This window comes from Pinus tabuliformis, chromosome 1_2 (assembly GCF_031772625.1).
Source record: "Pinus tabuliformis cultivar Carrire ecotype Pingquan chromosome 1_2, CPIR1, whole genome shotgun sequence".
Lineage (NCBI taxonomy): Eukaryota > Viridiplantae > Streptophyta > Pinopsida > Pinales > Pinaceae > Pinus > Pinus tabuliformis.
This window is the reverse complement of record NC_142298.1, coordinates 816089017-816161105: the sequence shown is the minus strand read 5'-3', so window position 1 is coordinate 816161105 and position 72089 is coordinate 816089017. Positions and strand designations below refer to the sequence as shown.

At 38.5% G+C, this 72089-nt stretch overlaps 2 protein-coding genes and 1 pseudogene across 3 annotated transcripts; 2 read left to right on the top strand and 1 right to left on the bottom strand.

Moving 5' to 3' along the window:
• Positions 1-33139: 33139 nt before the first annotated feature.
• On the top strand, positions 33140-37892 carry LOC149208406 (uncharacterized). Of its 2 annotated transcripts, none has more exons than XM_089396038.1 (4): positions 33140-36493; positions 36639-37097; positions 37456-37532; positions 37653-37892. In XM_089396038.1, the coding sequence occupies exons 1-2, from the start codon at positions 33208-33210 to the stop codon at positions 37085-37087; spliced, it is 3735 nt and encodes a 1244-aa protein (XP_089252164.1). In that variant the 5' UTR covers positions 33140-33207; the 3' UTR covers positions 37088-37097; positions 37456-37532; positions 37653-37892. The 2 variants fall into 2 exon arrangements, with proteins under 2 accessions (XP_089252164.1, XP_089252165.1); XM_089396039.1 differs by having other exon boundaries at positions 37625-37892.
• Positions 37893-46971: 9079 nt separating this feature from the next.
• Positions 46972-47577, top strand: LOC149208405 (fasciclin-like arabinogalactan protein 21). The gene has a single exon (XM_089398330.1). The coding sequence runs from the start codon at positions 46972-46974 to the stop codon at positions 47575-47577; it is 606 nt and encodes a 201-aa protein (XP_089254456.1).
• Positions 47578-48870: 1293 nt separating this feature from the next.
• LOC149208404 (UDP-glycosyltransferase 72B1 pseudogene) lies at positions 48871-49395 on the bottom strand (annotated as a pseudogene).
• Positions 49396-72089: the final 22694 nt, after the last annotated feature.

Sequence of the window (72089 nt, the reverse complement as noted above, 5' to 3'; positions counted from 1 at the left end):
ATTATTTGTGAAAAAATTGTCGTTTTGTTTTAGTGAGTCTTTGCATTTAATTCACATAGAGCACATATTTGAGTAACACATTTGTCTCACATATTTGAGTGACACATTTGTCTTTTATGATTATTGATGCAAATTTTCCTCTATTTCCCTCACATTAGTGACACATTTGTCTTTTATGATTATTGATGCAAATTTTCCTCTATTTCCCTCACTTTCATGAGTGGGGTCATGCATTTGGGTGATATGAAGTACATATTTTAATGAAAAAATTGTCCATATTCTTCAAGACCTTTCGTGAATGGTGATATGAAGCACATATTTTAATGAAAAATTTGTCCATATTCTTCAAGATTACCTATGCTTCATGATCACTTTCTTTCATGAATGGGGCCTCGCATTTTAAGTGATATAACATTTGGTTGACATAGAGCAAATACTTTAATGAAATTTTGTTTTGTTTTTTTTTTTTTTTAAAGTTTGAGGAGTATCTTTTAATAATTTGAGATTTGTATTTTTAAATTTAAAAAAAAAATTATAATTAAAAGTATATGTATGCTAAGATATCTTTACTATTTGTAAGATTACATTTGGATTCTGTGAGATATTTGTTGGAAATAATACTGAGGGGGGGGTGAATCAGTATTAGCAAGTCAATAATTTTTCATTTCCATACTCAGATTCATATACGCTACTTCAGATAATGGAACTCGCGTGTATACGCAACTGTGTTTAAGGCAACTAGCGTATATCTTGCAGACTTATGATTCAATTAATTTATCATATGTTAATCTTTAATCAGTGCATCAAAACCATATAAACAGTAACCAGCAGCAGTAAAAACAGAATAGACAATCACACACAAGAACACAAGATATAAGGTGGAAACCCAATGTGGGTGAAAACCACCTGCTGCAATCGTCTCTATCTTCTTTTATATTAGAAACTTCTTTTTACAATTTTTGTACTGGAGCAGACTTATACCAGTACGCAGGCTTCTACCTGCAGAAGGCTACAACCTTCTCTCGTTCTCCAGCTTCTTCTGGAAGGGAGCTACAACCCCCTAGCTCTTGTACTAGCTGATATGTGTACTAGTACATAGGTGTCAGGCTATAGAAGGCTACAACCTTCTCTTTTCTTCCAGGGACCACATTTCATAAATTTTCAAACTGGATCCATCAATAACATCAATTAAACATCAAATATATCTGCATCAACCAATCTCCTTTGCACCACCCAAAACTGAATCAATCAATCACTACTCAGAATGTTGTAACCAGAATATAGTAACAGTAACCAGAACCCAAGCCAGAACCCAGAACACTGCAACAACAACTAGAAGTAGCTAAAACATATTTCAAAAGATATACGCTACTTCACAGTGTTGAACCTGCGTGTATACGTTGTTATCCCAAGGCGAACCTGCGTATACGTTGTTTTGATATGCAGAACCAACATGTATACACACCTTTGCTAAAGTGAACCTGCGTACAGATCTATAAATGATGATTTAAATAATTGCAGACATCAGTTATACCCAGATCATCATATTTATAGATTACAACATGTGCAATCATCATGAAGCCTGAACTGTGATCTGTCATCTGTGTGAGTTGCCATCAAGGACAACACCTATGTCATAGTGCCAAATCTGTATCATAATGCCAACAATCTCCCCCTTTGTACTTGATGGCAACCCTAAGTCACTCTCCCCCTTTTTCATCAAGGGAAAAGGGTTATGCTCCCCCTGAATGCATGCTGAATTCTCTGATATGCTGAAGTGTGTTGTCCATGCTCCCCCTGAATATAAGCAAGGTCTGCAAAAATATGATTCTATACATACATCATAAATGACCTTCCTACCACTAATGACTCATACATACATCCATCTCCCAACCAAGTGGGGATATACCAAGTTTGACTCACCCACCCAACCAAGTGGGTATATACCAAATGATTATACAAGTCAGAACTAGAACATTACATCATCCATCCCATGCATAGTGGGGAAAAATAGGTCATTACATGACCTTGTCAATAAAAGATATACATGACATAGAGACCAAAAATCTAAGACAAGATAATGATAGATATCAACAACTATCGTCAGCAGCATCTACCATCCAGACCAGCAACCATGATCTCCCCCTGAACCTGTTCCTCCTGAATCAGAAACAACTGTGAATTTGTATCAAGACCTTCTTAAGATAATGCCAACAATGCATTACTATAAGTATATGCTCCCCCTGAATCTGTGCCAGGTGATCACTGTTAGACCCATATCAGACTTCTGTACCACTGCTTTTCTTCAAATCAACATATACGCGACTGTATCCACAGAAACCAGCGTATGTACGTGACTTCGCCATATGAAACTCGCCTATACCAACCTTTCTCTGAAACAGATAGTATTTAACAACAGGATGATGCATCAACTACTCCTAGCTTCTGTCTGAGATATTCAAATGTCTCTCTGGGCAGTGGTTTCGTGAATATATCAACAACTTGTTCTTTGGAGGGAACATACTCCAATTTGACCTTTTGTTCAAGCACTTGTTCACGTAGAAATTGATATTTGATGGGAATGTGCTTGGTCTTGTAATGCATGACTAGATTCTTTGAAATACTTATGGCACTTTTATTGTCACATATAATGGAGATAGGTGGAGTACAATGGATCTGAATGTCTTTCAATGTTTGCATCATCCAAAGGAGTTGTGTGTAGCAGCCACATATTCTGCTTCAGTTGTAGATAATGCAATAGAGATTTGTTTCTTGCTGAACCAAGACACCAATCTAGAACCCATATAGAATGCACCACCACTAGTGCTTTTTCTGTCATCAATGCTTCCTGCCCAATCTGCATCTGTATATGCATGAAGTGTAAGATCTGTATCCCTAGGATACCATAAACCAAACTTTTGAGTTCCTTGAAGATATTTGAAGATCCTTTTGACTGCCTAAAGGTGTGATTCCTTTGGATTTTCTTGGAATCTTCCAACTGTTCCTACTGCATTCATGATGTCTGGTCGGGTACCTGTTAGATAAAGCAAACTGCCAATCATGGATTTGTAGGTTGGTTGATGTACTGTTGTTGATTCATCATTGGAGTTGAGACTGCATCATGTTTCTAGAAATTTTGAATAATATGACACTTATTCACAGATATTATCCCGATTATACACTATTTCAGAATACATGCATAATACATAACCTCCTCTACGTTGATCATCAATTTTGTAGTATTAAAAGACAATGAAACATCAATCGCATGCGCACAATAACACAGTATGTAACCAAGGGAAAGCATACAACTGAAAACCCCACACTATTTGTATATTATAATGATTGAGAACATGTAACAATACATAGTACAATACTCCTCGCAAGTACTCAGTACTATCTCCACCTGTTACACACAAACTAGCTCAAATCTGAGGCCTCAAATCTCCTCCAATGTTTGCCTGCCTCCACTGCGCAATCCTGCATGAGAATAATGATAAATGGCTGAACCAAACTCATATTTCCTTGGCTGAACCACACAATCCTCATTGGCATTACTCAATCCCATTGATTGTGCAAGATCTCATGCACAACTATAGTCACAACTGATAGCAATCTCAACCTCTAACACCTGTCTCCACTGAACTGTCCATGCACTGAGTTAACTGATGTATTCTTTAGTTGCTTTATGAGTTAATAATTAGTGAATTAATTAATAATTAATTCACATCGCTCATCACTAGTGTATTCTGCAGTTAGACTAAAAACAACTAGTTTAACCAAGTCAAACTAAACACAACTCCATCAACTCCTCAATCAACTCCACCAAACTCAACCACATGAGTTCTAACTGAAGTCCACCATGCAATAGCTCAACTGACCCACAAGAAAAGCGTATTTCCTTCTGACAGATACACGTTCCACATCTGTAGCTCAAACTGAAGTGCTCCAAGAGGATAAGATAATGTTTATAGTCCAAATATTATTATGAGCTAATAATATTCGACTGTTCTATTTTTAGACTGGTAGTATAAAAATAGACTCTGCCCATATGCCTAAAAATAGAAGTCCATCTATTTTTACCAACATGACCAATCATCCACAAATAGCATCCTGCAACTCATAGACCATGATCCATATGTCTAAAAATAGACATAGTCTAAAAATAGACTTTGCGCCAAAAATAGCCTGCGGGCCCACTTAGTGAAGGCGACTCCTTTTCACCAAGTTCCATCATCTTGTTGCATTTTCAACACTCCCTCTCAACAAGATATGGATTATCTGCAACCCCTATCCTGCAACTATGGAATGTTCTGCATGCAACACATTTGCCTGGTCCACTTGCTCCAACAACACTTGGAACAAAAACACTCCCAACTGACCACTCTGTTGGGCTAGGAACATAATCTGATGCTGAAGCTCTACCTGCTGCTGAAAAGTGCTCCCTCTCTGACATCTGCGCTACTGCAACATCTCCATGCATCTCGCACCATTGCACACTTCTCTGTGCCACCTAGCACTGTGCAAAACACTTGTGCCTCTCGCATTGCTGCAGCCTGCTAGCTATGCGCTGTCCTGGGATTCCCTACACTGTCGCTCTCTTTGCCGCTCCATCCGCATCTGTCTCTACCCAATCAGTCAATTCCTGCTACTCCACATCGAGGCTCCCGTAGCAAGGTCTCATCCGAGAGGTTGGGTACCTCAAGGATCCTGCCCCTCCTCCTTGGGATGATCAATCCACATCGCCCAACCTCCTTCCTGGAGGTATGGCTGCATGTGATCCCTCAGCCCACCTAGCTTGAATTTTCCCCCTACTGGAGGTCTCTGCATGAGTATATGTCTCTACTCGATCTCCTCTCAGCTTCCCTTGTTGTGGCTGCTCCACAACCTCCTGAAGTTGCTGCACCAATCGTGGCTCCTCCACAATCGTCTGAGACTTCTTCTGGCTCTACATGTTGAGAGGTAATATATGCTCCCTCTCAACCACCAAGTCTCCATCAGTTGCCTCGCTACTCAAGGCTTTGCATGCATCTTGAACCTCAAGAGCATACAGGTTCTTGACCTGTGAACCAATCTGCTTCACCTGTCTAGTGATGATGTGTCTAAGGAAAACCTTTCCCTTACTGAAGACTACATCATAGCCTCTGTCTTCCAGCATCGTGATCGACACCAAGTTTCTCTTCAGTCCTGGTACATACTTGACATCGGTCAAGGTAAGGCAAGCTCCATGCTCCCTCTAAAAAATAACCATGCCTACACCTGAGACACTATACTTCTCATCATTACCCATCGCTATGAGTATCTGGAGATCTTTCTCCTCCAAAGTACTGAACAAACTCTTGTCACCGGTCATGTGGAAAGAAGCTCCATTGTCAAGAAACCAACCACTTCCCACCATGGATGAAACCATGCATGCGAAGAGTGTGAAATCCAACTCAAACTGTGAAGCAAGTGCCTCACCTTCAGATCCTTCCCCGGATCCCTTCTTGGACTTCTTCTTTGGGCAATTAGTAGCATAATGGCCCAACTCATGACAACGAAAGCATCTCACCTTCGACTTGTCAACCTTCTTCCCATCATTGGAAGAATTGGATTCGGAAAGAGAACCCTTCTCCTTCCCCTTCTTCACCTTACTCGCTAAGGCACAGTTCTCCTCATCATGCATGGATGAAGAACTGTCTCTGGTGCTCTGTCTGATCTCCTCTTACACAAGATCCAACCAAAGTATCTCCCATCCTGGCAATTTCTCTCGACCATTGACAGAGTCCTGTTAGGAATTCCAACTCTTCGGAAGACTAAGGAGAGCCAAGCTCACCAAGGCCTCATCATCGACAGTCACCCCCACACTTCCCAGCTCATCCCGGCACTGGGTGAACTTCGTGAGATACCTGGTCATACTATCTCCATTCTCACACTTAATGTTTCTGAGTTTATCCTTGAGCACCAACTTCCTCTGGTCGCTCTTGCTTTGGAATAGATCTGTCAATGCTTTCCACATCAAGTATGGAGAAGCCTTTCCATGTAGGCAAGATACAATGTGATCCTTCACGCCCTCCAATAGAATCCTTCGACACTTTGTTGTCTTCTTTTGCCAAGCCTCAACTTGAGCAGTATCAGTAGGCTTTGGGACCTCAGCCTCTATGAAATCCTTCAACCCATTGTCATCTAACACCGCCTCCATCCTGTCTTTCCATGCAATATAATTCGAGCTGCCTTCAAGAGCATACTCCAATCGCAATCCGTTGCAAGACATTTCAACTTTGAAACCAAGAAAACACTACTGCAAATTCGAATTCCACCAGCTCAAAAAATCAACCGCTTCTGATCTAAAATTCGTGAGAACAAAGTATTTCTCGTACAGAGATTGAGTGTATGGGCTTTTACGGATATCTCACCTTCCAAAAGAAGGATGAATCCAGAGGCTACCTGGCCCGATTACAGACTCTGCCTGAAGAAATAAAATGTAATCACTTTATGAATAATAGATCTGATGATCAACTCTGCTCCGATACCATGTAGAAATTTTGAATAATATGACACTTATTCACAGAGATTATCCTGATTATACACTATTGTGGAATACATGCATAATACATAACCTCCTCTACGTTGATCATCAATTTTGCAGTATTAAAAAACAATGAAACATCAATCGCATGTGCACATTAACACAGTATGTAACCCGGGGAAATCATACAGCTGAAAACCCCACACTATATGTATATTATAATGATTGAGAACATGTAACAATACATAGTACAATACTCCTCGCAAGTACTCAGTACTATATCCACCTGTTACACACAAACTAGCTCATATCTGATGCCTCAAATCTCCTCCACTGTTTGCCTACCTCCACTGCGCAATCCTGCATGAGAATAATGATGAATGGGTGAACCAAACTCGTATTTCCTTGGCTGAACCACACAATCCTCATTGGCATTACTCAATCCCATTGATTGTGCAAGATCTCATGCACAACTATAGTCACAGCCGATAGCAATCTCAACCTCTAACACCTGTCTCCACTGAACTGTCCATGCACAGAGTTAACTGATGTATTCTTTAGTTTCTTTATGATTTAATAATTAGTGAATTAATTAATAATTAATTCACATCACTCATCACTAGTGTATTTTGCAGTTAGAATAAATACAACTAGTTTAACCAAGTCAAACTGAACACAACTCCATCAACTCCTCAATCAACTCCACCAAACTCAACCACATGAGTTCTAACTGAAGTCCACCATGCAATAGCTCAACTGACCCACAAGAAAAGCATATTTCCTTCTGACAGCTGCATGTGCCACATCTGTAGCTCAAACTGAAGTGCTCCAAGAGGATAAGATAATGTTTATAGTCCAAATATTATTATGAGCTAATAATATTCGACTGTTCTATTTTTAGATTGGCCGTCTAAAAATAGACTCCGCCCATATGTAAAAAAATAGAAGTCCATCTATTTTTACCAACATGACCAATCATCCACAAATAGCATCCTGCAACTCATAGACCATGATCCATATGTCTAAAAAGAGACATAGTCTAAAAATAGACTTTGCGCCAAAAATAGCCTGTGGGCCCACTTAGTGAAGGCGACTCCTTTTCACTAAGTTCCATCATCTTGTTTAATTTTCAACAATGTTACCATGGGGGTACATACTAGTTTGGAATCTTCCATGCTGTATTTTTTCAAGATTTGCTTGATATACTTGGTTTGTGATAGAAAAATACCATCTTTATTTTGTTGAACTTGTAGGCAAAGAAAATATGTGAGCTCACCAAGCAAGGACATTTCAAATTCTTGTTGCATTACCAAAGCAAAGTTTTGACTCATGGCTTCTTCATTGCTGCCAAAAATGATATCATCAACATACACAACAAGTATTAGCAATTTATCATTATCAATCTTTGTATATAGATTGCTATCAGTTGATCCCTTTGAGAAACCTTGTTGATGAAGGTATTTTTCAAGACGGTAATACCAGGCCCTTGGAGCTTGTTTTAGACCATAGACAACCTTTCTGAGTTAGCATACAAGTTTTGGATCATTTCCAAGGATGAATCCGTCTAGTTGCTCAATATATACGTCTTCTTCTAAGTCTCCATTAAGAAGGGCATATTTTACATCCATTTGGTATACTTTGAATTTCTGAAAGTTAGAAAGAGCAAGGAACGTTCTTATGGGTTCAAGTCTAGCAACAGGTGCAAAAGTTTCTTCGAAATCTATACCTTCTTGTTGAGCATATCCTTTACAAACAAGTCTGGCCTTGTTTCTAATGACTTCTCCTTTTTCATTCACCTTGTTTTTGAATATCCATTTAGTTCCTATGATATTCTTATCATGAGGTCTAGGAACTAATTCCCAAGTATTAGTCTTTTCAATTTGCTCAAGTTCTTCATTCATGGCCTTGACCCAACATTCATCTTTGCATGCTTCATTTACATTTTGAGGTTCGGTGGAGGATAACAATGCTAGATAGCTTGAAGCTTCTGCAATAGTTCTTCTTGTCTGAACACCTGCCTCCTTTTGTCCCAAAATTTGAGTCTCTGGATGGTTTTTCTGAACATACTTGGATGGAGTCTTTTCCTCTTCTGGTGCTTCATTTGTTTCTTCTTCAGAATCAGTGTGATTTGATGTGGAAGGATAATCCTCATCTTCTTCATAATCTTCGGTTTTTACTTGTTTTGGATTTTTGCATGTTTCATCAACCACAACATCAATACTTTCAACAATTTTCCCAAGTCTTTTATTATAACATTTATATCCTTTACTTCGGGAAGAGTAACCAAGAAGAATACCTTCATCTACTCTGGGTTCAAACTTGCCAAGATTTTCATCAGTCCTTTTGATGTAGCATTTTCTTCCAAAAACTTTGAAGTATTTTACAGTAGGAGTCTTACCATACCAAAGTTCATGTGGAGTTTGAGTGTTGTTTACCCGAACATTTGTTTTGTTGAGAATAGTGATGGCAGTGAATGCAGCTTCACCCAGAAGGTTGCAGGAGTTCCAGACTCATCTAGCATAGCACAAGCCATTTGTTGAACAGTTCTGTTCATCCTTTCTACCACTCCATTTTGCTGAGGAGTCCTTGTGGTGGAGAATTCCCTTTTTATTCCATGCTCTTCACAAAAGTCAAAGAATTCATCCGAGGTAAATTCCCCTCCTCAATCAGATCTGAGGCATTTGATTTTACGATTTGATTCATTTCCAGCCAAGGCTTTGAAGGCTTTGAACTTTTCAAATGCTTCATCTTTGTGCTTTAGAAGTCCTGTTCAACACATTCTCGAAAAATCATCAATGAACAATATAAAATATTCTTCTCCATGAGGATACTTTTTCCTTGATGGTCCACGTAAATAAGTATGAACAAGTTCAAGAGGCTTACTAGCTGATTCTTCCTTCTCTGGGAAATGTGTTCTGGTTTGCTTACCAAATTGACATGATTTGCATATTGCATTTTATGGAATATTGATATTAGGAAGATCATGAACAACCTGGAATTTGCATGCTTTCCTTATTTGAGGGAAGCTCAGATGCCCCAATCTTCTGTGCCATAGCTAGTGTTCATCATTTTTGCTCAGATAGCACTATTGTTGTCCTCCCTTGAGTATGTATAAATTACTTAGAGTTCTTATGCCTTTGATCAACGATTCTCTTGTATCAAGCTCATGAACAACACATCCATTTCATCGAAATATTGCTTCTGTTCCTTGATCACACATTTGACTGACACTCAAAAGGTTATGCTTTAGACCATCAACATATATAACATTCCCAGCTTTAACCTTTTCTTTTAAGAAAACAAAACCTTTACCTTTTATGACAGTAGGAGTGTCATTTCCAAATGAGACCTTCTTTTCCTTTTCTAAGGCATTGTATGATTGAAGTTTGTCTTTATCCCTTGTCATGTGTTTCGAGCATCCACTGTCGATGTACCACTGATTTTCTTGTCCTTCTGCATATAAGGCTATACCACATCTTTCTGTTTGTGGTTCTTTCTTTTTCCATATTTTGGGACTCAATGAAGTTTGCTCCTTCTGAGATGTTTGCCGAAATTTACTCCTACATTCAGAATCTTCATGACCGAAGTTGTTACAGATAGAGCATTCTTTTTCATTTTCAAGAGGAGAAAAGTTATTGTAAGATCTTTTCATGATCCCTGTCTCATTCCTTTGATTTCGAGCTTCTTTAGTCATAATGGTCTTGTAAGTGACACATTGAGCAGCTTTGTGTCCAAAGTTATGACATGAAAAACATTGACCATTAAAGAAGTTCCTGCGATTATCGAATCTACTGACCTGGTGATTGTAGTTTCTATTGATATTCATTCTTGGAGAAGATTGAGTATGATTTACCTGAGGTTGGTTGTAGCTTATGTTCATCCTTGAATTAAATTGAGCATGTTTTACTTGGTGATCTGCTTTATGCCTTTGCTGACGATTGTCGAACTGTTCACTGCTCTTTGCTGCATCAAGATAGCTTTTAGTGGAGGTTGACAGATTCTATGCTTGAGATGCTTCTTCAGTATATCCAAGACCTGTCTTTATCAGAGGAGAATGCTGCACTTTGATAATTTCATTTAATGTTTCTGATCCTTTAGTCAATCTAAGATTGAGAGCTTTTGTTTTCTCATTGTCCATTCTTAGACCCATAATTTCACATTCTAGATTTTCATTGTGTTTTTCTCTTTCAACAAGTTGGAATGTCAAAGTATCTATAATCATATTATTTTCTTCTATACAGATTTTGAGTTTTGATATTTCTTCATCAAGATCATCTTCATCTAAAGCATCCAAGAAATCATCATCTTCAAAAGCCATCAGAAGTCTATAGTCATTGTTATTTTCATCTTCATCACTAATTGATAAACCATCGCTATCTTCATGAGTATAGTAGCTTTTCTTACTTACACTTTGTTTTCTATTCCATTTCGCAGATTCCTTACCTTTATCAACTTTATCTTTATGAGGACATTTGGTAGCATAATGACCGACTCTTCCACAAGAAAAACATTTGAATGGTAGTTTACCTCTGAATCTTCCGGAACCCATTGAAGGTTCTTGACAAAGTTTGCTTCTTCCTCTCCTTCTGAAATATGTCTTGATTCAATGAGTTCTTCTTTACTTTTTGCTGAAGTTGTAAATGTGACTTCTCTCATATCTGAAGGACCTCCTTTTCTCATCTCAAAGGAAGTTAAGATTCCGTGCAGCTGTGTCATAGTAATAGTCTGTAGATCCTGCTTTTCCTCTATGGCAGATACTTTTGATTCAAACTTAGCAGACAATGATCTTAAAACTTTTTCAACTAAAACAACTTCCTTTATCTCTTCACCCAAGTTCTTCATGCAATTTACAATCTCATCTATACGTAAGAAGTAACTAGCTATACTTTCATCATTGTGCATTTTGAGATTTTCATATTGAATTCTGAGAGTTTGCAGTTTTGCACGTTTTACCTGATTGTCTCCTTCATATCTTAGAATGATCTTGTACCATATTTCTTTGGACATTTTGATCTGCATAACTTTGTAAATTCTGATTCTGATAGACTCCCCAATAATACATTGACAACCTTGGCATTGGTTTCATATTTCTCTTTACCTACCGTATCTGTAGGAATTACTGATGGAAATGCATATCCTCCTTCCATGATTTCCCAGATATCTGTTCCAAGAGATTGAAGATAGGTTGTGGTTCTTACCTTCCAATAAACGAAGTTTCTCCCATCAAAGATTGGTGGTCTAATTGATCCCTCTCTTTCGTAGTTACTCATGATGATAGACCTTCCTTCAAGCGATCAAGCTTCTTCTGAAGGACCTGCTCTGATACCAATTGTTGGAAATAATACTGAGAGGGGGGTGGGGGTGAATCAGTATTAGCAAGTCAATAATTTTTCATTTCCATACTCAGATTCATATACGTTACTTTAGATAATGGAACTCGCGTGTATACGCAATTGTGTTTAAGGAAACTAGTGTATATCTTGCAGACTTATGATTCAATTAATTTATCATATGTTAATATTTAATCTATGCATCAGAATCATACAAATAGTAACCAGTAGTAGTAAAAACAAAATGGACAATCACACAAAAGAACACAAGATATAAGGTGGAAACCCAATGTGGGTGAAAACCACCTGCTGCAATCATCTCTATCTTCTTTTATATTAGAAACTTCTTTTTACAATTTTTGTACTGGAGCAAACTTATACCAGTACGTAGGCTTCTACCTGCAGAAGGCTACAATCTTCTCTTGCTCTCCAGCTTCTTCTGGAAGGGAGCTACAACCCCCTAGCTCTTGTACTAGCTGATATGTGTACTAGTACGTAGGTGCTGGCCTACAGAAGGCTACAACCTTCTCTTTTCTTCCAAGGACCATGTTTCATAAATTTTCAGACTGGATCCATCAATAACATCAATTAAAAATCAAATATCTATGCATCAACCAATCTCCTTTGCACCACCCAAAACTGAATCAATCAATCACTACTCAGAATGCTGTAACCAGAATACAGTAACAGTAACTAGAACCCAAGCCAGAACCCAGAACACTGCAACAACAACCAGAAGTAGCTAAAACATATTTCAAAAGATATACGCTACTTCATAGTGTCGAACCTGCATGTATACGTTGTTATCCCAAGGCGAACCTGCGTATGCGCTGTTTTGATATGCAGAACCAGCGTGTATACACACCTTTGCTAAAGTGAACCTGCGTACAGATCTATAAATGATGATTTAAACAATTGCATACATCAGTTATACCCAGATCATCATATTTATAGATTACAACATGCACCAGTTATTCAGATAAAAGATCACACAAAGATACTTCTCTTCAAGCCTTAAGATCTTGACCCATCAATAGTACTTATCCTTCATCAAGCGCTCAGGTTCATCCTTGATTTAGATCCAGCTGTGCATCATACCCCAATGACCTGTATTCTAGATCTTATTCTTCATTAGATAATCAATACTTAAGTGCCTTTGCCTAATGATCTTCTCCTTCTTTTATAGACTTAGGCCTTACTCAATACCATGGTCCAAAACCACTTAGAATCAATACCTTGGACCAAATACCTGGGGTCAACACTTCGGACCAAATACCATGGGCCAAAATACCATGGACCAAAATACCATGGACCAATACCACGGACCAAAACTTAGTTCTCCAACATGTATGCGCTCTCTTCTGTGAAAGTGCGTGTGTACGTATACGCGACTTTGTATATAGAGTACCTGCGTGTATACGCGACTTGGTCTATCATGAACCTGCGTATATCTCTCTTTCTTCATTCTGTGAAGCCTGAACTGTGATCTGTCATCTGTGTGAGTTGCCATCAAGGACAACACCTGTGTCATAGTGCCAAATCTGTATCATAATGCCAACAATATTTATAGGTAGAAAAATTTTAGGGGCTAATACTTGTAAATAGACTCATTTCCCATGTTTTTTCCAAAAAAAAAAATGTAAATTCCATTTTCTAAAAAGAAACACTCAAATTTCTTAAGATAAAATCATTTTTACCTTAAAAATTATCAAAATCTTATACAACTATATAACATTATTATAAACATTTATAGAAATATAGTTAAATATTTTTATTTTCAACATTTATAAAAATATAGTTAAATATTTTACAGCTTGGATATTAGGAATTAGTAAGATTTACTAAAGTTTCTAAACTTCAAAATAAATTATCATCCTTAAAATTTTATCTAATTAACAATTGTGTAAGTCTCAAATCCTAATATTTACTAAAGTTTCTAAACTTCAAAATAAATTATCATCCTTAAAATTTTAGCTAATTAACAATTGTGTAAGTGTCTCAAATCCAACATGATAGAAAACAAACTGTTTCAATATTTAACTATTCCAAAACTTCAAACCTTTTGTTTTTTAACCAAATTTAATTGTTTTTGTAAATAAATTCTTTATTAACTTACAAAGTTCTAATTAAAAAATTAATGTGTTTTCAAGTATATTGTACAAGCCCCGGATGCGGGTGTCCATTAATGTGTTTATGGTGATGAGACGGGGTGACGGCATATGGGGTGGCCACCTGGCCCTTAGTAACCATCCCAAGACCAGAGTAAATGATCCTCAGGGCACGTCGTAGGTGGCATTAAATGACTGCTACAGTCGAGGCAAAGCCATTCCTGGTTTAACCATGGCGCCTGAACACATTCCAGGAATTCTGCCCCTATTTCACTGCGCTTGCCCTCCATAGGCAGAAGAGCCTACCGAGAGAACTAGCACGGGGCGCCGCTGCTGGATTGTTTGCTGCCTTGACTTGGGCAATGGTTACCACCATTCCCAAACAAATCTCTGCAACTCAGCTCTTGTTCTCCAACATTCTGTTACCTCTGCACAAAATTCCTCTGTCTATTCTCCTTCTGCTTCCCCTAACTCATTCTCTACTCCTTTTTCCACCATGGTTCACCACCGCATGCGTAGCAGACGCGGTGGCACGCGAGGAGGAAGCCCTTGCTCCTAGGCTCTGCATCGAAGCAATTCGGATTCCCCGGCTTCCTCTGTGGAAAATCCCCAATATCCGAACACCAGAAGTGGCCATGGCAGAGCAGGCCTCCACTGCTCTAGTCGCGAAGAGGCGGTTGTGCGTACTGCTCCCTTTCCTCTGCCCCTGCACCAGGTCCCTCACACGACACAGTTCTGGTTCCGCAGCTCTCTGAACTGCCCAGTCATTGTTGCCACCGTCTCCATCTCCATCACTGAAGAGGCTGAGCAGCACATCCCTATGACAATTCCCATGGAGGAGATGCACAGAGCTGGTCCAAGTCGGAACAGAGGCAATGACGAAGAACAAGGTGGTAATGGTGGTCGGAACAGACGGCATGGGAAGGCCATTGCTGGCAGCTCGCATGATGACTTGGGCCTTCAAAGTGACACGCAGGCCATGGAAAGCTGCATGGAGGACATGTTGGACCCGTAGTTGGAAGTCGGCAGCAGGGAGGGAGCTCATCAGGCAGTGGGACGTGGTGAGTCGGACAACCTGGATGACTGGGCTTGTCCGATTGTGGAGGAACCTGCCATGGAGGAATTCATCGCGCGCGTCACGTCTGCCAGGTGGTAATCCTCTTAGGTCTTGGTTTATTTCTGTATTGTCTTATGTGGCCTCATATTTTTCTGAGGGTTGGCGGTCCAGTGCAGACAAACTGTTAGTTTCTAGGTGGGTTTGTAATGTTGTTTTTTATCTCTTCAAAAAACTGTGGTTAAATCTAGTGTTTTTTTTTTTTTGGACCTCCTTTCCTCCTTTAGACTGGTTTCCCCTTTGTTGGGGCAGTCTCAGATTTTGCTAATGGCAGCATGCTGATTAACGCCGAGTCCCTCTACAGCCAGTACACTCTGTAATTACCTTTTGTATTATATCAATAGATTAATCTTACTTAGAAAAAAAAAAGTATATTGTACAAGAACAAAGTGTCATTGGCTAAGATTGGATCTAAAATTTATTTTAATTTGATTTTATATGTGTAATCAAACTAAAAGAAATTTGAAATTTTATGTATAATCAAGGTAAATTTAATGTGTAGTTAAAGTAAAATAATTTTTGAGAAACTAATTTTCATATTTTGTGAAAATAATTATGACAAATATTGTCTCAATATGTAAATCAATCATAATCAATCATGATCAATGATGGTGTCATGATCAACCATGGCGAATAATGGAAATTTGAAATTTTATGTATAATAAAGGTAAATTTAATGTGTAGTTAAAGTAAAATAAATTTTGTGAAACTAACTTTCATATTTTGTGAAAATAATTGTGATAAATATTATCTCAATATGCGAATCAATCATGATCAACCATGGTGAATAATGGTCAAACGTCGAGAAATATTGTCTCAATATGTAAATCAACCATGGTCAACCATCTCTATTTTAGCGTTTATAATATTTATCATAGGGTTTATATAACATTATCTCAATATGTAAATCAACCATGGTCAACCATCTCTATTTTAGTGTTTATAATATTTATCATAGGGTTTATATAACTTACAATATTTATTTCACGATTTATCATAGGGTTTTCTCAATATGGATGTAAATCAACCATGGTAAACCATCTCAATTTTAGTGTTTATAGTATTTATCATAGGGTTTATATAACTTGGTTTACAATATTTATTTCAGGATTTATCATAGGATTTTCTCAATATGGAAATAAATCATGTCCAACCATGGTCCAACATCGCATTGTGACAAATATTATCTCAATATGACAAACAACCATGGTCAAACATGGTCCAGCGTTGCATTTTCACAAAGATTGTCTTGATATGAAAATCAATCATTGTCAACCATGGTCCAGACAAAGATTGTCTCAATAAGAAAATCAACCATGGTCAACCATGTTTATTTTAGTGTTTGTAATATTCATCATATGGTTTATATAGCTTCAATTTATAATATTAATCCATTGGGTTTAATATTGATCCCTTGGATTTGTAATCCCTTGGGTTTATTAATATAAGGATTCATTTTCCTGACAAAGATTGTCTCAGTAAGAAAATCAACCATGGTCAACCAAGTTTATTTTATTCATCTTAGGGTTTATATACCTTCAGTTTATAATATTAATCCATTGGGTTTAATATTGATCCCTTGGATTTATAATCCCTTGGGTTTATAATCATGGTCAACCATGATCCAACATCACATTATGACAAAGATTGTCTCAATATGAAAATCAACCATGGTCAGCCATTCCCAACCATTGTCAAACATGGTCAATCATGGTCAGCTATGGTCCAATGTGACAATGTGACTAAGATTGTCTCAATATGAAATCAACCATGGTCAACCATGGTGCAATGTCCATCATCAAACATGGTCAATCATGGTCAACTATGGTCTAATGTGACAATGTGACAAAGATTGTCTCAATATGAAATCAACCATGGTCAACCATGGTCCAATGTCCATTGTAAAACATGGTCAATCATGGTCAACTATGGTCCAATGTGACAATGTGACAAATATTGTCTCAATATGAAATCAACCATGGTCCAATGTTGCATTGTGACAAATATTGTCTCAATATGAAAAATAACCATGGTAAACCATGCTCAACCATGTTTATTTTATGGTTTATAATATTAATCTCTTTCGTTCAATATTAAACAATGTTTATTTTAGGGTTTATAATATTTATCTTAGGGTTTATACGTTGGGTTTATAATATTAATCACTTTGGTTTAATATTATTCCCTTGGGTTTTTAGTATCAATCCCTTGGGTTTTTAGTATTAATCTGTTGGGTTTTTAGTAATAATCCCTTGGGTTTAAAATATCAATCCCTTGGGTTTATTAATCCAAGGGTTCATATTCCTAGGGTATAATATTATTCATAGGGTTTATAATATAAATCTTTAGGTTTATAATCATGGTCAACCATGGTTCAATGTCACATTATAACAAAGATTTTCTCAATATGAAAATCAACCATGGTCCAACGTTACATTGTAACAATGTAAACTTTGAAACGGGAACTATAAACTGAAAACAAGAACTCTAGCCAAAAAACCCCGAAAAAACATCAAAAACAGTGCTAAAAATGAAAAGTGTGTATACTGGAATGATGATTTTATATTTTTGGGTGCAATTTTGAACATGTTTTAAAAATGGTAGTGACTACGAAATTTACTACGAAATTTTCGTGTAAAATAAAGCTTCAAAATGAAAGTGATGATACTGGAACAATGACTTTTTTTTTTTAGGGTCAATTTTCAAACTTTTTAAAAAATGCCAGTAAAACCAAATTTTTATGTGCCAAACAAAGTTGTTTATGAGGAAAAAAACACATTAATGTTTTTGGTAGGATATCATTTTTCTTTCCAAAGTATAAATTCAACATGTTTTCAACCATAACATGCTAGATACAAAAGAAAAATGATTTCGGGAATCGCCCAGCCACCAGCCGGGCGGGCCGGTGGGATGCCGGGCTGGCGCAAGCCCAAGCCGCGCCACCCCAGTGGCCAACCTACCCACCTGGCTGGTGGCTGGGCAATTCCGGGAATCGCCTAGCCACTAGCTGGGCAGGCGGGCAGGCTGCCGCGGTGGCGAGGCTAGTGGCTGGGCGATTCCCGGAATCGCCCAGCCGCGCCACCGCGGCAGCCTGCCCGCCTGCCCAGCTAGGGGCTAGGCGATTCCGGAATTCAGCCACCAGCTGGGTGGGTGGGCGGGCCGCTGGGGTGAGATGTGCCAAACCGGCGGCCCACCCGCCCGCTTGGCTGGTGGTTGGGTGATTCCTGGAATCGCCCAGCCACTAGCCAGGTGGGCAGGCAGGCGGGTTGCCGAGGTGGCACCAGCCTAGGTTGCGCCACCTCGGCGGCCCACCCACCCACCCAGCTGGTGGCTGGGCGATTCCCGGAATTGCGCAGTTAGGTGGCTGGTGGCTGGGCGATTCTCGAAATTGCCCGGCCACCAGCTGGGCGGCCCATCCCGGCGGCCCGCCCGCTCGCCCGGCTGGTTGTTGGGTGATTCGCGCCATCCTGGTGGCCCACCTGGCCACCCGGTTGGTGGTTGGGTGATTTCGGGAATCGCCCAGCCACCAGCCGCTCGCTCCTACCCATCCGGCTAGTGGCTGGGTGACTCCAAAATCACCTAGCCACCAGCCGCCTAGTGGCTGGGTGATCCCGGAATCACCACCCGACTAGTGACTGGGTGATTCCGAGAATCACCCAGCCACCAGCCGAGCAGCTGCCTGGTGGCTGGGTGATTCTTGGAATCACCCAGCCACCAACTAGGTGGTCGCCTCATGGCTGGGTGATTCCCGAAATCACCCAGCCACCAGCCGAACGGCCGCCTGGTGGTTGGGTGATTCTGGGAATCACCCAGCCAACGCCCGGCTGGTGGCTGGGTGATTCCCAGAATCACCTAGCCACCAGTCGGGCGGACGGCTGGTGGCTGGGTGATTCCGTGAATCACCCAGCCGCTAGCCGGGTGGGCAGGTGGGCCACCATGGTGGTGGGGCCTGGGCTGGTGCCACCCCAGTGGCCTGCCCGCCCGCCCGGCTGAAGGCTGGGCGATTCCGGGAATCGCCCAGCCACCAGCCGCCACCAGCCGCTCACCCGGCTGGTGGTTGTGCGATTCCAGGAATCGCCCAGCCACCAGCCGGGTGGGTTGGCGGGCCACCAGGGTGGTGCCAGCCCAGGCCGTGGCACCCCAGCAGTCCGCCTGGCTGGTGGCTGGGTGATTCTGGGAATCACCCAGCCGCTAACTACCTGCCCGGCGGGAAACACCCAGCCACCAGCGGGGTAGTAGCTGGGTGAATCCCAAAATCACCCAACAGCCGCCTGGTGGCTGGGTGTTTCTCGGAATCAACCAGCCACCAGCCGGGCGGCCGCCTGTGGCTGGGTGATTCCCAGAATCACCCAGCCACCAGGTAGCCGCAGGATGGGTGATTCCTGGAATTACCCAGCCACCAGGTAGCCGCAGGATGGGTGATTCCTGGAATTACCCAGCCACCAGGTAGCCGCAGGATGGGTGATTCCTGGAATTACCCAGCCAGCAGGCGGTCGCCCGGCTGGTGGCCGCCTGGTGGCTGGGTGATTCTGGGAATCACCCAGCCACCAGCTGGGCAGCCGCCTGGTGGTTCCGCAAATCTCGCAGCCACTAGCCGAGCAGTGGCTGGGTGATTCCCGGAATCACCTATCCACTAGCCAAGTGGGCGACTGGTGGCTGGGTGATTCCGAGAATCACCCAGCCACCAGCCGGGCAGGCAGGCGTCTCGCTGAAGTGGCGCGGCCTAGGCTGGTGGCCGGGCGGGCCACCGGGGGGGCACCAGCCTAGGCCGCGCCACCCTGGCCGCCAGCCCGCCCGCCCGGCTGGTGGCTTGGTGATTCCAGGAATCACCCAGCCACGAGCTGGGTGGTGGTTGGGTGATTCTTGGAATCACCCATCCACCAGGCGGCCTCCCGACTGGGGGCTGGGTGATTCCCGGAATCACCTAGCGACCAGCCGGGCAGCCGCCTGGTGGCTGGGTGATTGCAAGAATCACCCAGCCACTAGCCGGGCGGTGGCTCGGTGATTCCAGGAATCACCCAGCCAACAAGCGGCCGCCCGACTAGTGGCTGGGTGATTCCCAAAATCATCTAGCCACCAGCCAGGCGGCTGCCTCGTGGCTGGGTGATTCCCAGAGTCACCCAGCCACCAGCCGTGTGACTACCTAGTGGCTGGGTGATTCCGAGAATCACCCAGCCACCAGCCAGGCAGCCACCAGCCAGGCGGCCGCCTGGTGGCTGGGTGATTCCCGGAATCACCTAACCACCAGCTGGGTGGGCAACTGGTGGCTGGGTGATTCCGAGAATCACCAAGCCACCAGCCGCACGGGCGGACGTGCTGGTAGGGTGTCGCGGTCTGAGCTGGCACCACCCCGGTGGCTCGCTTGCCCGCCCGTCTGGTGGCTAGGTGATTCCCGGAATCGTCCAGCCACCAGCTGGCCAGGTGGGTGGGCCGCTGAGGTGGTGCGCTCCAGCCGTGGGCGTGGGCAAGGGCAGGTAAGGGGGTGGGGCAGGCGAGTGCGGGTGAGGGGGTGGGGTGGGCGAGGATGTGGGCGAGGGCAGGTGAGGGGGTGATGCGGGTGAGGACATGGGCGAGGGAAGGTGAGGGGGTGACGCGGGCAAGGACATGGGCGAGGGCGGGTGAGGGTGCAGACAAGGGCAGCTAAGGGGTGGGGCGGGCTTGGGCGTGGGCGAGGGCGAGTGAGGGTGCGGGTGAGCAGGTGAAGGGGTGGGCGAGGGCGCGTGAGGGGGTGGGTGGGTGTGTGAGGGGGTCGGCGAGAGGGCAGGTGAGGGGGCGAGTGAGGGGTGAGGTGGGGGGCAAGGGCGGTTGAGGGGGTGGGGTGGGTGAGGGCGTGGGCAAGGGCAGGTGAGGGGGCAAATGAGCAGGTGGGGCGGGCGTGGGCGATGGCAGGTGGTCATTGCAGATATTCCCCATGGTTTCAATATTTCAAACATTGACAATGATAGGGACCCTTATCCTTATCAAGCTCTTAGTAAATTGGTTGCAGGATTTGTAGAAGTCACGTCATCACCATTATGGAGATTTGTGACATTTCATTCAGACACACAATTGGCAATGATATTGTCAAGCTTCAAGGGGAAAACAAATTCAAGGATGCAGCTTACATGGTAAGACGTTTAAAATGTATATTTGATTAATGTTGAAAAATTCATTTATGTACAAGTTAATTGAACTTTTACTATTTCATGTTACAGGCAAAAGTCAAATCTTCTTAACAATGAAGATCAACAATTTATAAATGATTGTGAGTTCATTCATATTGATAGTTGGACAAAAGATGATAGCCATATGTCTATGATTTTTAATCGGGTAGACAAAAAGAGTCATAGCCAAATACTGACTTATGATGTTGTTGTGAGAAAACTAACATATGAAGACAAAGAAGCAAAATGAGAGATAATTAACATTTATCAAAAACCACAATTATTGATTAACTATCTTATAGACATTTGTTCAAATGAAGGAGATTGGGTTCTGGATTTATTTTCTGGCTCAGGTAAGTTTTATTATATGGAATTGAATTTCAATATGTTATTTTTTAATTAATATGTCATTGTACAAATTTAGTTCATTATTTATTTTGTGCTTGATAATTAGGTACAACACTAGCATGTTGCCTTCAAAAAGGAAGAAATTGCATTGCAATTGAAAAAGATCCACTACAGTGCAATTTCATTCAACAAAAAATTATTGCTCTTCAATTTCTTCTAGATGCAATGCAAGAAATTGGGTTGAAGAAAGGGGACTTTAGTGAATCACGTGTGGCAAAAAAGGCAAAGGAACCCCAACCACCATTACATGGAATGTTTGGAAAGACATACATTGGGAGATTTGCAGACATCAAAGATCCATTAGAAGAGGAAAATGAGCAAAAGGAAGCAGAAAATATTGTGGAAGAAGACAATGATGAAACTCTAGAGGACGAAGAGTTTGGATTACGTGACATTGTTGATTAAATTTAAGTTATGCTTGTAAATCAAGCTTTGCAATGTTTTGACTTTGACATTTTATGAGAAGAATAAACACTCAATTAGGGTTGTTATCCGTTCAATATTTGTAATATGTGATTTTCGCATTGATTTTTAAGTTAATCATTATTTTTTGAAAAAATAAAATGATTATTATTATTATTTTGACATGAAATTCATAAAAAAAATATATTATTTAACCATTTTTAGTTAAAATTATCGTATAAAAATTGTGATTTTGATATGTCAATTCTAGCAAAAAATTATCAAAACGTGTAGTTTTTTAGTTATATTTATGTTAAAAATGGTTATTTTTATGTCCATTGTTAAAAAATATTGTTTTTTAGAAATAATTATTTCATGTGGATTGAAAAATTAATTAAGGATGTATAAATATGTAGAATATCGAAAATTCTAAATATCAATCTTCTAATTTAAAAATGCAAAACAATAAAAACCTCACTAACAAAAAACAGTTAAAATTAAAATAAAAAACAAGAAAATGTGAAGAAAACGACCACTTCAAAAATGATCAATTTTACAAAATAATTATTTACATTTTATACATTAGAAAATTTAAAGCCAAAAAACAGGGCTTTTAAAAAAGGGGGTGATGCAGAATACTCACTTTTCAAAATTAGCATGAAAATCACTACCATTCTAAAATGTAATGTACATAAAACTATCCTTCCCATGACATTCCTTCCAAAAACTATGCTCTAGAAAAAACATGTTTGTTCTGCATCACCCCTTTTCAAAATCAGGTCACTTTTTTGCTATCTCTACGAAACGGGTAACAGTATTAGTTCCCGTTTCAAAGTTTACATTGTTTTGTGACAAAGATTGTCTCGATGAAAATCAATCATGTTCAATTAGGTCAACCATGGTCCAACATCACATTGTGAGAAGAATTGTCTCAATATGGAAATCAACCATGGTCAACCATGTTTATTTTAGGGTTTATAATATTTATCTTGTCGTTTATATTCCTTGGGTTTATAATTTTCTTCCCTTGGGTTTATAATATCAATCCCTTGAGTTTATTAATCTAAGGGTTCATATTCCTAGGGTCTAGTATTATTCACTTAGGCTTATAGTCCCTCAGTTTTTTAGCATTAATCCCTACGGTTTATTATTCCATTGGGTTTATAATATCAAGCATGATTAAGCATGGTCAAGCATTATCGACCATGGTCCAACGTTGCATTATGAAAAAGATTTTCTCAATTTGAAAATCAATCATTGTCTGAACTATGGTCCAATGTCACATTATGACAAAGATTGTCTCAATATGATAATTCTGGTCAACCATGGTCAATCATGATCAACCTTGGTCAACTATGGTCCAATGTCGCATTGTGATAAAGATTGTCTCAATATGATAATACTGGTCAACCATGGTCAATCATGGTCAACCTTGGTCGACCATGGTCCAATGTCGCATTGTGACAAAGATTGTCTCAATATGAAAGTCAATCATTGTATCAACTATGGTCCAACGTCCCATTATGACAAATATTGTCTCGATATGATAATCATGGTCAACCATGGTCAATCATGGTCAACCTTGGTCAATCATGGTCAACCTTGGTAAACCATGGTCTAACATCACATTGTGACAAATAGTGTCTCAATATGAAAATCAATCATTGTCTCAACCATGGCCTAACGTTGTATTATGACAAATATTGTCTCAATATGATAATCATGGTCAACCTTGGTCAACCATGACCATCCATGGTCAAGCATGGTCGAGCATGATCGAACATCGCATTGTGAAAAATATTGTCTTGATATGAAAATCAACCATGGTTAAGCATGGTCAAACATGGCCCAATGTCATTTTGTAACAAGGATTGTCTCAGTATGAAAATCAACCATAGTCAACCATGTTTATATTAGTGTTCATAATATTTATCTTAGGGTTTATATACCTTGGGTTTATAATATTAGTTTGTTGGGTTTTATATTATTGAACCTTGGTCAACCATGGTCAACCATGTTTTATAAAATAAATCATGATATACCATGGTTAATCATGGTCAACCATGGTCTAACGCTGCATTGTGACAAAGATTGTCCTAATATGAAAATCAACCATTATCTCAACTATGGTCCAATGTCGCATTGTGACAAATATTATCTCAATATCATAATCATGGTCAACCATGTTCAATCATGGTCAACCTTGGTCAATCTTGGTCCACTGTTGCATTATGACAAAGATTATCTCAATATGAAAATCAATCATTGTCTCAACCATGGTCCAACATTGTATTATGACAAATATTGTCTCAATAACACAATCATGGTCAACCATGGTCAATCCATAGGGGTTTCACTAGGGGAGAAATATAATACCATGTGGGTTCATATTGGGGGATATATATTGAGGAAAAAATGACACAATATATTGAGCATATAACAAGGGGTAAATGGTTTTATTATTGGCAGGTATTAGAAATGTAGCTCAAAGTTAACGAAAAAATATAAAGGGGTATAAAAAATTCTAATGAAAAAATGGAAACCTACACTATCTAGTGAAAGTAGGGGTTTTTAAAATTGTGAAGGTGTATTGGATTTGTATTGGTAGGGGGTTAAATAATGTGACTTTTTGAGGTATTTTCTATTATGTAGTCAAATTAAAGGCATTGTTTAATATGCCATGAATGCACATGCTATGTTAGAGGTTCATTGAGTGAAGCTCCTGTGGGTCAATCATGGTCACCTTGGTCAACCATGGCCACCTATCTTCAATCATGGTCAACCATGGTTGAACATCACATTGTGACAAAGATTGTCTTGATATGAATATCAAACATGGTTAAGTATGGTCAATGATGTTCCAACGTCAGATTGTAACAAGTATTGTCTCAATATTATAATATTGTGTTTTATATTATGGTTTATAATATTAAGTTTAAAATATAACATATATTAACTTAACGCCTATGGCATATATCAACCACATTTATTAATGTGGTTGTGCTAGTTATGCTTATTGGAGTTGGGAATGATATATTAGTTACATACACATTAATTTATATATAAAAAATATATTATAAAAATATAAAAAAAAATTGTAGAAAATTTTTAAAATCACAAGTTTGAGTTGAAATTTATTCATATTCTCATTGCCCTCGGGAATTTTTGGGGTGTTGTTAGGGTGTTGAATCCACATATCCAGTCAAAAATTCATTTTAAACAAAAAAAAAATCCAAAAGTAATATGTTTAGACAACGTTGTTTCCATAGAATTATAAGAGTCCTGAATTTATTTAAAAAAAAAAACAAAAAATCAAAATCTTATTATACCTACCGAAGGTAGAGTATATTGTAATGAGTTTGTCAAATTTATCTTTGACTTTCAATTATTTTTTACAATAGTTGTGAAATATTTAAATATTAAACTAAATATTTGTTAATTATAAAAATAATTTTCATTTTTTATAAAAATTATATTCCTATTTTATGATTGGTTAAGGACATTGATATGACTAATTATGCCGAAGGCGTTCTCTCTATGGCATTTGATGTGCAGACAATGTTCATTTCAGCGAATCGATGAGCTTACATTTCGTCCTCCTTCGTCCTATTACAATATGACATGTGGACCAATGTCTTTCCCTCATGTGACTGACATCGCTCGGCTTGTACGCGCTGTTAATCCAACGTGGACAACAACCTCTTCGTTGGCCGATTCACCAACAATTATCTTTCTCATTACGCCTTGTGAGAATATGCCTTTCTTTATGTGAGTGGACATGCTCCATCTAGCCGAGAGAATAGAACAGAAAAATGTAAATGATAACAACCACTTAGTTTTCCCTATGAAGTTACAAAATGTGTGAATTGAGTTACTAACTCGAAGGCTCCGATATTTCTCCCTGCGTTTCAAAGTTGCGACACGATTTGGTTCACTACTTGACGTGAAAACCCCCTTCAAAAGGATATTTTAGTTTGAGTCCGTGATTCAGTTCTCTACTCTCCGCTAAACACCCCTGCTATTTCAAAGAATCCAGATGTCTTCCCCACCACAATGATTAGGAGCCATGCTAGAATTTTTCTCTCATATTTTATGCAATGGGGGACTTCACCATGGAAGGATGGTTGTACATGATACATCCCAAGTGCTTGAGATTGCATTCTTCTAGCAAGAAGTATTTTATGCTGCATGAGAATACTCTCATCTGCTTCAAGTCCCCACCCACAGAAAACAAAAAGGAACTTGTAGAAACAATGTAGACAACGATGCAAATATAATTTAATTTGAGTTGAAATAGTGAAATTAAGTTGAAATAAATATATAAATGGTTACAAAAACATCGAAATCAATCGTTAGGGAGAAAAGAAGAGAAGTGAACACAAGGAAGCAACTCGACTCCATCCATCCTCAGCATTCAGTAAGCCACTGGATAGGGCAAACCAAATTTTACTATCAGAGTTCGGCCTAATGGAAGTAATGGGCAAATATTTTGGACCCATTCGCCAGAATTTGGAAACTATCATTCTGCAACGTCAAAGGTCCAGATTTATTTTATTCAAAATAATTTTTAAAAGCAGTGTTTAGCAGTGGATGAGGACGATGACAGAGAGTTTAATCATCCAAAATATTACAGGTTATTATTTGCTTGGTATCCAAGATTCCTCTGTGGTTCGCATATTGATACCTCTACAGTAAACATACCTCTGTGGTTCGCATATAAAATTATTGGTTCACAGATTGATCGGTTCAGAGATTGCTCGGTTCGCAGATTACTCAGTTCACATATATATTATACATGTGGTTCACATCTATAAACCAATACTCTGCGGTAAACATATTTATACCTCTGCGGTTCGCATATTGATACCTCTGTGGTTCGCATATATAAATTATTGGTTCGCAGATTGATTGGTTCAGAGATTGCTCGGTTCGCAGATTACTCAGTTCAAAGACCGAAACCATAGTCATTGATCTCACTCTCTAAAAATGATCGCGCTATACCCATCTATAAACAATTGGTTCGCATATATATTATACATGTGGTTCACATCTATAAACCAATACTCTGCGGTCCGGGGATATAAACACGTTTCTACGGTAGCACCCTCTGAAGCTATCACATATTAACACTCTCGGTTCACATTCTACAATATCTATGTGGCATTGCAGATCTCAAACACATTGACGCAGTGCAAGTGGGGGTTTGTTCGTGGAACAGGGGTGTTAGGGCAGGTGCTATTTGCAACTATTTGCAACATTACCCAGAGCTCAGTGGTGGAGCCATTGCATTAGATACATCCAGCATAACATTGCAACCGATCTTTGATGGTTGGAGCTGCTTCGATCTGGATATAAAAATGTAAGTTTGGCTGGAGCTGCTTCGATCTAGATTTGCAAATCCATTCATCTTTCCAGATCCAATCTGGTCTGCGGGCTGCGGTTCGATCCAATTCGGGGCACGTGCAATCTGCGATCCGGTTTGTTGATATCAGGTGCACACATTCCTTATCTTTTTCTAATACATATCTGCTCATATATTCTCAAGTATGAATAATTTACCACAACTACCAAAGATTACTAAATGTAGACTTAGCACAGTTACTCTATAGAGCCTTTATGAGTATATAGAGTCTTTAGAGAAACGTAGAGAAGAAAGAGAAGTCAAGTTACAAATAGAGTTAGAAGCCATGTTGGAAAATAAATTCACATCTCTTGAAGACAAGATCCAAAAACAAATAGAAAATAAAATAGAACTATTGGAGACTAAAATGGAGGCAATGGAGACTAGGTTGCAGGTTATAGAAAAACAAAACCAAGATATGAACCAAACATCGCAGCAAGGAGATGCTAATACTTTAGAGAGTCTTAAAATGAAGGACATTATTAAAGAACTAGAAGAAAAAGTTAATAGCCACCTCACCCTAAATAGTGTGGCAGGTAAATTAGATATCAAACCAATTAAAGATGAAATGAAAAAATTGATAGAATTAGACCATGAGTGTAACAAAAGGGACTTGAACCTTATAATCTTCGGTTTGAAAGAGGAGGTAGACAAAATTACATAATAGATTACAAATTGAAACAACGTGTCTCACAGAAGCAACAAGGTTGGGGAAATTAAATGAGAATAAAGGAAGGCTGATCTGAATAAAGGTGAGCTCTACTGACCATAAGTATGACATACTTAGTAAAACCTCAAGTCTAAAAGGAACGAGAATATTTATAAATGAAGATCTCATTCCAGAAGATCAAGCGGAATTCAAAAAGGAGGTTCAAAATGTAAAAGAAGTGAGGAAGGAAGGAAAATGGGCAATAATCAGAAATAGAAAAGTCGTTATTCAAGATAGAAACCAAAAAGATAGTAATAAATAACAATTCAACATGCTCTGGATTCTTTCTTGGAACTATCGGGGCTTTCCATGGAACAAAGGCCCCAAGCTAAGTTGGATCTCGAATGATGTTGATATTATATTGCTTGTTGAAACTTGGGAGCACGAAGAATCTAAGGTCCCTAACATAGATGGCTTTGCACTATGGTCTACTTGGAACAAGTGATCCTCCCGTAGAGGTATTGGGGGTATAGCTTGTTACATTAAGAAGAACATCTCCCCCCATGCTAAGATTTATAAAAACGACCCTTACAACCAATATAGTTGGATAGATATTACTGACAGCAATGATAAAAAGACCTACATAGAAATCTTTTATTTTTCCCCCATCAATTCTAAATTCTATAAGAAATAGAATCTAGATAAAAATAGTCCTTACAATGTTTTAGAGAATGATATTTCTAGCCTAAGGAATGAAGGTAATATCCTTTTAATGGGTGACTTTAATGCTCGAACTTCAAGCAACCAAGCTATTCTTCTAAGCAATCATTCCAACCCTAATCCTCTTTGGTTAGACAAAGACCTTACTCTAGCTAGCTAGTACAAAAGGAGCTCTGAAGACCTTGGGGAGAATTTGTTTGGGTTGGAGCTAGTCAAGCTCTATAGTGCTCAGGATCTCATAATTTGCAACGGTCTAAAGAAGTGGCTCAATTCTAGCCAGATGACCTACATCCATGGGCTTGGTAACAATGTGGTAGACTATGTTATTTCTGATCTCCCTTTATACAATGAAATAATAAATTTTGACATCTTAAACGACCACAAGCCTAACTCTGATCATAGGCCTTTACTTATAACTCTCAATTTTTTCATGCATAGAGATCCCATAGAAGATAATCCTTATAGCCAAAAGAACTTAATCTTTGATAGAAATAAAAACGATCTCTTTCTAAATGAATTAAAAACTAATTTGCTTCATTTATCTAGTATAGACAACATAGAATACCTCTATCATAATTTTACTACAACCCTCTCATATTCTATTAACAAGTTCTCAATTGAAGTTTCAAGTAATAAAGGAAATAACAAAACCAACCCATGGTATGACAAAGATTGTAAAAGTGCGAGGAGAGAAATTAAGGAAGCTGTTGATGAATCTCTTAAAAATGGCAAGATAAAAATATATAAAGCCCTAACTAAAAGGAAAAAAAGGCAGTATATTCGTAAAAGACAAGAGAATCTCTTACACCTCTCTAAGGTAGCTGCTAAGAAATTTTGGAGGCAGATTCTAACTAGGAAAACTAAAGATAATAATAAAATTTCTTTATACGACTGGAATTCCTATCTTGAAAAGCTTTATGAATCTCCAAATGACATGGATAACTTTGAAACCCTGCTCACAACGAAAGAAGTTTTCTCATTAGAAGACATTGATTTTGGGGTTAAACGCCTGGAAAATGGGAAAGCTAAGGACATTGAAGGTTACCAGGTGAAAATCTTAAAAATTGGAGGTCCTGTACTCATCCCCCACATCCACAAGCTTTTCAATTAAGCAATCAAGCAAGGGTTCCCTAAACCATGGACTCAGAGCCTCATTATCCCTATTTTTAAAAGTGGGGATACAAATAACCCCTCTAATTATCAGAATATTATGATCAGCCCTCTCTTAGCCAAGTTATATGGTATTATTTTGGAAAAGAAGTTGAGCGTATGGCTTGAAAGTGAAGGTAAGCGGGCTAAAGGCCAAGTGGGTTTTAGAAGGCAACACTCAACAATGGACCACCTCGTTACACTTAGGGTCATTGTGGAGGAATGCCACAATGATAAATCCAATCTCTTTTGTTGCTTTGTGGACTTTAGAAAGGCTTTCGATACAGTTCCTAGAAACAACCTATGGAATAGATTAGAAGAGATAAAGGTTCCTTTTGAGTTGAGAGCTGCTGCTATAAGTTTATACGATAATGTAATTGCCAAGTTAAAGAGCAATGAGGGGTGGTCGAAAGATATTAAGTGTAATATCGGTGTTAAACAAGGTTGCTCCCTCTCCCCTACCCTATTTGACATTTACATCAACAAGCTAGAAGGTTGTTTAGAGGAAGCAGATTGTGCTGACACGATCTTAGCTGAGATAGTCATCATCCTTCTTCTCTATGTTGACGATATTGTTCTTCTCACAAGGTGCCCATCTGATCTCGATAAGCAACTTAGACTCCTTAAGGATTTCTTCTCTACCATGGGTATGATTGTTAACATTGACAAAACAAAAGTTATGATTATCAAATCCAAGAAGGACACTTACGCTAATTTTATGTATGACAATAGTAACTTGGAGGAAGTGTCTTCTTACAAGTACCTAGGAATTGATATTCATCACAAGCTCAACTGGAACTATAGCATTGAGAAAAGGATTAATGGGGGGTGGAAAGCTTATTTTGGTCTTGAAAATAATTGTAAAATGGCAAACCTCATAATGTGGGATAGAAAGAAGTTCCTCTTTGAAACTTTAGTCACTCCTGTTATCTTATATGGACGTGAGGTTTGGGGTTGCAGCATCTCTAGAGAATCCTAGAGAAAGACTGAGCAAATCCAGAAGCGTTTTATAACATATAACCTCAAGATTAAAAGCAATACACCCTATCCTATTCTCCTTATAGAAGTGGGTCTTTCCCCTATCGAGAGCCTAGCTATGACTAGGCTTCTGGTGTACAAACACAAACCCAATAACATAGGAGACCATAGACTACCTAAGCTAGCTTTAAATTCTAGCCAAAACCACCTAAGGCTCAAACGAGGCTAGTATAAAGATACCAGGACCTGGTTAAACCATTGGGAGATCGACAAGAATGTTGCATTGCAGAACACTAATAACATTAAAAATGTTGTTACTTCTAAGTTCAAAGAAAAAATGTGGTGTGAGAAAGATTTAGCAGCTAAAAGAAAATTAAGATGTTATAAGGAGGTCATCAACCCCACCCTAGAAGATCAAAAGTATCCCTTTGTTTTAACTAGCTCCAAGAAGAAAATTAATATAGCCAAGATTAGATCGAACTCTCATGAGCTCCATAGTGAAACGGGTCGTTGGGTAGTTCCTAAAACACCATAGATGGAAAGGATCTGCCATCTTTGTGAAAATATGAACATCGAGGATGAAAATCACTTCCTCTTAGAGTGCCCCGTGTACAACCACATTAGATCTCAATTTCATAATCTTTGTTGCAATACTGACCTTCCTAGCCTTTTACGGTGTGAAAATTATAGTGAGCTTGGGAGGCTTCTCTCCAAGCTTTTTGAGCACAGGAATAAAATCTTAAATCAAACTAAATAATTCGTTTCTTTAGGTCCGATAGACCAAAGTTGGGTCTCAGTGGACGTTAACCATCATCATCATCATCATCATAAAAGTGAAGGAGTATAAATAATTAATTTTTTTTATCATTTTTATTTATTTGTACAAACGTTTTATTTATTTCAATCCAATAAAAAAATAATATAAATAATCAATTGTTTTTCATTACTTTTATTTATTTATACTATTTTTTTTTAAATGAGTATAAATAATAAATTATTTTTGGTTACGTTTATTTATTTTTTTAAAAAATAAATAATTTTTATTTATTTATTTAATTTAATTTAATTTATTTTTATTTTTATTTTTTAATTTTTATTTTATATATATATATATATATTTTAATTTTTTTAGTTGTATAGTGTTTTCTTTTTCCATTCATACCTTATTAAAATAACCTAATAATCTAATAAGTAATAAATATAAATAACTATTTTTTTTTTTTTTTTAATTTATACAAGTTTTTCAACTAATATTCTCATATTCAAAAGTGAGTAATTAATCAGTTATTTTTATCATTTTTATTAATCTATATATATATTTTTTTCCCTCTCATATTTCCATCTTGAAATATAATTAAAGTAAATGTAAATAATTAATTTTTTTTTTAATTTTTTTTTTTTTTTTTTTCTGAAATGTAATGAAAAATAAATATAAATATTTTCTGTATTAAATATAATAAAAGTAATTATATAACTAATTAAATAACTAATTATTTTTATGAATGAATGACTATTAATAAATAATTATTATTATTATTTCATATTTTAATATTAAATGTTGAAATGCAATAGAAAATAAGTATAAAAAATTACTATTATTTTTATTTCTCTTCACAGATTTTTAAATATAATTTTTTAAATGACCTCCGTTGTATGTGTACCATTCCATTGATCCTCCTCCTCAATTAATCATCACGCCCTTGTCCTCAATTAATCCGATCCATCCCTTGCCCCTTGCCCCTTACTTAATCCAATTCATCGATCCCTTGCCCCTTGTTCCTTAATTAATCCAATTCAGCGGACTCGCAGCTTCACCACAATGAATCCACGTAAAAATAAAATAATTAATATGAAAATTATGATGCTGGGCTAATCTATTTAAGGCAAACTAATTTTTTAATAAATTTGAGTTGCACAAGTAAATTAATTTATTTAAAATAACAATTGTGCGTTAAGTAATTGACTCCAAGTAAAACAGGTATTGAATTCCTATATTCCAAAAGTAAATTATTAATTTAAATGGAAAATGGGTTTCGTAGGGATCCATTCCACATAATGTGCACTTCAAAATGAGTGACTTTTCACGAGTGTCGAAAGGACGGCTAAGGGATTAATCAATCCACGTGTCTACGCCACTTCCTATCTTCACTCCATCCACACCTCTCACGACCATTTCCTGTCCACTGAAATTCTGTGTCTCTCCTGAAGCCCTTAAGGGACCTCCCCTTGCCCTTTATAAATACTCGTTGCCAGAATCCCCATACCCACTGCAACGGAAGCCCTTCATTTCCATCGCCATGCCGTCTCCCTCTTTCGCTTTGCCTGCGCTCTTCCTCCTCTTCCTTTTCCCTTTCTCCTCTGCGCATTCATTTCATGATGATGCACAGTCCCTGTTGGCATTTAAAAAGCTCATTACTAGCGATCCCAATAATTCCTTGGCCGATTGGAGTCCCACAGTCCCCCTTTGCAACTGGACTGCTATTACTTGCGGCGGCCGTCATCCAGACAGAGTGGTCGCCATCGATCTCAATGGCATGGATCTACGCGGCACCATCTCCCCTTCGCTCGGTAATTTGTCGTTCCTACGCTCACTCAATCTTTCACAAAATAAGCTCCACGGTCATATCCCACCCCAATTGGGACGCCTCTTTCGTTTGAGGTGGCTCCGGCTGTACCGCAATCAATTGGAAGGAAATATACCACATCAACTCAGCAGCTGCAGAAATTTGGTTTCGTTGGCCCTCTCCTACAACAATCTGAGCGGAAATATCCCCGGGGAGTTGTCTTCCCTGTCACATTTGCAAGAGCTTTACTTGGGAGCAAACAGTCTAACAGGTACCATTCCCTCTTCTTTAGGAAACCTTTCCATGTTGATAATTTTAGAAATGTATGAAAACAGTTTGGTTGGTCCCATTCCTTCACAACTGGGCCTTCTCACCCATCTGCAAACTCTTTACCTTTATACAAATGAATTGTCTGGCAGCATTCCCCCTTCATTGTCCAATATCTCCACTTTGACTGACTTGGCCATTTACAACAACCACCTCACTGGCAGCATTCCACAAGAACTGGGCCTTCTCACCCATCTGCAAATTCTTTACCTTTATGCAAATGAATTGTCTGGCAGCATTCCCCCTTCATTGTCCAATATCTCCACTTTGACTGACTTGGAAATTTCCACCAACAACCTCACTGGCAGCATTCCACAAGAACTGGGCCTTCTCACCCATCTGCAAACTCTTTACCTTCATAGAAATGAATTGTCTGGCAGCATTCCCCCTTCATTGTCTAATATCTCTGCTTTGACTGATTTGGAAATTTCCACCAACCACCTCACTGGCAGCATTCCACAAGAACTGGGCCTTCTCACCCATCTGCAAAGTCTTTACCTTCATATAAATGAGTTGTCTGGCAGCATTCCCCCTTCATTGTCCAATATCTCCACTTTGATTGAATTGCAAATTTCCACCAACAACCTCACTGGCAGCATTCCACAAGAACTGGGCCTTCTCACCCATTTGCAAATTCTTCGCCTTTATGAAAATGAATTGTCTGGCAGCATTCCCCCTTCATTGTCCAATATCTCCACTTTGACTCACTTGGACATTTATCAAAACAAATTTAGAGGGCACATTCCATTAGAATTTGGTGCCAAGCTCAACAACTTGAATTACCTCTCTTTATGGGGAAATCAACTTAGTGGGAACATACCAAATACCATTGGGAATTGTTCCAAACTTGAACAACTTGCTCTACACTACAATAAGTTGACTGGGAGTGTTCCAGTAGAGTTGGGTAACCTATTCCTCCTTGAAAAATTATACTTGCATAATAATGAGCTTGATAGTGGTAGCACCACAACCATGCCCTTTCTTGTATCTCTTACCAATTGTTCTCACTTACAAAAACTACACTTGAGTGACAATAAACTAAGTGGTGTCTTGCCCCTTTCCATAGGGAGACTTTCTACCAATTTGTCTTACTTTTCATTAGCAAACAACAAAATACAAGGAAACATTCCTCCACATATTGGCAATCTTAGTAGCCTAATCTTTCTAAATTTAAGTGGAAACTTTTTAAATGGTACCATTCCACCATTTGGAAACCTTACAAAATTAGAAAGATTGGACTTAGGAAACAATGAATTAGAAGGTAACATCTCCAATCAATTTGAACAATTACAAGGACTTGGTCTCTTGGACATTAGTAGAAACAAACTCACTGGAAAGATTCCCAATTCCCTTCCACCGTCTAAACAACTAAGAAGAATCTTACTTCATCACAACCAGTTATCAGGGAGCATACCTGCCATCTTAGGAAACTATATAAATATGGAATTGCTCGACCTATCTCACAATATGCTCACTGGAAGCATTCCACGAGAAATTGCTAAACTTTCTAATCTACAATTCTATTTGAACTTGTCATGGAATTTATTAGATGGCTCGTTGCCCATGGAGATTAGTAAAATTGCAATGGCTCAAGCTATAGACATTTCCTCCAATCACTTGACTGGGCTCATTCCACCTACACTTGGAAGTTGCAGTGAACTACAAACATTGAATTTATCTAGAAATGCCTTCCAAGGCTCTATTCCAGATTCACTTGGAACTTTACTAAGTCTTGTGAACCTAGATCTCTCTTTCAACTCCTTATCAGGTCCAATACCAGTGACTCTCCAAAAATTGAAAATGCTTCAGTGTTTGAATTTGTCTTTCAACAATCTCACAGGGGAAATCCCAAAAGCGGGATTTTTTGCAAATCAAACAATTATCATGTCCTTCATTGGGAATCCAGGCCTTTGTGGACCAAAAGTATTCATGTTACCTGCATGTCCAACATCAAGAAGTCATTTTGCAGTTGTGAAGAAAATACTATTTCCAATGAGTGGAGCTATTGTTTTTATACTATGTTGCTTACTTTTGGGGTTCCTTTGGAGACGAAATATACATGTGCAAAGCTTTGATTCCTCAGAATCCATTTTTCAAAAGTTAGAGCACAAAAGGATCTCATTTCAAGAGCTTCACATAGCAACCAATGGATTCACCAGGAGCAACTTGTTGGGATCAAGTAGTTTTGGATCAGTTTATAAAGGAATTTTGAGTGATGGCACAATTGTTGCTGTGAAAGTTTTCCAATTGCAAAATGACCAGGGTGAGAAGAGTTTCAAAGCAGAGTGTGCTGTCTTGCAAAAGATTCGACATCGAAATTTGGTGAGAATCATAACCTCCTGCTCCAACCTCCATTTCAAAGGTTTAGTGTTCCAATTTATGTCTAACGGAAGCCTAGAGAAGCATTTGTATCATGACAGAAATGACAACAATGATGAGGAAGTGTGTGGCCTGGGATTAAAAACACTACTAAACATTGCCATTGATGTGGCCCATGCCATTGAATATCTACATCATTATTCTCATGTGCAAGTAGTGCATTGTGATATAAAACCCAGCAATGTGTTGTTGGATGAAGACATGATAGGCCATGTGACAGATTTTGGTCTTGCAAGATTGATTGGTGCAGACTTTGGTGATTCACTTACTTCAACACTTACTTTGAAAGGGTCTATGGGTTACATTGCTCCAGGTATGGATTTTTTTAAAATTAGTTTTAATTGTCATTTTTCATCAACAATTTTGTATACACTAGTGAGATAAATATTGTCATTTTTCATCAACAATTTTGTATACACTAGTGAGATAAATATTTATTGAGGTTTCCTTTAATGCAGAGTATGGATTGGGTGAGAGAGTTTCTACCAAAGGAGATGTTTACAGCTATGGCATTATGTTATTGGAAATGCTTACCAGAAAACGACCAACCAACAACATGTTTATTGGAGACCTAAACATGCACAAGTGGGTGAGCCTAGCATTTCCAAACAAAGTGAAGGAGGTGATTGACAACAATCTGTTTAGTGCACAGGATGGAGCTGGATTTGAAGAAAATAATATACACAATTGTCTACTTTCTTTGCTACGAGTTGGTTTACTTTGTTCAAAAGATTCACCTGATGAACGGCCAACTATGAGAGATGTGGTAATAGTGTTGGAAAATCTCAAAGAAGATTTGGTGGCAAAAACAATTGCTATAAGAAGTATATCCAATTTACTTGGCCATACAAATGCACCAAATATAAATTCCATAACATCAAATGACCAAAGTTCTTCTACATTCTAGTGTGAAAATTGTAAGTACAAAATATTTCAATCTTATCATTATTTTTTATTTTAAAAATTTCAAACAAATTTCTGTTACCATGTATTATCTATTTATAATTACCCTGAATATGAAATTTAGATGCTTTTTCAACAGTTGATTAAATAGACTGTAAATTTACATTTGGTTAAATTTATTCTCCTTTCATGGTATTTATAAATTAAACTAGCTTCACAGAAATGGAAAAGAAATTAATTGCATTCTGTTAGTTTACAGTGGGAAGTGTGAAGATTTATATCATGAAGTTGCTACTTATTATACAATTTTTTTGACCTCTTAAGATTAAATATATTCCCAGTATGTACTAATCAATTTTCGATACTCTACAGATTTTTGCAGGTTTAAAAATGGAGCTTTAATCCCAAGACAGTCCCAGGAGCTTCGAACAATTAGTCTTTTCTCAAAGGTATGTTAAAAGTTCTTATTGTTTCAAAATTTGAAGTCACCATGAATCGTTATCCATATTTCAGTATTCTCAATGCTCGGTTCATCTCCCAGGTTAATGAAATCGTTATCCATTTTTCAGAAATTTCAATGCCCTGTTAATGTCAAATTTGGGGTTCTTCAATGGACGTTTTTTCATTGCTCTCTGAAATGGAAAAGACGTACTCTTTCATCGATCATGATCAGTGACTTCTATATATTGAGCTGCTACTTCCATCGTGGCAGACGTACTCTTCCAGGATTGATTTTTTCCCTAATAATTATGCACACTCTTTCATCGATTATGTACTCTTTCAGCTCTTCTCAATGGACGTTTTTGTTTTCAGCTCTTATGTAGAGGAAAACTATGTAATGACATTTTGTTTTACGTTCTGAATGGGTACCTCTCAATTCCAAATTTAATTATTTGAGAGGTTTTTTTATAAAATATTAAATGCTATGCTTTTTATTATTTGATTAATATAATATTAAATGCTATGTTTTTTATTATTTGATTAATATAATTCATTGGTTGATTCTAACAATCCTATAGCTGGAATTCTTGGTCCTCCCCATCTAAAGAATTAATGACATTTGTTGAGTATGGAATTCCTCACATTTCAGAAATAGCCTTTATAATATTTGGTTATTCTGAAAAATTAGATCTTTGGAATAATGGATATTTTATTTATTAATTTTAATTACGCCGTAAGGCGTTCCCTCTGAGAAGAACTCCCCTCCATGCCGCGCTGTCTGGTTATGGGCCCTTGGATCGATTGTTAGACGATGGAATAAACTCCAGCCATTAGATCGTCTTCCATCCTTAAGACAGTTGTCACTGAATGATGGGCCTTCTCCCACCACATCGCCAAGGGCCTCTTCACCTAGGCCGATCTGCAAAAGCTGCCCAACGGAACAAACCTGGAAGCCATTGCCGCCCACTGCAGCCTCGTCGTCACAGGTAATTCTCACGGAGGTGGCCGCCAAGATTCCATCTCTCCCTCCACTCAGATGCCGGCCGAGTATCATCCACTGTACACCATCTTTACTCTCAGCGACGATTCCGTTTTCTCAAGCGAAGGCCAAGAATTTTCGAACAATGTGAGGTACCATGAACAGGGACTACAGAAAAAGCCAGAAGAAAGACTGTTTCGACCTCGTTAGGAGGATTCAACTGTTACTTCCATTGTTTGAAGAACTTCGAGAATTGCAGGGACCCCTTCCTCGGGTGGCAGCGGAGTGCTTTTCTTCGCTGCGAAAAGACTGCTTCAACGAATTGCATGGAAACATTTTCATGGTGTTTTCCAGCTGTCTTGTATCAGATACAGAAATACACGGGAAATGGTTTGGTAACTTACAGCTTTTGAATCCAATATGGAGGTAATCCAGGCTTATGCATGAGAGGCATAGGCTTAGGCTAATGGTTTAAGTTCTTTGCAATCGATAACTACTTTTTAACGAATACCTATTTTTTTATTCATTTTATCTGGAGAAAAAACTGTAATTTCATTCATAAGATGATTGGAAATTACATTCTTCATATACACATCCTGTGTGTATTCTTAGTCAAAAAAGACGATGATTACCTATGTATTGTGTGGGTAATCGCATTAATTTAGTTTGTGTTGTTGGGCAGATTACTTGATTTTACAGTTTCCTCTATGTTTCTGTGGCACATGCTCCGTATGGTCTAGAAGGCAACCCAAGGATTTCCTATAGTCTATATTGTGTGGGTAATGGCATTAATTTAGCTTGTCTTGCTGAGCAGATTGCCTAATGTTAAATTTTCCTATTTTTCTTGGGCACATGTTCCCTGTGGTCTAGAAGGCAACCCTTGGATTTACTATAGTCTGTGCCCTGAGATAGGGGATGCCTTGGAAATGTGCCCCTCTGCCATTTTTCTGTAGTCAATGACTTGAGAATGTCACGGAATTTCCCCTACATCAAGGTAATGTTGAGAGTCGAGACATTCCTTACAAATGCTAATGCTGGGGCATCCCCAATACAGAGAGCTAGGCCATTCCCTGTGGCCTGCAATCTGACAAAAATATTTACAATTTTTATTTTTTGTTCCAGTGGTTTCTCAATTGATCTAACAATGACTGTCTGCCTTTGTGTAAGAAACTTAACTATGTAAATTACTTAAGGACATGCATAAACTCTTTTGTAGCATTTGGAAGACATGAGTGGGATTTGTATGAACCAAGCAATTCTGGAATATAGAGCGGATGATCCTGCAAAATATGCATAATATGACTGAATGTGGGCTTTCTATTAGTGGTCAGTTTCTCCAATTTGAATGCTGAGATTGTGATATGTACAAACAACTTACGTCATCCAGACATATTTGTTAGACAATTTATACATAGCTGATTGTATTGGGATACATTTACTGATTTGGACTGCCTGTGCTAATAGTTTCTGTGGTGAAAACTGCATTTGGAAATTTTACATGGACTGCTTTTTAATGATACATTATGCAAGCAATATTTACTTATTTTATTTTATATTGTTTTATGGGTTGATTTATTTCTTTTTCCAAGTAAAAACTTGCCAGGAAATCTGGGATGCTTCCACATTCGTAGATGGCATCCCCAGTAAACTATTTTGGCTAGTGCACCTCACCCAGGGGTATTTGAACTGGACACGTGCTGGCATGAAACTAGCCAAATGTTTTTATGGGTTGATAATCAGATATATTTAAGGAGAGGGAAGGAAATTTATCCTGTCAGTCTGTGTTGTTTTTCGCTTAGGAAAGGCAGTTTATCGTTTTAGTCTGTTGTCTTTTGCTTCTGTCTATCCTTTTAGTCTATAGTTTATACTTGTATGTATGTGTTTTATGGGATGCTGGGATGCTGTTACATGAAAAGTGAGGGAGTCTAACCTATGTTACCAGAAACGGGACGGTTGCCACCGTTCCCCGTATAAAACGTGTAAGAAACGGAAACCAGACGGAAACCAGACGGAAACGCCGTTTTCTACGGTTATTTTAGCTAACGGGTGCATATATTTTATGGGAAATTTTTTACAGGTGGTAGTTCGCATTCTCAGCTTGTATTTTCACTCTTTATTGTAGATTTCAGTCATGTATTCATTCAATAATCTAGAGGCTTATGCCAAGTATATAGAAAGTTGATTATTTATGTACTATTGTCCCTTTTTTAGTTGATTTGTTTTCCTTTAACACATATACGATTAATTTTCTCTCTCCTCGTTTCTTAGAGTGCGAAACCTCCCAACTCCGTTTCTCGCACCGTTTTCGTTTCTCGTTTCGTTTCCCGTTTCTCGTTTCTGGTAACAACTTGTCCTTGAAACTTGCCCCTTCTCTCAAGTGCTATGTGCTTATGAGTTGAGGAAGTTTATCTCTTTTTAGCTGTGGCTTTGTCCTTTGCTTCCTTTGTCATTGAAAAATATGCATATCTCCTTTTCTTTAGTATTTCTTGAGATAGTTTTGGTTGTTACATAATTGGGCAGACTAGATTAATCTGAATTGACTTCACAATTTTCATTTCAGATTAAAGTAGGATGATTTTAAACGTGTTGAATGATTTGAAGATTGTATATGTAGTAAAAAATTGGAAATCTGTTCCCTAGACTAGTGTTTGAGTGAAAACTAGGGTCTGAATTGTATTTCTTGAGATAGTTTTGGTTGTTACATAATTGGGCAGACTAGATTAATCTGAATTGACTTCACAATTTTCATTTCAGATTAAAGTAGGATGATTTTAAACGTGTTGAATGATTTGAAGATTGTATATGTAGTAAAAAATTGGAAATCTGTTCCCTAGACTAGTGTTTGAGTGAAAACTAGGGTCTGAATTGTTTGAGATAAATCTGTTGTGTTCTTTGAAACACTTTCCCTTTTAATGTTTTATAAGTTATTGGGCTTATGAGGTTTGTTCTATTTTGCTGGTTCCCTATAAGTAATAACCATTATACCCCAAAAGGGTATAAATACATTCGACATAAAAGTTGCAAGCTTATTCATGCTTTCTTTGGTTGTTTCTGTTTCAATCTTGAAATTTCAATTAAAGTGTTCTGATTGGTCCAGCTACATTTGAGTTGCAATCAGACGTAGGGTGTTGGACAGATAGTTTAAGGTTTTTTTTTTGTATGCTGAGGTAGGACCGTTTTACATCAATCTCAACCTTAAACTATCTGTCTTTCTCGAAGGCGGTTAATGGTGTATTGAGAAAGACAGATAGTTTAAGGTTGAGACAGTTCTCAAAGGTCAATTATAATTCTCTTCAAGCAATTCCCCTTTTTAGCCTTTCCTTTTGCTTGCGTGTAAAATATCTTTCTTTTAGACAAACATCCATTGGCTTTCATTGCATTCCCAAAGTTGTCAGACATCAAATATTTCATTGGCACTATCAATTTACACTGGTCCCTTAGTGCTGTTCTCATTTGTTTTTGAATGCATCTCTGCTGTTTGCTCAATTTATAAGCCATAGCCCCAAATATCACACATCCTTTATGATTCATTCTTCTACCTCGGAGTTTCTTCTATGCTTTGTAATTGATATTGTGCAGTTTAGAGTGGGATTGGAGAAGTTCCATTTCATTTCTTCTGATTTCTGCTGATGCAAAATGGTAGACTAAAACAAAGCCATGGAGGTCGTTCCCATCCCCCCCTTTATGTGCTATCCAATGTGGCTGTCAAAACAATGTTGAGTGTGGAGAAAATAAAATGAATGTGATTAGCGAAAATAAAATCTGTTCCCTAGACTAGTGTTTGAGTGAAAACTAGGGTCTGAATTGTTTGAGATAAATCTGTTGTGTTCTTTGAAACACTTTCCCTTTTAATGTTTTATAAGTTATTGGGCTTATGAGGTTTGTTCTATTTTGCTGGTTCCCTATGAGTAATAACCATCATACCCCAAAAGGGTATATTTGATGAAGTAAGTGACTTTGTTAATAATAAAATAAAGCATATTATTAAGAAATACATTCGACTTAAAAGTTGCAAGCTTATTCATGCTTTCTTTGGTTGTTTCTGTTTCATCCTTGAAATTTCAGTTAAAGTGTTCTGATTGGTCCAGCTACATTTGAGTTGCAATCAGACGTAGGGTGCTGGACAGATAGTTTAAGGTCGAGACAGTTCTCAAAGGTCTGACAAATTAGTTTGAATTATGTTTTGAAAGCTTAAAATAGTTGCATCATGGGACAAATTGAGGTTAAGAAACATCATCTGGTGCCATATTCACCACAAATAGCCTAAAAATGTTGTTGACGTGTATAATCATTTAATATAATTGAATGCACTTCATATTTTTGGAATTCTCCATTAACTAGCATTTTAAAATCCAGACTTCTAATCTATTCTAGGCTCTAGCTTTAAGGTCTGACTTGTTAATAATAATTAATGTGTATTTTTACGCGGTAAGGCGTTCCCTCTGAGAGGAACTCCCCTCCATGCCGCGCTGTCTGGTTATGGGCCCTTAGATCGATTGTTAGACGATGGAATAAACTCCAGCCATTAGATCGTCTTCCATCCTTAAGACAGTTGTCACTCAATGATGGGCCTTCTCCCACCACATCGCCAAGGGCCTCTTCACCTACGCCGATCTGCAAAAGCTGCCCAACGGAACAAACTTGGAAGCCATTGCCGCCCACTGCAGCCTCGTCGTCACAGGTAATTCTCACGGAGGTGGCCACCAAGATTCCATCTCTCCCTCCACTCAGATGCCGGCCGAGTATCATCCACTGTACATTAATGGAGTTCTTCAAGTCCCCTGAGCTTCTGCGCCTGCAAAACCTCACCATCTTTACTCTCAGCGACGATTCCGTTTTCTCAAGCGAAGGCCAAGAATTTTCGAACAATGTGAGGTACCATGAACAGGGACTACAGAAAAAGCCAGAAGAAAGACTGTTTCGACCTCGTTAGGAGGATTCAACTGTTACTTCCATTGTTTGAAGAACTTCGAGAATTGCAGGGACCCCTTCCTCGGGTGGCAGCGGAGTGCTTTTCTTCGCTACGAAAAACATTCCATTCTGTGAAAAGACTGCTTCAACTCTGCCATGATGGCAGCAAACTGTACCTGGTAATGATCACTTCATTCATTCTCTTCTCTATGCCTCTCCTTTGCATCAACTCTTTCTGGGCAATATGTTTCTTGGTCGTTCAGAAAATCATTTGGAATACACAAAATTTTCATAGATAAAATTGTGTTTGAGCACATTTCTTTATCTTTCAGCTACACATTACATAGAGGTTTGTTTTCATGGTTTTTAATCACGGCGGAGGATTAATTTGGGGTTTCAACTTTAATGGCGTGATCCAGGCTTTGGACGGTGAAGCAATTTCGGGTAGATTCCATGCTCTGACCGAAGAACTAGATCGTATTCTAGATGGCATGCCATATGATTTATTAGAGATTTCAGATGAAGTCAGAGAGCAGGTGAGTATTGCCTGTTGTCCAATCTCCTCTTCCTTACCCCTATCATATCGATTTTTTCCTTCTCAACATGTCTTGGTACCCCACGCTACATCTTTTCGGTTTCTATCAGTAGGCTCTCGATGCAGACATATTTCAATAATCAAGAAAGTTGCAAATGAATGAGTCCAAGTACTATTCGAGATCAAAACAGAGGATCATTTTGAATCCGTTGAACTGATTCTATTGTATTAGCCTGTTGTAAATGTTGCGGGAGAGGACATTCCATAGTGTGTCGGATATGCTAAAGGGTAGGAAGATATGAAGATCTGTAAGGTAACAAAAGAGAAAACATACATTTACCCTATCAGGTAGAGATATCCTCTTTTTAACTAACCAGGTTTGTCATAGTTCTACCAAATGCCTTTCCAGACATCATCCAATTGCACTACATTCCTAACCTATTTTTAGAATCAGTTCTGGACTTTAATTTTAGATGTAAAAGTTTTCATTTGATGCTTCCTGTGTGGTTCATCTATCTACTTCGTGCAGTACAATTCCCATATACGAGCCTTATGAAGAGAAGGTATTATAAGGAACAGATATTTGTATGACTGACTTTTAAGAATGCCAGATTACCCATGTATACCCATTTATTGCCTTCTTTATATTTGTTTGAGACCAGATTGTTTCACAAGTAATTCTTTTGGCAAGATTCATCTTATTTTTATAGATAATGATAATATTCAGATGCTTATTTTTTAATTGTTTGCCTGTCTTGGATAATTTTATGATATTATTTTTCATTTTTATGTAACTTCTCTCAAGACTCACCCCACCCTCTAGCCTGTAAGCAAGAGTGAGATACACTTTCATTGCTTATGGAAAGCCTCAATCAACAATTAGCTCATGAAGAGTGAACATGTCACATGTGTGGTTTGAAGCAAGGTGGAGATGATAACAATTACTCCTCTGAACCACTTTAGCCAGATCAAAACAAAATTCTATGATGTTATCTGTTCAATGGGACAGACCTCTCCACTTATTTTCTCTGTTTATTCTTTGTTGAAGATATGCTGCTGTTCTTTTTTTCCAAATCTCTAGCTCTATTTGTTTATTTTGACCTACAGAAACCATAGCAGCTTTATTTATTCTTACTTGTGAATCTTTGTTTCATATTTATATTATTTAGTCTGCCAGCAAGGGGATTTTTTTTAGTGATGTTGGTTTTCCCTCTTTAGTTTGCATTCCATTCTGATGTTTGGTCTAAAAAATTTGGACGACATTGCGCTGAATATTCATAATGAAATTCTTTTATTTTTCCAATGGAAAACTTTGTAACTTTTATATTTATGAAAGAGAAAGTTACATTCTGAAGGAGTCGAGGAATTGTAAACGTGAGAAACCATTAAGTGAATTTTGCGTATTGGTTGGATCTGAAATTTCATTCCGCATCAGATGAGTACGTACACTTAAAATTTGAATAGACCTTCAAAGAAATAAATTGAAAATGCTACTAAAAAAGTAGCTTGCTTTCTTTCCCTCCAAAATATTGACAAGAAACACATTATTTCATAATTTCCAGTTTATCTCACTCTGGGTCTGTCCAAAGTATGCAGGGTGGTGCTCGTTGGATCCAGAATTTAAATATGTTGGACACCTAATCTGCCAAGGGTTAAGGTGTGGGCACTGAACGGTCTAATGGAGTCCAAGAGACCACTTGGAATGTGAAACCAAGGGTCACTCCTATGTATTATAAATGTGTATTATTGTGAATAATAATGCATTCAATACTTATCCTTCATATTTGGTCTTCCCCATGGTTATGTTTAACATGGTATGAAAAGTGCAGGGGATTTCCTACCCTACTCAAATTTGAGCCACTGGTTTTGTGGCGTCTCTGTGCATGACAATTCTACTATTAGTCCCAAATGTAATGAATGTGCCATCAGATAAATTCTAGCTGCATTTTTTGCCAGTTCTGTCATAGTAACTCCTTTGTTCTTTGTCTACGCTTCAGGCTTTCAGGCACCAGCATGGGCTCCTCCGACGCCTGTCACCTGCGCTCTTCCTGTCACCTGAGTTTTATGCAATTCTCTATGTGTTGAATGCTATCTTTTGTGTAGGATTCTCCTTCGACTAGCACGCTGCCCATACCAAGTTACTACGCTACTCTCCCCACTTGCGCAACGAAACTGTGCGTTATTTTCTGTTCTTTTGATAGTCTTCATACGTTGCGGCACCCACACCACCTCTCCAATACATACATAGTTGCCACTCCTTAGCTCCGTGGACCTCCTCCCAATCCAAACGCCTTACACTCCAAACGATGTATTCTCCAAACGCTTTAACTGAAATACCATTCATGCTTTGTGTGTTATTGATATTGTTATCTGTTTTTGGAGGAGTCAAGCTTCTTATAGAGAAGCGTGATATGTGCACTAATATGATGCATCAATTGTCCTATTGGGAGCGAAAGAGAACGAGATCACAGGGATCAAAGGCTATTATATGTCTCTACAACGTATTGCCATCCATAGCTCTCACTGACTTCGTAACTCAATATTCTTTTGGCCACACAGAATTCCAACCGAGAATCTTGTTACGCCGTAAGGCGTTCCCTCTGAGAGGAACTCCCCTCCATGCCGCGCTGTCTGGTTATGGGCCCTTAGATCGATTGTTAGACGATGGAATAAACTCTAGCCATTAGATCATCTTCCATCCTTAAGACAGTTGTCACTCAATGATGGGCCTTCTCCCACCACATCGCCAAGGGCCTCTTCACCTACGCCGATCTGCAAAAGCTGCCCAACGGAACAAACCTAGAAGCCATTGCCGCCCACTGCAGCCTCGTCGTCACAGGTAATTCTCACGGAGGTGGCCGCCAAGATTCCATCTCTCCCTCCACTCAGATGTCGGCCGAGTATCATCCAGTGTACATTAATGGAGTTCTTGTCTCGCATCCTGACATTCTCAATGACGGGCTGTTAGCGATCCATGGCGTCGACAAGCTGCTTCTTGATCTTGATCTTGATCACAGTAATTATGACACAACTACGGGAGCCCCCTGTTCCTGCAATGATGTCATCATCACCATCATCATCAACTAGTCCTGGTCCTGATCATCCCCTGAATGTCATAACGCCCTTCATGCTGCAAGATGCAGCGCTCAGTCTTAGAGATCGCGGTTACAGCATCCTCGCCTTGGCCATGCGCATCAAGTCCCCTGAGCTTCTGCGCCTGCAAAACCTCACCATCTTTACTCTCAGCGACGATTCCGTTTTCTCAAGCGAAGGCCAAGAATTTTCGAACAATGTGAGGTACCATGTGGTTCCCAACATGAGGCTGCCTTTGGCAGATCTGGTGCAGCTTCCGGCGGGCACAAGACTGAAGACTCTCCTCCACGGGCAATCGCTGGTTGTGAGCGACAACAAACCCTTCTCTGTCAATTATGTGGGTATAAAGATTGTGGATGTTTTCAGCAACAGATGGGTAGTCGTGCATGAGATTCTTCGGCCGCTCATAAGCTCTGTGGATCCGATGGAGTGGGCTTCCAGCGACAGCAGCGAGATTCTCCGGTCCCTCTTGATGAGCTCAGAGGATCAGATGGGGTTTTACAGAAACAACAGCATTGGTGATCATCATGAGTAGTAGTAGGTCAATAAGGAGCTAAAGATTCTTTTATTTTAGTTGTTGTCTGTGTATTTGTGATGTATTTTGCCTTTGCAATTTGAGTACAGTGGTATCCATGAGAAATCATGTCCAGGAAGCAAGCAATTAAATGTCTATGAATGCAACATGTTATGTTCCTCTATCAAGAAGCCACATTTTGCTTGAACTGTAATGGAACAATGGCAATTTATATAATGGTTCTGATTCCTTTAATTCTTTTCTTTCATGGTTTCTTAATTTTCTATATGTCAAGTATGACTTCGCGCTTTCAATTCTTTTCTCTGTCATGAGAATCTCCTTAAGCCATGGATTTTCTTTATCAATGGGAAACAACCATAGAGCTGAGATGGTTCAAAGAGAAACTAAAATGGAATGCCAGTAAACGAGTAGAATTCACAGAAGAGGCCAGATCGCCATAGATACTGCATTGCCAGTAATAATAATAAACATGCCATTTCATCCAGATCCTTCAAAGAAATGTGAGGGTGCAATCTTCTGATCGAAACTAGCAAAGTCTGCTGAGGGTTGTTAAGAGCACACGTAATGAAATTCAAGATTGCAGAATATTAAGGAAATTTGATTACTAAAATGTTTTGGAATCTGCAAATCAAATTAAATTGCCTGAAAGTTATATCGTAATTCAATCACCTGAAATTTATCATAATTACAAGGATCCTGAACACCATTTAGCACTGATATTTGCCATGCATGAAGAAGTCTACAATTTTTTTTGTCGAAGAATAGCATTCAAGTCTAATGGGCTCAGAGAAGTAAATCTAGGATTATGGCACGAATGCTTATGCAACTGCGTGAGTGAACTCTTTGAATTCTGGCATGGGGTTGTGGTTCATAAAGCCTTGCACCATCTGCAAAATAGTTTTAAGAGTGGATAGGTATACCCTTTCAGGAGTTCGGAAATATTTACGCCGTAAGGCGTTCCCTCTGAAAGGAACTCCCCTCCATGCCGTGCTGTCTCGTTATGGCCCTTTAGATCGATTGTTAGACGATGGAATAAACTCTAGCCATTAGATCGTCGGTGAAAAATGTTGTAGGCGGTTCAGATTATTGGAATGTCGTAGGCAGTTGAGAATATTGCGCTTTTTAGAAACCATTTTCGTGATGTTTTCCATCCTTCAGACAGTTGTCACTCAATGATGGGCCTTCCCCTCAATTTTGCCATCCCCTTCTTCATTTCCATTCCCCCTCTCCTTCCATTAATTCCCTCGCCGCTCTTTCCACTTCCTCTCTCTTCACCAATGCATCTGCGCCCTTCTACGCTTCAATGCCCACCTTCATCTCCTTCACTAGAAGGAAGGCATTCATTCTCTGTTCAGCAAAGAGAGGCCAAGCGATCATCGACACTCCATGTAAGATGCCTTCGATCGTTGAATTCCAACCGCAATGAAAAAGGAAACCGTCTGTGGATGGATGAGAGAGGACAGCAATCTGAGGCGCCCATGAATCCACCACAAATCCACGGTCCTGGATTCGAGTCTCGAAACCCTCAGGTAGAACCTCCCTCATATCTGCTTCGGTAGTCATAGTGGATTCAGTTGGAGGAGGAGGCTCCTTACGCAACACCCAAAGGAACCGCTGCACACTTGCTTCTAGCCCCAAAGCTAGTTCCTGAATCTGATTCTCCGACAGGGTGCCGCGGCTCCCAAAAGAAACGAACAGAACTGTCGAGGCGGGCTGGCGGTCTAGCCATTTGAGGCAGCCCTCCTTCTCAAACTTCTCTTCAGATTCTGAAAGAGAAAAAGCTATTAGCAGCCCAACGGGATAAATACAAGGGGTCATTTCAACAACGCTCAGAACCTTCCTTCCTTGAGAGCTTTTATTTGTGCTGGTTCCATTTCTTGGCATGTGTTTATCATAATTCCATGAGCTTCCAGAAGCCGAAGGGAATGTTGAATGAACCAATTGAATGAAATATCAGATCTGTATAGAAGAGGGTCTGGCAAATCTATTCCGAGAATCGGCGGAAGGCCCGTCAGAAAGAAATTATAATTAAAGTGGATGTAGTGTATATGTGATGTGGCAATGTCATGGCCTGGATTGTCAATCATAGCAACTCTCTGATTAGGATGTGGTTTAATATGGGGATATGTGTTCCAGCTTTTTGAATGCATGTGAAACTAAGCTGCGATGTTGTAGTCTTCTAGACTTGTGTAACTGGTTCTGTTTCCTTGGTTAAGTGCAGGTTTCAGTTGATCAAATAAAAACTGCAAATAAGTACACTGATGACACCATCTATGCTGGAGAAAAACTTATAATTCCTTGAGAGGGATATGGGAGCTCAGATTATATTTGAAAGTTTGTAGTACAGGTTGTCATGGAATGTGTATGCAGTAATTTGCACAACAGCCTCAAGTCCCCAGTCTTGATTAGATATAAGAGGTCGTCCAGTCCAGTTTGAGTTTTGGATTGTTTATGGTAGGTTATCTATCACAAATTTTAAGGAAATATGTGATAAGCCAGTTGGAAATGTATTTGTTTTGTTTATACAGGTTTCTTTTAGATTTGTTACTCAGGGGTATGATGTCATGTTCTAGAGATACCCTGTCCATGTATCTTTACTATCTCATAAAATGCAAGTTGAATGCTAATCATGCCAGAGTCCAGTGATTCTTTGGAAACTCGTGTAGCATATGGGTGATTGGTGTGCCCTGCATGACAATGCTACCCTGCGATTATTAATAAGCTTTATCGTTGCATTGAACTCTTGTATTTTGGTGAGTGGTCTGACTCTATTTATCAAGTATCTTTATTCTTTGTTCCACCTTATTGTAGAGCATTTCTTAGCGTAGTTGTTGTTCAACTTTTTGAATGCATGTGAAACTAAAGTTGCCATCTTGTTCCCTTCTATCCATTGTATAAGACTTGTGTAATTGGTTCTGTTTCCTTGGTTGAGTGCAGGTTTCAGTTGATCAAATAAAATCTGCAAATAAGTACACTGATGACACCATCTATGCTGGAGAAAAACTTATAATTCCTTGAGAGGGATATGGGAGCTTAGATTATATTTGAAAGTTTGTAGTACAGGTTGTCATGGAATGTGTATGCAGTAATTTGCACAACAGCCTCAAGTCCCCAGTCTTGTTTAGATATAAGAGATCGTCCAGTCCCGTTTGAGTTTTGGATTGTTTATGGTAGGTTATCTCTCACAAATTTTAAGGAAATATGTGATAAGCCAGTTGGAAATGTATTTGTTTTGTTTATACATATTTATTTTAGATTTGTTACTCAGGGGCATGTTGTCATGTTATAGAGATACCCTGTCCATGTATCTTTACTATCTCGTAAAATGCAAGTTGAATGCTAATCATGCCAGAGTCCAGTGATGCTTTGGAAACTCATGTAGCAAATGGGTGATTGGTGTGCCCTGCATGACAATGCTACCCTGCGTTTATTAATAAGCTTTATCGTTGTATTGAACTCTTGTATTTGGTGCCTCCAGAATTATTAATTTCCAACCCATATTGCGATGTGAATGATTAGTATTTGTCATTTGGTATGCATAACAAGCTTTAACTTCTTTTGATAATAAAAAATGCAAGCTGCATACTGGCATTTGCCTCTCAATTGGACTATTTAACAGTTATTTTCCACAAGTAAATAAACAGTGTTCATTTCATGAATGTGAAACTAAGCTGCCATGTTGTTCCCTTCTATCCATTGTATAAGACTTGTGTAACTGGTTCTGTTTCCTTGGTTAAGTGCAGGTTTCAGTTGATCAAATAAAAGCTGCAAATAAGTACACTGATGACACCATCTATGCTGGAGAAAAACTTATAATTCCTTGAGAGGGATATGGGAGCTCAGATTATATTTGAAAGTTTGTAGTACAGGTTGTCATGGAATGTGTATGCAGTAATTTGCAAAACAGCCTCAAGTCCCCAGTCTTGATTAGATATAAGAGGTCGGCCAGTCCAGTTTGAGTTTTGGATTGTTTATGGTAGGTTATCTATCACAAATTTTAAGGAAATATGTGATAAGCCAGTTGGAAATGTATTTGTTTTGTTTATACATGTTTCTTTTAGATTTGTTACTCAGGGGCATGATGTCATGTTCTAGAGATACCCTGTCCATGTTTCTTTACTATCTCATAAAATGCAAGTTGAATGCTAATCATGCCAGAGTCCAGTGATTCTTTGGAAACTCATGTAGCAAATGGGTGATTGGTGTGCCCTGCATGACAATGCTACCCTGCGTTTATTAATAAGCTTTATCGTTGTATTGAACTCTTGTATTTTGGTGAGTGGTCTCACTGTATTTATCAAGTATCTTTATTCTTTGTTCCACCTTATTGTAGAGGATTTCTTAGCGTAGTTGCTGTTCAGCTTTTTGAATGCATGTGAAACTAAAGTTGCCATCTTGTTCCCTTCTATCCATTGTATAAGTCTTGTGTAACTGGTTCTGTTTCCTTGGTTGAGTGCAGGTTTCAGTTGATCAAATAAAATCTGCAAATAAGTACACTGATGACACCATCTATGCTGGAGAAAAACTTATAATTCCTTGAGAGGGATATGGGAGCTCAGATTATATTTGAAAGTTTGTAGTACAGGTTGTCATGGAATGTGTATGCAGTAATTTGCACAACAGCCTCAAGTCCCCAGTCTTGTTTAGATATAAGAGATCGTCCAGTCCAGTTTGAGTTTTGGATTGTTTATGGTAGGTTATCTATCACAAATTTTAAGGAAATATGTGATAAGCCAGTTGGAAATGTATTTGTTTTGTTTATACAGATTTCTTTTAGATTTGTTACTCAGGAGCATGATGTCATGTTCTAGAGATACCCTGTCCATGTATATTTACTATCTCGTAAAATGCAAGTTGAATGCTAATCATGCCAGAGTCCAGTGATGAGTTTTACTATCTCGTAAAATGCAAGTTGAATGCTAATCATGCCAGAGTCCAGTGATGAGTTTTACAGATAATGAATCAAGAATGACTCTAAGCTTACTAGATAACCAAATTCTCAACATACCTTGCAATGCATATTTGTTACACCTCTATTATAGACCAAGACAAATGTAACAAATCAATCTACACTAGTGCATCAATATGATTGTTTTCACATAAGGCTTGATCATTAAAAGGACATTAAGGTTTGTACCTTTTGGGACAATTGCTAGTATAGTCAACATCAGAGAAAATACAAACGACCCAGAATATGAGAGAAAATACAAATGACCTAGATCCATTAAAACCTTAAAAGTTTGTTCATGAACTCTCTGAATCTGGTATAAAATGTGTGCTGTATTTGAAACTTCAATTTGCCATTAAATTAATGGGACATGAATTCCCACAAAGCAGTTCAAAAATGTGCAAATAAGTTGAGCTTTCATGTTGTCATTCAATTGATGGACACTCAATATTAAATATAAGATAAATATATAGGAGTAGCATGTGAGCGTTAGATTTATAAAGAAGATTCTTTTTATTATTAATAAAAATATAGATAGTTAGTTTCATTTTAAAGGGTTATAAATATGAGTTATAAATACAAGACTTAATAGGTTGTAAATATTTGAAGTGTTGTAAATATGAGTTATTAATTGTTTTTACTCAAAATCTGATAAATAGCAATTTAGCAATTTCTTTTTAATTGAGTGACTTAAATTCGTGTTTTTTTAGGTTGAAGGTAAAGCCTCTAAAGTGCAAAAATTGTGATGCCAATAATTAGAGGGATTGTCATCATGGGGTGATAAGAAATTTAATATTCCAAGAAGAGGAGGTAGTAGTAGATTCTAAATAAATTAGCAATGCAACAACATAAATGTTTGCAACAAATTTAGAGAGATCCACCTTGTTGAATAATGCACACACTACATGGATAATGGATTTCCGCACTTTATGCCTTACGGCGTTTTCTTTGCAACATCTGATGCAAATGCTAGTTAATATAGGGTGGTTTTTTTTTCATATTTTGTATAATAATGAATATTTTTTAAATATGAAGTATAATTTGAGTGGACTTATTTATTAAAAAAAATCATTTTTTCTGGTAAGATATAGATTTGAATTTGAAACGGTAGAATATATACTTATTGGTAATATAAATAATGAAATTGTTATGTAGAAGCAATTTTTTGTTTACAAACAAGAGGGCCTCATACAATAACTTGATGTTTGGCTATACTAGAATATCAAAATTAGATTATTGTTATTATTATTTTTATTTTAAACCATTGTGAATGGGTAACTTGTTGGAGTAATTTGGGCTATAAACCACAATGAAATTAATTTAAATATATTTTTTTCAAAACTTTTAAAATAAACTAAGTTTATTTTGTAATGATTTTATAGAGAAAATGAAATACAATATCAAAGACATGCAATGCTTCATATGTTTTTATGGTTATACCATTATTTAAATGCAATTTATGTGAGGAAAGTGTGGAAGAAGGGGGCCTCATGAAGATGCCATTACTCCTATATAATGTTGGAATTGTGTCAAGCAAAAGTCTAGCAATAAATATTTAAGGAATGAAAAACACAAGGAAGAAGGATAATGCTTTTCACCACATAGTCTCATGCATAATATTCTACTTTCATTTGGTGTCTAGTTGCCTTTAGTTTTCCACTTTTCTAATTTGTATGTCTACTTGTCCCTCAAATCTGTACATATTTTATTCTCTAACCCATTTCTAAAAGATGTGGAATAAGAATTGATCTTTGGAAGAGTCATCATCAACTTCATTAATTAAAGCATCTGAGCCATCTTGCTCAACATCTTTTCTCGTTATATAACTGGAGTCATTCTGATATGCAATGTGCATGTTTTCACTAATTGGGGTTAGATCTCAAAAAGGTATTGGGTATAATAGTAGAGTTTGGATAACATAATGATGTCTTAATTTACATCCCTTGACCTAATGAGGGGTCAACACTAAAAAAATTGTGCACTATGAATGTTGGTTGATCAAGTCATTTGGTATCCAAGTAAAACCCATTTTCCTTTGAAGTTCTACAACACAAACTACCCTAACAAAGTGATGCCTACAACAAGGAAAACACATGTACTTGCTAGATGAAGTACATGTCCACTTGCAAGTAGTAGACATTTTCATCTAGTTAGCATCATTGTTGAAGTTTCATTGACTTATGACTAATGTGCCTCCAAGTACAATGTAAACGTGGAATCATTGTATTGGTGTACAAGGTAGGTTGATCATGTTAGTTTACTTAAAATATAGATCTTAGGGTATTAGGATAGATGTAGCTAAATGTATATCCTTTACATAGATCAACATTGGTTGACATAATGATTGGGCCAACACTTTATGAAATCGCATTATGAAGCGCCATCAAATTATCTTGGCAATTAAAGTAACATAGTCAATATATTACTCGCACTCACCCATCCATATAACCCAAGGTTTTTTATTGATCCCAAATAGACTTATATTTGATGCAACTTCAACCTATTTAAGTTCTAATATATATTTAGATCCAAGCTAAGAAGCATTGTAAAAAATATATTGTAGATTAAACTATTGTTAACCACCTTTATGAGGGTCAATAAACATTCATAAGAAGTGACTTGCAACCAACCACTTCCTTAACTATATGCAAGTTTCCAAAAAATGTTTTAGAGGGGTACCCCAAATGGGTTATCAAATGACACCAACTATTAGGGGATACACTCGTGTGGGTTAGATATCACTCTATAGCTAGCTATTTTAGGGCATACAATGGTTAGGATTCTAATTAAACATAATTTTGAAATGAATGAAACTCATCTCTAAGAAACCAAACTCTAATACCATGAAAATGAAACAAGGAATGACCTATCTATTGAATACCCTAGGTACCTACCTTAAGTATACAAAAGTTGCATCTAAATATAGTTTCAGTGCAACCATTCATGTAACAGTTGAGTGGGTAGAACCTTCATAATAGTGCTTTTCAATATGATGTCATAATTCAACTAGTCCCTTAAAACATGACAATAGCTCATGTGATGATTCTTGGGAAACCACACAAAGTCCAAACTCCTTTCAAATATCAAATTAGTTCATGTGATAGCTATGGAATGTTGATCCATAACTTTTGTCTTATCCACTCATTGGTTCACCCCCTTTACATATTTCTTGACATATAGTTTCTTAAAATCAAACCCATAACAATAAATCCCACCTAATACATTGAGCTCCCTACATAAGATCCAATATATTTGTTCATTTCCTTCATCATCTTCATGTTTTTGCATATTGTGTGAATATTAGAAGAAGAATGTGCTTCTTCCCCATTAAAGATTAAATCCTCACACTCCATGTAGTCTAAGGATGCAATTCCTAATTCTCTCTCCATTTCTTCATTGAGATCTCTTCCTCATCAAATCCATACCAAGAAAACTTCACTAGAGGACTAGGCTCATCATGTGGAATTATTTATCATCTTCAAATCTGGAGAAAGGTTTAAGAAATAGTAATCTCATATCATCGCAATAGGAAATGCAATTAATGGGTAAAGAATTGTACCAAACAATTACAACCCCTTGCAAAGTCAATATGAATAAAGGAATTAAATAATTCTCATTAGACATAGTATACATCTAGAGAAATTAACAAGTCGAACATGATATCCAATTGATTAAAACTCAGTTCTTGTGAAAATGGGAAATTGTAGCCATGGACTAGAAGGAACATAGCTTCAATTATTTAGGTTGACAAAAGGATCCAAACAAAGTATACTAGCATTTGCACCAAAAAGGGTGCAAATACATGCCAATAGAAGTGTAGATGAATGTAGAGTGATACATAGGTAGCATTTTAGGAAACAAGGATGTGGAAGGCATGAGGAATTAGGAGGTTAGGGGTGGGGTGGAATGGGAAGGAATTGGTAAAGTAGAGGGTTGCAAGTAGGACATGGGTGGGTTATCTAAATCTAGTGAGTTTGTCCCAACAATCAAATGCCTTGATAGAAGTATCGAGGATATAGAGATAACCACAAGCTAATAGGGAAGACAATAAATCAAGCAAGTAAAGGCTTAGAAATTAAATTTGTTGAAACAATGAGACTAAAGCGGAAGAAGACATATATGGAAATGTTGGCATGCACCATATTGCATTGGTTTATGTAATTATGCTTTGCTCAATCCATGAGCTTATCACTAAGAGGTGTTTTAGGGTTTCTTTTACCATCTAAATATATATACAATAACATTTGAAATATAATGGTTTCTAATGTCTAATTGGAGGTTAGGGATTGACTGGTCAAAGGCGTTCATAGGTTGGGTATCTCTTAAAAGTCTAGTGTGCCGAGGGGCCTGGCTATGTGGGATGTTATTTTATAAAAAAAGTTCATATATATAATTAAAATATTTTAAATTTAAATTTTTAATAATATTGAAAAAATATTTTGTTTTGAAAAATAAACATTATAAATTTCATTGGTCAATGTTAAACTAATAATGGTCGATGGGCAATGTTAAAGAGCCCATTTTATAACCTTAATTTACTATTCTTACGGTTAGTTGGCTACCAGATCATGCTACATGTGCTACCATTGGGAATGTCCTCAAACTATCTTGTCACCATATTTGAAGTAGAACGCATTTAATACTAACACATAAGAGTCTAAATTATTAAAAAATATAAAGAGAAATTACAAATACACCAAATATAAGTAAGGAAAAACCATTCTCAAATATAATAGTAATGATTAGAGATTACATTTGAGAATCCTTAAATAAAATAATATAAAAATTATATTTTATTTTTTAATACACATATACATTTTTCTTTTTATCTTATAAAACAAAATACATCCTTTATTTATTGCAATACATTTTTGATTTATTAAAAATACTTGCTCCATACAATACTCTAAATTAGAAATGAGTTAAATTGACTTCACAAAAAATTGGAAAAGCTAAATTATATTTTGTTTTGATAGAACAACTAAATTAGCTCAAAAAGTTCAATCTTAACTTAAATACAAAACCAACCAAACAAAAGGATCAAAGACCCAATAGATCCAACATTAAATATAAAACCAACTAAACAAGAGGATTAGTGAAGCACTAGCACAATGTGATCAATAATTTTCCTTTGACCCAACAAATGCTCCTTAATTTTATAAGATGAGTTTTGGGAGAATAGACTTCAATATTTGCACTAAAATTTTGGAGATAATAATGTATAAGAGGTTGCACAAAGAAATTGGCCAATATATAGAAAAAGAGGACAAACTTACCTCCTTGGGCGCTAAGGCTAAGAAGGAGCCATATGCAATTTTTTTGAACACATAATCTACTATCCTTATTAAATTGAACTTGATCACCTCCCAAAACAAAGGATATAAATGAGTCGGGAAATCATCTAGGCCAGGTGCTTTGTTCTGACATAGCGAAAACATGCTTTGACTTTCTCTTCTGTTACCTCCTTCGGCAAGTCTGTGTTTTCCTCTGTGGAGTATTTTCCTCTATTATATACGCAACAACAATCAAATTTGGAACCTGTGGGTCATAAAATAGTGTTTTGTAATGGATATCTGTGGCATACTTCCCTCTATTATATACGCAACGACAACCGCATTCAGAACTCGTGGCACAAAATAGAGCATTTTGTAATGGGAAACCACTTCTTTCTTGATTTTTCCAAATTCATTGAGCTAGGTGCCATCTACCAAAATGGTTTCAATGTTATTCTTCCATGGGAAATATTTTACTTGATTATGAAAAATTTGTGTGTTAATATCCCCAGCTTGAAGCTGAAGGCTGTAGGATTCAAGACGCCACACCTCTTCCTCTTCTTTAAGGGATTTATGATATTATTCAAACTCCTTCCATTCTTGGAGAAGAATTTCTTTTAACACAATGTCTTGCTCTATTATCTTTTAAGTTTCTTTCAAGGAGGTTTTATGTTGGATAATTTTTGATGCATTATACTCTTTCCTCTCCTTGACCAATTTCTTCATGGTTGTCTTAAATATTTAATTTTATACTCCCAAATTGTTATTTGGGAACCATTGTAGCAGCTACAACCACCCTCCAAAATTTTTCCTTAGCTTTGTTTTGGAGCCTCCCTACCAACCATCCTTAGCAGCATGTCTTGCACTCCCTAGGTACATATGCTTCCAGTTGAGCTTCTTGGCTTATCAACTTGTGTTTGCTAACTTGTTTTCCTTTCAACCACAAGATGACATCTCGTGACTTGGTCTCCAACCGGATCTTGTGCTCACTTGGAGAATTGCGCATAACAAGAGGGCAACCAGCCTTGCTCTCCAGAATTGCACAGAGCATCAAGACAACCTGCTTCTCTCCATAAATGCGCAGAGTAAGCAGAGTGCCTTCCATTTGAAAATTGCGCAGAGAAACCTATCACTAGGCTTGCTCTCAGAATTTCATAGCTCTGGCTAGCAGCCTTGGCTTCAGTCTAGAAATTGCGCAGAGTTTGAGGGGCAACCAGAGCCACTCAACCCAGAAACTGCGTAGAAGTCATCCAAAGGCTGCAGTCCATTGCATGTGCACCCAAGTTAACCCGTTCCCTCTAGGACTGAGCAATCTTGCTTTGCATGCATGGGAAGATTTTTCCCGAAAAAGAAAAAAGAAAAAAAGAAAAAAGAAATTCTAGATTTTAGGGATCTATTTTTAGCAGCTGGGGGTTACATGGAAAAATCGTTTTAGAAGCCTCCCACCAAGTGTCATCTTTTCCTAGATTTCTGGCATGCACGTCATAAGCCTCGATATTGTCAAAAATATTTATTCTATGCTTCAGAGCTCATTCTTCACTTTGATCTTGGATTTTCAGCATTCCCCATCGCATCTAGGAACCTTCAGCACACTCAGCTCAACTTTTTCTGGGTAAGTATGCTTTTCATCTCTTTTGCTTCTTTTCTATCGCTTTTTGTGTTTCGGTTTGTGTGAATGTTGTTGCTTGGTTTTATTGAATGACTGTTGTTGTTTTAATGCATGTTAGGTTGTAGAAGCATTGTTTCAAGTTTTTAATTGCACCTCCTTGTTGTCGCATGCATGACATTGTTTCTGCACTAATAGTCATCGTTGCTACGACTCACTTCACACACTTCATTTTTTTCCCGTTTTACTGAATCTTGCACTCACTAATTGCATGCATGTTCATTCACTCATGTTTGCACCCAGTTTCGCACATGCATTCAGTCCTTACTGTTTTCAGTCGCCCGTCGACAGGTTTGAGCTGCCTTGGCCCGGACTTTTCTTGCCTAGCTTGCAATGCGCATTTCTGGGATGGAAGGCCTTGTCTTGCTCCCAGAAATTGCATAGATCTTGCCTCAAACTAGCCTCCCAGAGTGTGCTCTGCATAATTCTGAGAGGTAGTTCCTTAGTTGGCCCTTGAAATTGCGCAATGCAGTTTTCCTGGGTTGTATTCATGCTGATTGAAACTGTGCATTGCGTAGTTTCAATCCTCAACAGGCCAAGTTGGACTATGCTTTTCACAGTTGAACAGTCAGTTAGCTCACTGACAGTCCAGAGTATGTTCTGTGCAGTTTTGGCAATCATTCTCAGGACCTCCTAGTGAAAGTTGCGCAAATCTTCCAGTCATTCACCCACGTGTGTTGCATATCAATCCTCAAGTTGATTTTGGTTTTCAATTAACATTGTGCTTGCAATGAGTGTTGCTCTGTCTACAGGTATCACAAGTGTTCAACAGTCTCTCAGCAGTAGAGGTACAATGGCTTCCAAGAGAGCAGGGTCAAAGGACACCACTGAGAGCGCAACTGGAGATATGGTCGAGCAAGTGTCTATGAGCTTGCTGATATATGAAGATACTAAGTTGTTCATAGACAAGGAGATAAAGATCAAATGGCAGGAAATCAATGACATATTTTCAGCTACCTTTGAGGAGAATATGGAGGAACACAGAGTCTATGTCAACATACACAAGTATGGCTTGTACCGGGTTGCATGCACGTATCCCGCGTTTCCATGTGCGGACATGATCCATTGGATTGTCTCGCATATTGATCTAGAGATAATGGTGTTGAGCAATGCCAGTGGAACAAAAATTTCTACGTTCATGGAAAAGGACTTTCAAGTGATGTATCACTTGCCACAACCGGTGATCACAATGGATGCACCCTTCACTAGGCCCAACAACAGTGAAAACTCAGGAGACATCTTGAAGAGGTAGGTGAAAGAGCCTTCTAAGTTCAGGGCAACACCTAGCCAAGTTTACAAGACAAGGATACTACGGAAGGCTTATCAACTCTTGGTCATCTTTGCATGCCGCTTATATGGCCAAGAGAACATAGAGACCTTCCTGTAGAGTTGGGTGATTGTGTTTGATCAGCTGGCGAACGAAGGAAGAACTTTCAATTGGTCTGACATGTTGGCTCTCCAACTGAAGGGACAAGTAACAGATGCCCGACATCAGCCCAAAGGTCAACAAGCCAATCTATTCATGTCTTCTTACATACTTGATGCAATTTGTGCCTGTCATCAGTTCCCTGGCTTGGGTTGGGCATAGACACCTTCAAAAATCTTTGTGAACACCTATTGCAGGTTGTTCTTCGAATGCAGCTTCTATGGATTTATAATACAACTATCAAACCACTTCGTCACCCTGGTGTACAGGATGATCTTTGAATAGGATCCACCTCGCATGTCACAGGCAGTGATGGAGGCATTGGTAAGCATAACAAATTGGTATGCCTCACCCCTTGGCACCTTCAACCAGATGTATAGTGCGGAGAAGGCTCCGCATGTTTTACCGAAGTTTTCCATGGATAAGCTGGTCATGAAAGAGGTTTCATACCACATCTCGATAGGGTTGTCAGCAAGACTGCACTGGAAGAAGAAGGCACCTTGGCCCGCTCTTCCTTTGCGTATCAGGTTGTATGAGATCCAGAATCTCAAGCATGTTGAGGCCGAGATAGAGGAATTCAAGAGATTCACCTTTGGCACTAGAATTTTCAATCCATATGACGTGGATGGCATAGTGGAAGACCACTTTACAAGAGTGTATCATCCCTGGATCCGCGGGGTGTGCCATTGGCCCGAGGAAGACCCATGGAGATACTACTATAACTTCTCAAGGCTCAATGAACCGGTCGGAAAGGTTGTAGAATGATTAGCAGTGTAGAAGGTAGGAACATCTGAGAGAGCAGTAACATCAGTAGTAGGAGAGGGCAACAAACCTACGCTTGACAAACACAAGAGGAAGGTTGCCGACATCGCAAAGACGGAGAAAAGCTGTAACTTCAAATAAAATCCTCTTGTATTGAGAGCAGCTTTGGAGATTGAAGCGAAGAGGCGAAAACACAACAAAAGGATTGTGCAAAGACATAGGGAGAAGCAAAAGCTGGAGGAGTCATAAAAGGAGTTGAAGCAAAAACTAAGGGAAGAACAAGAGTTGCGTAGAAGAGAGAAGGAAGTGCAGCAGGAACAGGAACAACAATAGGTGCAGCATGCACACATTGATGAAACTACACCCATACAAGTTATTGATTCATCTGAACAACTGGCAGATAGAAAATAGGGTGAATAGTAGCAGGAGTAGGACTTTTCTCAGGGGATCAAACAAATGTTTGAATAGATGGACACGGAAGTGGTTCAACCCGAGCTAGATCATCACATTGACCTGATGCTTAAGGACCAAGGGGTCACCCCATTAGCTTCACTAGATCCGGGAGCAAAGCAAGTCCCAAGCGATCAAGGAGACACTGAAATCCTTGAGGACAATTTGGAAGCAGATGTGCACAACATATCCTTTGATGAGTCACAACACAGAGTTGTGTAGTCACGCAGAGTTCCCACTCCAGATGTCCATGTATCTCCTGCATAGTTTGACGAACGAGTGATCATGTCCGATGTGTGCAGACATCCAGCTACATTGACCAATGTTACAAAGGCATATGCCGAAGTTACCAGCTCAAGTGTAAGCTTCTTGATAGATTAGAACGAGTGCATGGCTAAGGAGCTACAAGTGGCCAAGCAGGGAGAAGAGTAGGATGCAACATTCACTAGGGCAGAGTTGAAGAAAGCGATACTTAATGAAGTATCGTCTCTCGAGACAGTCATGTGGAAGTTGTACTTCAGGTTCGTCACCGTGCATAAGTTAGTTGTCCATATTAACAGTTGGCAACAGCGTTGTGCTAGGAGAGCACACATCTTGTCAGACATAAACATTGCTATCGATCACATGCAGATATGGACAATGAGGTACAAGGGAGCCCCGTTGCACTTGCCAAAGATGATGAAGCCAAAGGTAGTGGAGTTGAAGGCACGCATCCGGAGTCAAATCCGGAATTATGAGGAACTCCCACAACTCATCACCATCTTAGAGGCTTCACATGCATGAGTGTTCAGAAGCATGGATGTCATTGTGCACATGCATGCGATCCCATCCATTGGCACACTCACGAAGGTGAAAGCAAAGAACCAAGTCTGACTGGAGTTTGACATGTACTTCGATCAGTTGATGCGCATAGCCACCAGTGTAGACTTGCAGATGAGCGCATACACTATGCACCAGTATGGCACTGGTTTGGCTGCACTCAAGACCATGATGTGCATGCTATCTGACGAGTTGGAAAAAGGTGCCAAATCAGTGTACCTAGATGCAACAGAGGCAAGAGTTCGCTTTCAGAAGGATGTCACCACATAGTACGCAGACACCATAATAGACTACCAAGCTTGGCATCAGTTCACCACCATCGATCATCAAGAGGTTGTCAATGAGTTAGCCTTCCCATAATTATCTGAGTCTTAGTGATATCTTGTGTGGCTTACTCAAGCTTATGCTTGTCTCACATGGGTACATGTGTAGATTGTATTGTAAACATGTTGTAAAGTGAAAGACCAACTGTCAATAGTAGAATGTAAATAGTCATGTGTAAGTTGAAGAGTCACGAGGGTAGTTGAAGAGTCACAAAGGGGAATTTCAAGGGTCACCCCACCCTTTTCTATATATAGAACCTCATAACTCAGTGTACAGGCTTTTGGGAGCCAAGCTTCTGATAGGTATAACTTAGAGAAAGCTTAGAGTGTATTGTAACAATCCTTGGCTTCTCCACAGTGCAGAGCTAGTACATCTCCTTGGAGGAGCAGGTGACAGTGATTGTAATGTTCCGCTATTGGGGCTAGTGGTTTTCATGGTTGTATGCATGATTGGATCTTTCACTCTTTTAATATAACAAAGGAAACACATTTCATGCATATATTGTTGTTGTAGTTCAACTATCTTGGTTACTCTAATGATGTATGTAGATGTAATTTATGCATGTATGTATGGACTATTCCGTATGTCTTTGTCTGAATCTTATCGAAGCATGTGGTTGGTATAATCCATCAATTTTGATCTTCGGCTATCCTAATTTCTATCTCGTGATGTCTTTCATCTCGTGTGTTCCATTTCAAGATGCATGCTATCACAGGCTTCTAAGGGGCACACTCTTCTCCCCTTCAGTGTGTTGGAGCCTTTCATACACCTTCCTTGACTTGCTGCAAGGTCACACCCTTGATTCCAACAAGGACATCTTACTTACCTCTGTGCGTAACCACAGTCAAGGCAATACCGTACTACCCACTACTGGGACTCCTACTCCAAACGGTCTGAGGTCTACTTGGGACTTCATACCAGGGAGATCCCCTAACATGTTGGTGGGTCCAACACCATCAACATTTTGAGCACTAGAAGGAGGGCCAGATGACAAGTTGAGTCCTCACATCCTGTTTTGAATCTTCACACATCTATCATGGATATTGTTATAGTTAACCCTCCACAATGTTTGTCCAATAGACATCCCTTTGAAGTTAAGAAGGGGTTCTTTGATGACTTGTCTGAACTCACGTATGATGGTGAAGGCGAAGCGGCCTGGCCTGAGCACTTACATGACTTCCTTGCATTCATGGAGAATGTGTAAGGTTTTGATGAAGTAGAGGTCAAAATGCTGCTTGCACAGACACTTCGCAAATTCTCGTCACTATGGTGCTGCAAACTGCCTCCCAATTGCATGCACTCATTCAAGTAGTTCAATGATCTAAAAGAATCTTTTTTTCATCATTTTGATCCTAAATCACTTGATAAGAAAATGTCAAAACAACGGAAGGCCCCGCATGAATTGCTAATGGAATTTTGGGCGCGCTTTCGTCTACTCTCTTTTGAAGCTCCGAAAAGTCAAATGAAATTAGAATATCTTATGGAAAGATATGAGTATGTATGTCACAAATCACTTCGTCTCAAAGTGAATAAAAATCTCAAACCCCGCTCAACATACTTCGGCGATGGAGCTGCGCAATCACAAGTGGACAAAGTCGTTGTCACAAGTGACTATGTGCCTTCCCCTCATTAAGTAACTCCACCCCCACCGAGTGGTATGGGAGAGTGTACACATAAGACCCATCAACTGTTACATTCTCCCACCCTTACTACTCCTAATTTCTGCGCAAATTTGGTTGGGAAGCCCATGGGTTGTCACATGCACTTGTTACCCCAACCTTTGTCCCCACGTTTTGCTTGTATTGTCTTGTGTTCTTCCATTCCAGACTCTACAATTATCGTGAACGAGGATCAAGACATCGACGGAGTTGGTGTTGCACAACCAACCTGCGCTCTCATTCACGACGAGTATGACTAGGAATCTAAGCTTGAACCCGCAGTGAAGGATGACCTCCTTCTGTCCGTGCCTCCGTCGCTTTTTCCTAACATCTTTGGTGATTCTACTATCTTTGATTTTCCTTGTGTAAATCCTTCCATAGATGCATCTACTTCTGATCATTGTAGAACAAAACTGATGTCAGTCCATCATTTGACAGCGGAGAGGACAAATTCTCCATTGAAAATCCACTCGATTTTTCATCTACTTGTTCTAGAAACGCAGAGGGTGAACATTCTTGCTTCTCATCTACCCCTCTGTATGATTCATCGGATCATGAGAATTCTAATGAACTCATTGATTTTTCTGATCGTATTTGTTGTGATCTATTTACTCCTATATTCGATCATGATGTTGATTAAATCATTGTTGATCTTTCAAGGCACCCGTTTATGATGATTTATCTGTCGATGAAGTTGAAACCCCACAGGTTGTCGAGGCACTTCAGCCCGAGCTGATGGTTATGTCAGGCCTTCGCTGTCCTGAGTTTAGTCTCACTTCTGATTAGGAAATTGTTGAACTACCCAAGCCTCCTCATCACTCATCTCTATGCATTGAAGATCAATCCAACACATAGTTTGTGCTTCCCCCACCCAAATCACATGATCCCATTGCTCATGCTTTGGAGGAGTCATACACAAGAAGAACACTTGCAAGATGTAAGTTGTCTCTCTTTCTCATGTTTTCTTGTCTGTCACAGTCAAGAGAGTGCATATGCTTATCATCTGCACGCAGTGTGTCACAACACCATGGTAAGTTCATAGAGTACTTGTCATGTGCTTTCACTCTTTTCTTTTTTGTGGACGCGTTTAAGCTCAGAGTGTGTTGGTATTCATTGTTATATCTTTCATGTTTGCTGGTTCACTTAACTTTGCTTTTCGCAAACCATGCCTTCACCAACATGGGTCAACCAATGTACCAGTGGCTGCATTGGAAATATCACTTCACGTGAGTAGACACATGCATCATTAGCTTAGGAGTAGGAGTCGTTAGCTTAGGAGTAGGAGTAGTGTTTTCTTGCATGCATGTTTTATTCATGGTAAATTTTAGGGGCAAATTTTAGCCCAAGGGTGAAATTTAAGGGGTTTTTCATTTTATAGGGCCGAATTTTTTATAAAACACCCATTTCATATATTTAGCCCAACATTTTATTTAAAAAACAATTATTTTTTTCATTTTAGCCCCAATAAAAAGGGCGGATAAACTATGAAAAGACTCATTTGACTGATTCACCTAGTTTGGGAGGTTATATTCCATTACAATCACACGATTTTTTGCTTTGCAATGTTAAATTCATTTGCAATCGCCCATTTTCTGGTTTGGGAGGTTGTATTTGGTCCCAGTAAATAAAAATATAAATAAAGTGAAGGTATGGTAAATAAATAAAACCTCTTTTTATACTTACTCCAAAGGTATGGTAAATAAAAAAAAATGTAAATAAACTAGAGGTATGGTAAATAAATAAAACCTCTTTTTATATTTAGTCCATAACCCTCTTTCTATTTAAGAAGGCTCAAAAAAGAGGTTTTATTTAAGTGAATCCTATGGGCCAAATACCATATTTATAAAAAAGGTATGGTAAATTAATAAAAATATAAATAAACGAGAGGTATGGTAAATAAATAAAACATTTTTTATATTTACTCCATAAGTCACCTTATATTTATGAACACTCAAAAAATGTGTTATATTTAGTTGAAGCCTATGGGCCAAATTATTATTAATACCATGCAAAAAAACATTATTAACCCTAATATTAGTATTAATAAAATAAAGATGATACATGGTATTGACCCATGGTATTCACGTGAAATGTAGTGTATTTAAAGGGGGGAATTAAACCAACATAGATCCATCTCTACTCTGGATCTACTAAGGCCCAAGAGGGATCAAATATCGTGATATGTAAACTAGGATAGAGTGAAAAAATATTTGATCCCTCTCGGGGCTTGGTAGATCAAGAGTAAAAATAGATCTTGTAATTTAATGTCACTTAAACATTTTAACTTGGTTAAAATAAAAATATAAAATAAAAATCAATTATTAATTTTACTATTTCTTATAAATTACTAATAGTAGTTTTTAAGCTCTAGGTTTATGATAACCCATGGTATTGACCCATGGTATTCATGTGAGTAGAGACTATTTAAAGGGGAAATTCTATCAGCTTAGATCCATCTTAATTCCAGGTCTACCAAGTGTTGAGAGGGATAAATAGATTTCATCCCTCTAAGAGTGGTAGATGTGGAGTTAAGATGGATATAAGTTGGTTTTTATGATAATGAAGATATTAAATAGACTTAGGAAATTATATTGTAAAAAACATCTTAAGGTGAATGGTTAAAGCTACATTTATTCACTTCACAAAATTTAGTAAAAAATACCAATATCTCCATTAATATTGCTTTTTCTGATTTAACAAAAAAGAAATTCAAAACACTGAAATCTTATCACTCTTTCCGCATCACTCTGCCAGATTTCCCACCATTTTTCAAACATTCTCAATATGATATCTTCATGAAAAAGGTAAGGTACGGATGTTGGATTAGTTGTTTGAAAAATATGTTGCTTTGTACAACCTTTCATCTTCCCTGTTATTCTTAGTTTGTCGTAATGATCTATAGGGGTTGGCCCACTGCACCATATTGTCCTAAAAGGCAGAGATTGTGCACCAAAAAGGAAATTAATCCACATGTTACAACATTGTTAAAAAATGCAAGACGTATGAAGATAGTGAATTATGCTAATAAGCAATTTAGATGACGTAATTAAATTTTATTATTTAATTGAAGATTTCCAATTAAAATAATAATAAATCTACATTTATATATTTATATATTGATTGGAAGGCTTGGTCACTTCTTTCCATTAGACCCCTTGAGGCATTTGGGATACCTACTACTTTCTTATATTATATAGTTGGGGCTTGCTACTTGTTGGTGTGTTGGGGTAAACAAACTTGATATACTTTTTTGATCTCACAGTTGGAGTCTATGGAATAAGAAAGAAATTTGATAGCTTGACAAAAGTGGTAGAGAAAAGATTAATATCTACAAGAACTTTGTTGTGGAATATTATCAAAACTAATAGAAGGATATGAAAGAGTGTACAGTATTGAACCTTGACAAACACAACCACTGAACTTGCAACATTGTTTGTAGGAAGAGAAAATTATGTTTCTTTTTTCCAAACATGTATGTTAGTATATTACAGTTTGATGAATATGTTTTCCTATTGTCATATATGGTTTCATACTTTAACAAAACATTCGCCAAGACTTCATAATGTTTTATTATTCAGTGAAATATTTTCCAAGATCTTACAAGATTTTATAATTCAATGAAATATTTGCCATGACTTTACAAGATAATATAATTTGGTGAGAGATTTGCCAAAAAAATTATATATACATATTATATTATTGATAAAATCGCCTCCCATTTTTCCTATGTATCATGGGGATTCACCCATTTATTTTACATATAAATTTAGGGTGGTTCTTAAAATTTTCCCTGGTTTTATTTCTTTATGTGTTTGTTGTTTGCTTGCTTTCCTACTTTGCTTACTTTCTTTGCTTTCTCATTTTCTTCCGCTCTTTGCTTTATTGTCTTGTTTCTTGTTTACGTATGTAGGATAGTTTCGCATGAAACCATGTTCGACTCTTAAGACAAGCAGGGTAAAGTACAAGAGGACTTGTACAAATATCAACACTTGGTTATCTGTGGTCCTCTCTCATTATACAGACTTGTTGTCTTCAGTCAATGATACACCAATGGAAAATACGTTCTGTTCGAAGTGAATCTTGGTGAAAACACAACACTTGCGCTCTAACTAGTACCACCTACTCTAGTCGGTCGTTTTGGGTTAATCCTTATCAGCTCAGTCAAGTAGAGTAAGGTGAGGTGGAAAACCTTAACAAGCATGTCAGAGGTATACATAACATACTTCTCTGAAGGAACAACCTCTTCTTCTCTCAATAAGTCATGATCCCTCTTCTGCCTCTGAAATAAATAAGTGCCTGTGCACAGTTCTTTGAAAAATGAAAAAAATGAAAAATATGAAAATATGAAAATTTTGAAAAAATGAATAAGGCGAAAGAAGAGAAAGGCTTCCTGTGCAGAGAGGTGATGCAAGTAACTCTACCAGAGTACTGACCAGGCTCATTGGCAGCAGAGCAATGCTTGTGTTCCTACGTGACTTCGTCGGGGTACTATCTAGGCCTGCTAGCACTGGAGCAACACTAGAGATGAAACTTAAACTCTAATAGTCATATTAATTGTGCACCAATATACCCCCCATCCCCAATCGAAACAAATAAGTTTACTTTGCTTGGAATGTGTGTTGACCGATCAAGAGCATGGCAAGTGCTACATCTTTCACTCAATCTAATGTGGAAACCACGATGATCAGAGAATCAAACAATACTTCAGGAGAAGTTAGAATTGCTTTTCACGAAACAAGGTCCATTCAGAGAGCTGGGGTTCTACTAGTGTGTCGTCAATGTTGTATTAGCTACAGCCATCCTCCAAAAATTTTCCTTAGCTTCATTTTGGAGCCTCCCTACCAACCATCCTTAGAAGCATGTCTTGCACTGCCCAGGTACATATGCTTCCAGTTGAGTTTCTTGGCTTATCAGATTGTGTTTGCTAACTTGTTTTCCTTTCACTCACAAGTTGACATCTCATCACTTGGTCTTCAACCGGCTCTTGTGCTCACTTGGAGAATTGTGCATAACTGGAGGGAAACTAGCCTTGCTCTCCGGAATTACATAGAGCATCAAGGCAACCTACTGCTCTCCAGAAATGCGCAAAGCAAGCAGAGTGCCTTCCATTTGAAAATTATGTAGAGCAGCCTATCATTGGGCTTGCTCTTAGAATTTGTACAGTCCTAGCTGGCAGCCTTGGCTTCAGTCCAGAAATTGCGTAGAGTTTGAGGGGCAGCCAGAGCCACTCAACCCAGAAACTGCGCAGAAGTCATCTAGAGGCTGCAGTCCATTGCATGTGCACCCAAGTTGACTGGTTCCCTCTAGGATTGAGCAAACTTGCTTTGCATGCATGGGAAACTTTTTCCCGAAAATACAAAGAGCAAAAAAGAAAAAAACATCCCTAGATTTTAGGGATCTATTTTTAACAGCTGGGGGTTACATGCAAAAACCATTTTAAAAACCTCCCGCCAAGTGTCGTTTTTTCCTAGATTTGTGGCATGCACGTCATAAGCCTTGATATTGTCAAAACTATTTATTCTACGCTTCAAAGCTCATTCTTCACTTCGATCTTGGATTTTCAACATTCCCCATCGCATCTAGGAACCTTAGGCACACTCAGCTCAACTTTTTCTGGGTAAGTCTACTTTTCATGTCTTTTACTACTTTTCTGTCGCTTTTTGTGTTTCGGTTTGTGTGAATGTTATTTGCTTGGTTTTATTGAAATATTGTTGTCTTTTTAATGCATGTTAGCTTGTAGAAGAATTGTTTCAAGTTTTTCATTGCATCTCCTTGCTGTCACATGCATGACATTGCTTCTGCACTAACGATCACCGTTGCGGTGACTCGCTTCACACACTTCATTGTTTTCCTATTTTAGTGAATCCTGCACTCATTGATTGCATGCATGTTCATTCACTCATGTCTGCACCTAGTTTCACACATGCATTCAGTCTTTACTCTTTTCAGTTGCCTGCCGGTGGGTCTAAGCTGCCTTGGCCCGGACCTTGCCTTGCTCGGCTTGCATTGCTCATTTTTGGGATGGAAGGCCTTGCCTTGCTCCCAGAAATTACGTAGATCTTGCCTCAAACTGGCCTCCTAGAGTGTGCTTTGCACAATTATGAGAGGCAATGCCTCAGTTGGACCCCAAAATTGTGCAATGCAGTTTTCCCGGGTTGCAGTGATGCTGACTGAAACTGCGCATTACACAGTTTCAGTCCTCAGCAGGCCAATTTGGACTATGCTTTGTGTAGTTTCAGTAGTTAGTTAACCCATTGATAGTCTGGACTGTGTTTTGCATAGTTTTGGTAGTCAGTCTCCCAACCTCCCAGTGAAAATTGCGCAAATCTTCCAATCAGACCCCCAGGTGTGTTGCATGTCAGTACTCAAGTTTCTTTTGGTTAATGTCTGACATTGTGCTTTTCATGAGTGTTGCTCTGTCTCTAGGTATCACAAGTGTTTAACAATCTCTCAACAGTAAATGTACAATGTCTTCCAAGAGAGCAGGGTTAAAGGACACCATTGAGAGCGCATCTGGAGATATGGTCAAGCAAGTGTCTATGAGCTTGCCCATCTATGAAGATACTAAGTTGTTCATAGACAAGGAGATCAAGATCAAATGGAAGGACATAAATGACATTTTTTTAGGTGCCTTTGAGGAGAATATGGAGGACTGCAAAGTTTATGTCAACATACACAAGTCTGGCTTGTACCAGGTTGCATGCAGGTATCCCACGTTTCCATGCACAAACATGATCCACTGGATTGTCTCGCATACTGATCTAGAGATAATGGTGTTGAGAAGTGTCAGTGGAAAATAACTTTCTACCTTCAGGGAAAAGGAATTTCAGGTGATGTATCACTTGCCGCAGCCACTGATCACAATGGATGCACCCTTCACCAAGGCCAACAACAGTGCAAACTCAAGAGACATCTTGAAGAGCTAGGTGAAAGAGCCATCTAAGTTCAGGACAACACCCAACCAGGTTTACAAGACAAGGATACTGTGTAAGGCTTATGATCTCTTGGTCATCTTTGCATGTCATTTATATAGCCAAGAGAGCATAAAGACCTTCCCGCAGAATTGGGTGATTGTGTTGGATCAACTGGCGAACGAAGGAAGACCTTTCAATTGGTCTGTTGGGTCCCTATAATATTAGTGATTACCCCATTACTATTGTAGTTATACCCCTTATTTATATTGTTG

Bases quoted from the DNA above. Each gene is read 5' to 3' on its own strand.
- LOC149208406 (XM_089396038.1), top strand. From the start codon at position 33,208: ATGCCGTCTCCCTCTTTCGCTTTGCCTGCGCTCTTCCTCCTCTTCCTT. The intron at 36,494-36,638 runs GTATGGATTTTT...CCTTTAATGCAG, and splicing joins TATGGGTTACATTGCTCCAG to AGTATGGATTGGGTGAGAGA.
- LOC149208405 (XM_089398330.1), top strand. From the start codon at position 46,972: ATGACACAACTACGGGAGCCCCCTGTTCCTGCAATGATGTCATCATCA.